The sequence below is a fragment of the Lolium perenne genome, chromosome 4, assembly GCF_019359855.2.
Source record: "Lolium perenne isolate Kyuss_39 chromosome 4, Kyuss_2.0, whole genome shotgun sequence".
Classification (NCBI taxonomy): domain Eukaryota; kingdom Viridiplantae; phylum Streptophyta; class Magnoliopsida; order Poales; family Poaceae; genus Lolium; species Lolium perenne.
The window spans coordinates 326,356,703-326,428,791 of NC_067247.2; the positions used below are offsets into that span (position 1 = coordinate 326,356,703).

Consider the following 72,089-nt stretch of genomic DNA (forward strand, 5'->3'; position numbering starts at 1 on the left):
GATAAACCGGTAGGGGATAAGCACATGAACTGCGAAGAGGGAGAGCAGGAGAGAACAATCCGGAAAATTTGACTAACCCCGGTTAAACCGGTTTTTTGCAAAATTTTGAAGTTATTTCTAAGTTCAAGGAAATGCTTGTTTGGTGAAAGAACCTTGTGCTCATACGCCAAAGAACGCCCAGAGAAGGCAGGCAGAGCCAAGGCAAAAGAACCAAGTGTGCATCAAATTGGATACGGAAACAATTTGGAAATCTTTGCAGTGCAGGATAAAAGCAAAACCAAAAGCAAATATGCTAAGACAAGCTTAAGATAATTAACTACCGGTATAACTTACCGGCATAAAATGTTGTGCGGCAACCAAAAGCGGACTTTAAGTTTTACATCATAAGCCCCGGCATACCGGGGCAGAATTTAACAGAACATTGTCTCAGGACGCGCAGGACTAAACAACATGACAAAGGTAAATCTTCAAGCAGGTGAATAATCAGGCAGCGGGGGCTTCAGGAGGGGCGTCGCCAACACCAGCGTCGCCCAGAGGCTCCTCCTCGGCTTCATCCTCCTCCTCGTCGAGATAATCTTGGACGTCAGGAGGGGGAGGGATGAAGGTGCGCACATCGGCGTACTCCGCGATGTGGTACGCGCGATCCTGCCGCTTAGCGGCAAGAATCGGGTCCAGATCGGTTTCCGCGCCTTCGCGCACTCCGGTGAGGGCATCCAGGTTCAGCTCCGGGTACCAGGAGCAAGCAACGCGGAGGGCAGAGTCTGCTCCAGCGCGGGCAGCAGAGCACTGCCACTCGCGGATCCTCTTGCCGGCACCCTTAAGACGGTCGCTGATGAGGGAGAAAGTATCCGGCACCTCCTCGCCAGGCCACAAAGTGCTGAAGAGCTGGGTAGCTACATCAGGAATATCAGATAAATTACGATCTATTGCGCGCATGTGAGACACCCGTGCACTCAGCGCGACCAGATGGTCAAGGGGGGTCCATGGCACGGCGAGATTCGCTTGGCCCTGGGCAGTGCGGCCCTCGTCAACCTTCTTGACAGCAAACCTCTGGGAGTCCGGAAAGAGGCCTGTGCAAAGAAAGGAAAAGGCTAAGGAAAAGAATCCGGAAGAAAAGGAGACCGGATGGAAAGATGACGAAAAGAAAATGGGGTCGGGAGAAAAAAGGCTCGTGCGCAATAAAAAATGCAAAAGGAAAGTACTTACGATAGGCAAGTGTGTCGGTTTGCAACACCAGCCTGTTGCACTCCTTCTGTTCCTAATCCAGCCGCGCAGCTTTCTCCTCGGCACCCTTCCGGGCTTTGGCCAGCTCCTCCAGCTCAGCTCGCAATACCACGGTGGCATTGCTGGCGTCCTCCAGAGCCTCGTCCATCTTGGCCGCTGCATCAGCTTCAGCGGCTTTGAGGGCCTTGGCATGATCAAGCCCCAGCTGAATGAACTGGGACTTGAGCTCCTGGTAGCTGGTCTTGTGGGCGCTCAGCTCCTCCTGATGCTGCCGGATGAGCTGGTCCTTTTCCCCTACAACCCGGAAAAGAGGGTGTTAACAAGGTTATGCTAGTAAAGATGAAAAGGAAACCAAGTTAACAGGAGAAAGGAGAAAATCATACGTTGGGCGGCGGCGAGCTGCTCCCTGAGAGCGTCAATGGAAGCTTCCGGGATCACTGTTAAGCAGAAATCGCGAGTGTTAGGAGGAAAAAAGATTTCCGGTAAGAAGGATGCCGGTAGAACAAAAACTTACCTTGGCACTTATCATGTGCCTCAGCGAGCTCCCGATGCTCCCATAGAAGCTCCTCAAAGAGGGCCTTCCGAGCGTCAGCCGTGAGCTGTTCAAGAAAGAGAGATTAGTTAAGTTTTGCGCTAAGAACAAGGTTCTTAACACAAAACTCGGGGACGGGCAGTGCTAGTTTCGCGAGTTTTAAGCTAAGTTTTGCGCTAAGAACAGAGTTCTTAACCCGAAACTCGGGGACTGGCAGTGCCGGTTTCACGCTAAGTTTTTAAGTTAAAGTTTTGTGCTAAAAGCTGCGCTCTCACCACAAAACTCGGGGACTGGGAAGATAGACAAGAGAGAAACCAGAATGAAACTAAAGAAAGGATAGAACAAATCCGGAAGCAGGAAACCGGAAAAAGTTGAAAAAAGTTAGTAAAACGTACCATCAAGTTGTTCGTGGCATCGTACCACGCGCTGTCGAGCTCCTTCACGGCGCTGCGAAGCCGCATGAAATGCTCCTCGGAAGACCGGTCCCCAACAGGGTCAGGTGCCGGCAGCCTGTCCTTGCCCAAACCGCGGGTCGCCGGAGTCATGTCTGCGGCGTTCCACTTCTGGGCGTAGGGCAGAAGATGCCCCAGGTCCCGGCCTCTGCGCTGGAACTCAGTAATACGGCCAAGAAGGCCGGTGGCCTTCGTGGCGGTATCCCTGGCGGCCTTGGAGACGTGCAGCACCAGGGGCTGCTGGCCGCCGGAAGGGGCGCTGGAGGCCGTCGCCTTCCCCTTGATGAGTTTGGAGGTCTTGGGCGGCGGCGCGGTAGGAGCGGCCCCGGAAGGCTTGGTGCGAGGAGCACCTGGCGGTGGCATGAGAATGGTTCGTGGAGAAGGGGGAGCGCTAGGCGCATCACCCGGGTTGGAACTTTCCGGCGCGGAAGTTGTCGTCTTTTCATGGACGGGAGGAGCCGAAGGCTCCGCCCGCCCGGCAGCTTCTTCTTCTTCGGCGCCGATGTTGCTGGCGCCGGTATCCTGTTTCTCTGGGAGGAAGGAAAGATCCTCCTCCGTGCGGTGATCTGATGATGAAGGGGCCGCACGCCCCGAACTTGTTGTGCCCCCCGAAAGGGAGGCAGAGGTATTGCCGGCACCAGATGGTGCCGGGCTTGAGCGAGGAGGAGGGGTTGAGGTCCTTGCGGAACCTTCAGAGCCCGATGGCCTTGAGCCAAGCTTAAGCGCGGGGCTGAGAAAAAGAAAGAAAGATAGTTGGAGAAAAGCAACCGGAAAAAGAACTTGGCAAAAAGAGGCAAGCAAGAAAATGAAAAATTTACCCGGAGGCAGTCGGCATCTGCTTGCGCTTGTAGCGACGCATGCCCACTTCCTTCTCCCCCAAGGGCTCAGTCCGGAAGCGCTTGGAGGGAGGGGCCTGGCTGGAACCGGCATCAGATGCCGGTTGTTTGTTCTTTTGGCCCTGGGCCACGAGTTTGTCCACAAACTCGGAGCCGGCCTCGGTGTCCAAGGGCGGCACGCGCTCATGGATCTATAAGTTAAAAATGGCTAAGTAGCGATTCGTGAAAAAGCGACAATAAAAGAAGAAGAAGAGACCGGAAAAGAAAAATACCTCGAGCATGGTCAGGTCATCGGAGGACCCGGTTGGCTTCGGCGGAGACCGGCCAAGGCGCGCAGCCGGAGTCTTGCCCATCTTCAGATCTTTCCAGAAAATGTAGGGATCTGGGTCGAAGGAATCAAGGGCGCGCTTCACGCAGATCCCGCGTCGCTCTGCTTGGATGAGGGGGAAGCGGTCCTTGGCCTGAAACATGAAAAAGAGGGTTAACAAGAGCAGAAAGTTACCGGCAAAAACAACCCCAATTGCATAACCTCTTACTTCTTGGGTCGGAGGGTTAGTAGTGCTGAGAGGAAGGAGGCCCCATTCCCAGTCAAATGGCATAGCAGTTTGGCAAATCTGCTTAGCCTTACGAACAACATCCTTCTTGCTAAGGGGACGGCCTGTGATCTTGGTAGGATCGCCAGGGCCGTACATCTCGCTCATCCTATGCACACGGCGCTTCAGAGGAAGCACCCGATGCGAAATAAAGGTGCAGATGATATCATCCGAGCAGATGTTGGTCTCCTTCTTCAAAGAGGCCATGAAGCGTACCACCTGGTTGGTTTCGGCATGATCCGCCTTCGGGTTGTAGCTCCAATTGGCTCTGCTAGGAGGCCCCACTTGGAACGGAGGAAGATCGATAAGATTGGCGCGGTCGTTGTTCTTCACATAGAAAAAGGTTCCTTGCCAGGCGCGGCAGGACTCGAGGTCGATGAACATAAAGAAAGGACTCCCCTGGCGGGAGCCAACGATGCAGGACCCGCACTCCACAGGCGGCTTGGGCTTAGGAATGTCCTTGCCCTGAACGGAATTAATCCGCAGACAGAAGAAGCGGGCAAACATCTCACGAGTGGGACGGATGCCAATGTAGGCCTCCATGAAGGTGGCGAAGCAAGAGGGGTAGAAGATGGCATTGCCAGGAAGGTGGTGAGGTTGGAGTTCATAAAAGTTTAAGAACTCCCGGAAAAAAGGCGAGGCAGGAAGGCCGAAGCCACGCTCAAAATGAGCAAGGAAAACAACATGTTCACCGGGCTTGGGGTCCGGTTCGATTTCGTCACCGGGAATCCGGCAGGTTACTCCTTCCGGAATCCTGCGGGACCGGTATAACCAATCGATCTCGTATTCAGTGACATTGGAGCCCATCCAGGCTCCACGAGTGATTGGGGAAGGCTCCGCGCCGGATGATTGGCTAGAGCTACTAGAAGCTTGGCTAAAGCTACCGGATTCTAGATGGCCGCCGGACTCTTGGTGGCTACCAGATTCCTGCTGGTTGCCGGAATCGGTATCCATCGGATCTGAAGCCGTGGATTCGCCGGGAGACTGTCTACGACGCTTAACGGAAAGGGAAGAAGAAGATGCGGAGGAAGATTCCTCGTCAGACATTGGTTTGGGAGGCGAAAAAACAGAAATCCCACACTTGAACCCCGCGCGAAGATCTACGAGTAAGAAGAAAACCAAAGAAAAAGAGGAAATAAGAACACCGTAGACCCAAGATCTAGAAAGCAAGCAGATGGCGAGCAAAGTAAGATTGGTACTAACCTTGAGCGGCGCAGTCGCTGAGGAAGACGTTCGCCGGTGAAGGAGCGGACCTGCGATCGCCGACGAGCACCACCGACGGCGAGGTGAAGAAGGTCACGAAGAAGCAAGAATGCAGCGGGGGCGACGAAGGTGCTGCAGAAGAGTCCCGCACGACGAGGTCCGGCGAAAGCGCGGCGTGAGTTCGCCGGGTGACGGAGCTCGAGCAAACAACGGCGGACGGAGAGCGGCGAAGGCGCAGAGGCGAGGAGCACTGTGCGCGAAGGTTGGGGAATGCGAGAAGAGGAAGAAGAAGAGGCAGTTGTCCTTATAAAGGAGAGAGGAGGTGGGCCGAAAACCGCCGGGCCGCGGCGGTTCGCCTCGCGGCCCGCGACGGTTCGCACCACGGGCCGCCACGTGGCGAAAAGGTACACGCGAGAAAATGGGAGGCCACACGGGAGCGCACACAGGATCCCAAGTGGCTAGTGGGATCCGCAGTGGTGCATTTAATGACCGCGCGGGAGTCGAAGCGAAGTGACAACTGACACTGGAGCGACAGTTAACAGTGCGCATGTCACTGACAGGCGCGGGGCCCAAAATATTCTCGACTTCGCCGAGGAAAGAGTAAATGCGAATGAAACCGGAGAAAAGAGATGCCGGAAGATGCCTTGCAAAGAGAGAAAAGACAAAAAAGGGCAAAGATGCCGGATCCAAGCTCAGGCCGGAGAGATTAAACCGGTATCCTAAAAGGATGAAAACCTGGCATGGTCTGTAGGATAGAATCTGCCAGACTATACCAGCTTCGGGGACTAATGTTGGGGGGATAACCCCCGGTATGCCAAAGGCATGCCAAACCGGATGGTTTGAGCCATCGAGATACCGGTTAAATATTCTTACCGGAAACAAAGGTAGGAGTTTGGGCTAAGTGAAGCTAAGCCGGCATCTCCAAGGGGTATGCCGGAACCCGGTAAAGAAGATACCGGAGAGAAGGGCCTGTCGGCAGGACTGGTCAAAGATTCTCTTCAGAGCAAGAAGACAAGGATGAGCTAAGCAAAGTGGCTTTAATCAGAGCCCTGGCGCCAAAGAGAGAGATGACGCTGAAAGAAGCCGGAGGACGTCAGCGTTCCTGATTAAAGAGGACCCCAGCATCATCCATGATTAAAGTAGCTTTGTAAAGTAGTTTGTCCAGTCAAAGATACCATTAGGGTTTCTTGTTCTGTAAGCCACCCTCCCCCCTATATAAGGAGAGGGGGTACTGCCTCTTACAGGCGCGGGTCGACAGAGGAGATTAGACGTTAGAACTTGTGTTCATGCACTTGTAATCATGTTGAAATCTATGAAGCCAGCGATCTAGTAAAGAGTTCTTCCTCTTGTCTCTCTTCTTGTATACCGGCCCTTGGCTGTGTTCTTGAGGAAAGCATCCGGAAGTTCTTCCCATCTAATCGCAAACCCTCCCCCGAATCCTCTAGCGTCCATTCGGCCCCAATCTAAGCCATCCTATGGCATCTGTCTGTTCACCACGACGACACAAATGATTTGAATTCCACTTATTTGTGGAACCGCAATTTAGGTCATATTAGAAAGGAACGCATGAAGGAACTCCATGCAAATGGATTTTTGGAGTCATTCGATTTTTGAATCGTTTGGCGCTTGCAAATCTTTTCTAAAGAGAATGACTGAAATACCGTTCATAGGCCAAGAGTTGAACGGGCAACTAACTTAGTGAAAAATACATGATGATGTATGTGGTTCACTGGGCATAGGTTGTGCGGGAGATTCTGCTACTTCATAAAAACTTCCAACAATGAATTGAGTATATATATGTGGATATATTCGATAAGAAAGAAGTTTGAAACATTTGAATGGATTCAAATAAATTTCAGCATGAGGTGGAAATCATCGTAATAGAAAAGTCAAATATCTATGATTGGATCATAGTGGAAATATTTGAATTACGAGTTTTAGCGAACATCTAAGAGAGTTATGAAATTGTTCTACAACTCACGTTTCTTGGAGTATCATAGTGATGATGGAGTATCCGAGAGATGTATCCAAACCTTTTTGGATTAATGATGAGATAAAATAAAATGAAGCCATTATATTTTTGTGGATTATGCTTTAGAGACTACCGCGTTTACACTGAATAGAGCATCATCATGATCCGTTGAAATGACACCATACGAGTTATGGCATGGGTATGAACCCTAATAGTCCTTTCTTAAATTTTGGTATGCATAGCATAAAGTAAATAAGTTTACAACCAAAATCGGATGAATGTCTTTGTTGGTTATCCCACAGAATTGATTGGGAATTCTTTCCACTATAGAAACAAAGACAAAAGGGTTTGTCGATGTTTCTTACTTATTTCCAAGAAATTGTTTTTAGCGAAGTATTTGAGTGGGAGGACAATAGAACTTGATAAGGTTTATGAACCTGAGCATAATGATCAGAGTAGCGCAGCATCGGAATTGGTTCCGGAAGCGGCCACGACGATCATGGCTCCCATGTCTACAGAATGTTATAGTCATGGAGATCGAAGTACTTATTGAACCTTCTAGGTATGGTTTACTTTGTGATCAAATATATGATTTGTGAACAAAGGATTATTTTTAAACAATAATAAACCAACTACATACAAAGAAGTTATGATGGGCCCTGACTCTGTTAAAATGGCTATACGCCATGAAATCCAAGATAGATGAATATTTTTTGAAAGTAAATGGATCTATAAAATTGATGGACTTGGATAGAATATCCTTGAATAAGCTCGACTTGTCGAAAAGTTGTTTACGACAAAGTTCAAAGAGTTGACTACGATAAGATTAGATCTTCCGTAACAATGCTTATAGTCTATATGGATTATTCTAGTAATCGCTACATATTTCTTTTATGAGATATGATAGTAGGATGGCAACATACATTACTTAACAGAAGTATGTATTAAAAGTGTATACAAGATACAACCAAGAGTTTTGCTAGTCCGTAGAATACTAGATAGGAATACAAACTTCAATTGGATGAAGTGAGTATTGCGGAGTTGGAATCTTCACCGGATGAAATGATCAAAGAGTTATGATTTCATCAGAGACGATGAAGAGGCTTGCATTTGCAAGAAATTAAGTGGGAGCGCTGAGACATATTTATAATACTTTATGTAGATACATATAGTTGGTTATAAATGATGTAATTATATACTTGATTATAAAAGGTTTCATTGAGAATTAACTTCAATGAAAGGATATGGACTGAAACATATTTAGTGTCAAGATCTATGAAGATAGATTGAGACACATAATAAGTTTAAGTCAAAGTACATAGAATGGATATTGAAGTAGTTCAATATAGAAATATTAAGAAATTGTTCTTATCATGTGAAGGTTTAACAAGACTTGAGTGTATCTAACACTCAATAAGTAAAAACACATGAGTGATTATATATCACAAATAATATGTACACAATCAGATGTCCTGTGTTCTAAAAAGTTAGGAGCATATACCAGAATGATACATGTGATGATCAATGGACAAATAGTAAGAATATCCCTGTGTGCTTTAGAAGAACCAAGGATATATATATAGTTTTGTATGGGGTAATGACAAACAAATCGCTGTAAGGTGTTGCACCGATATTTGTTTGGTCACATATAAAATTAATCTCGAATCTCAATTAGGCTAAGTGTTGATTAAAAGGTAGCACAATGCTAGATTTAGAAGAGTTCTAAAATATTGTGACGGATTCTACAAAAGAAGGCAGTATATGTCATTGTTTTGACAATGATTGAGGATGTTAAGTCAAGAAGTTCTTTCAGAACTTGGTGTAGTTCCGATAGTGTCAGAACTTTGAAGCTATGTTGTGTATGACAATATTAGTGACATATTTCAGACCGCGGAATTAAGGTTCCACCAGAAGACCAAACATATTTAATGCCGACTCATTTGGAAAATGAGTGATGCGTGAAGACGCTAATGAATTGCAAAATACATACGTTTCTGAGTGTGTCAGAATCGTTGACTAAAACCTCTCCCGTGAGCAAAACATGATAAAGCACCAGAAGGCCAAGGTGTTATATCTTTGCAAATGTAAACTAGATTATTGACTCTAGTGCAAGTGGGAGACTGTTGGAGATATGCCCAAGAGGCAATAATAAAATGGTTATTATAATATATCTTTGTGTTTATGATAATGTTTACATACCATGCTATAATTGTATGAACTGAAACATTGATATATGTGTGTTATGTGAACAACAAGGAGTCCCTAGAAAGCCTCTTAACTAGCTTGTTGATTAATAGATGATTAGTTTCATAATCATGAACATTGGATGTTATTAATAACAAGGTTATATCATTATATGAATGATGTAATGGACACACCCAATTAAGCGTAGCATAAGATCACGTCATTAAGTTATTTTCTATAAGCTTTCGATACATAGTTACCTAGTCCTTTCGACCATGAGATCATGTAAATCACTTATACCGGAAAGGTACTTTGATTACATCAAACGCCACTGCGTAAATGGGTGGTTATAAAGGTGGGATTAAGTATCCGGAAAGTATGAGTTGAGGCATATGGATCAACAGTGGGATTTGTCCATCCCGATGACGGATAGATATACTCTGGGCCCTCTCGGTGGAATGTCGTTTAATAGCTTGCAAGCATATGAATGGTTCATAAGAGACCACATACCACGGTACGAGTAAAGAGTACTTGTCATGAGACAAGGTTGAACAAGGTATAGAGATACCGATGATCAAACCTCGGACAAGTAAAATATCGCGTGACAAAGGGAATCGGTATCGTATGTGAATGGTTCATTCGATCACTAAGTCATCGTTGAATATGTGGGAGCCATTATGGATCTCCAGATCCCGCTATTGGTTATTGGTCGGAGAGAAGTCTCAACCATGTCTGCATAGTTCACGAACCGTAGGGTGACACACTTAAGGTTTGATGTCGTTTAAGTAGATATGGAATATGGAATGGAGTTCGAAGTTTTGTTCGGAGTCTCGGATGGGATCCAGGACATCACGAGGAGTTCCGGAATGGTCCGGAGAATAAGATTCATATATAGGAAGTCATATTCCAAGTTTGGAAATGATCCGGTGCATTTATGGCAGGTTTTAGAAGGTTCTAGAAAAGTCCGGAAGAAAGGCACTATGGAAGGTGGAGTCCCGGAGGGACTCCACAAGCTTGGCCGGCCAAACCCTAAGGGAGGAGTCCCAGGTGGGCTCCACCTGAGGTGGCCGGCCACCCTCCCTCAAGGAAAGGTGGGAATCCCACCTAGAGTGGGACTCCCATCTTGAGTAGGTTTCCCACCAAAGGTAGGTTTTGGCGTTGGGGTCTTATTCGAAGACTTGGGATACAACTCTTGGGGCTTCCACCTATATAATGAGGGGCATAGGGGAGGGGCCGGCCACACCAAGCCACTCTTGGCCGCAGCCCCCAAGTGGCCGGCGCCCAAGCCCCCTCTCCCCAAACCCTAGCTACCTCTCCTCCACATACAACTCCCGCATACGCTTAGGCGAAGCCCTGCCGGAGTTCTCCACCACCACCGCCACCACGCCGTCGTGCTGCCGGGATTCCGAGGAGGATCTACTACTTTCGCTGCCCGCTGGAACGGGGAGAAGGACGTCGTCATCAACACCGAACGTGTGACCGAGTACGGAGGTGCTGCCCGATCGTGGCACCGTGATCAAGATCTTCTACGCGCTTTTGCAAGCGGCAAGTGATCGTCTACCGCAGCAATAAGAGCCTACTCTTATAGGCTTTGGAAATCTTCAAGGGTGAGTCTTGATCATCCCCTCATTGCTACCGTCTTCTAGATTGCATCTTGGCTTGGATTGGGTTCTCGCGGTAGGAAATTTTTTGTTTTCTATGCAACGAATCTCTACACGAGGACGCTCCTGAGAGCCGCCACCGCCGCAGGCGCGCCAGGTCCGCGTCGTCTCCACGCCGTCGTCGAAGGACCGCGCCGCCGCGCCCACCGCACAGCGTGGCGCCCTCACCAGCCGCAGAGGCCCGTACCTCCACCACCGAGCGAGGGAGAAGAGGAGCCCCGCCGGCGCCGGCGCCGCGCGGGCTTTGCCCGGCGACGCCCTCAGGCGGCGGTGAGGGAGGGGGAGGGGGTGTGGGTGGGGGGGGGCGAAGGGGCGCCGCCGCCAGGGGCCCTCGGTCGCTCGCGGGGGCGACGCGAGAGCCAACCCTATCGCTCACCAAACAGCTGAGCAGACGATCAAGCTTTGTGATGTGTTTTCGCGGTGTGCTTTTGTGCATTGGTGTCTTGTCAATGATGAGTTTTGTGCCCGCGCGGAACTGAAGACCATTGACTCGCGTGCTCCCGTCCAGCGGCGCGACGCAAACGGACGCTGAGCGACCGTTTGCGTCCGCTTTGACCGTAAATGCGTCTGGCACCCTCTCCAGCGGCACGACGCAAAGTGACCGGGCCGTCCACGGAGACGCAAACCTGGCCCAAATATGCGCCAGGTTTGCGTCTCGGCGGACGCTGCGCGGACGCGCAAAGTGTCCGCTCCGGTCTTCACCGGGCCCGCCTAGCAACGAGCCTGCATCGAGGGCATCGCTTCGGCGGCCATCGCTTCCGTGGTCAGCGCTTCCGCGTCTGCGCCGCAGCCTTCGCCATGAATGCCGCGGCTGCACATTCTGCGCGATGCCTTTGGCGGCGGCGGGCGGGCTCGCGGCGCCTTCAATGGCATCGTATCCCGCGCGCGGCCGCCCTTAAAAGTCCACCGGCCGCGTTGCTCTTTCGCCCACAGCTCCACACGCACCACAACCGCCGCTCCGCCATGGGGAAGAAGAAGAACGACTTCGAGGCCTCCAGCAGCGGCAGCAAGAAGGTGTCGCTCCCCGTGACGGTGGGGAGGCTCTTGCACGGCAGATGGGTGCCGTGCGGCGCCTGGTCTGGCGTGCAGCTGCCTGGCGGCTGGCGGCTCAGTTGCCGCCGGGTGCCCATCCCTCTAGTACCTGCGCGCGAGCCTAATCGCACCGCGGAGATCCGGCGCAGGAGGCGGTATCTGCCGGCGGACCTCCGCGCCCCGGACCTCCGCGCCGATCCGGCGTACGCCATCGACTCCGAGCAATGGCGTACGTACCTGTCCACGGAGACGGACAGTAGACGCAGGGCTGGCTTCATGGGCGACAGGGATTATCCCTTCGGCCTTGCACCGCCGGCTCGTCGTCAGCAGGCACCGACTCGTCGTCAGCAGACGCCGACGCGTCGTCAACAGACGCAGCACAACGACCACGAGGACGACAACGATTTTGTCAGTATCATAGTGAACCCCTCTCTCGTAGCTCGCCAAGACACGCACATGTGGCAGCTCTTGCCTGTAGCTACACCTAAATGTTTTCTCATTATAGGCTTTCCCAGGAACTTGGACCATGTCGTACACCCCCTCCGAGGTGCGAAGGATCATAAGGAGACCGTTAATGCAGTGTACATAGAGGGACCCCCGCCAGTATTCAGCTGACTTCCATATTTGTTCAGAGTGACCGTGTGGCGCAATCACCGCGTTGTAGAGGTGTCTGGGGGCGCAAGGCCCGGGCACAAACTCTCGTCTCGCCCACCGGCCAGTACGTGACGAGAACACCAATACAGAAACTAGCGCATGGCCAGGATCCTCATCCCGTGGCTCATGGACATGCAGTTCTTGTAGTTGCTCAGGTGGTGGAACCCCTCTTTGCTGCGGTGACGTCTGTGATTCCTCGTCGTGTGCAGAACCCAAATGTCCCTTGACATACGTTTGCTGCCCTAGGTCTTCTTCGAATAGTTGCTCTTCTCTGAAGTATTTGGGAAAGAGGAACACCTCATGGTGCCGCGACACGCCTGGGTCGAAAGCGAGGAACATGGCCTCGTGGTCCGGCCATGGCTCCTCCTCGGACGGCCGCTGCAGCCGAGCACACCGTGCCGTCGCCGGGTTGCACACATAGTAATCTTTTCGAGCCGAACCGAAGTCGCCCTCGAGGAGGAGCAGGCCGTTGCAGTGGTCCATCACAGAGGCCCAGTCGTGCCGAAAGGTAGGGAACCGGAAGACGGGCTCGCCGCCGGCGCCACGGAGCCGCCCCGACCGCGACTTCCATGGGCTGAAGAAGGAGGACTTGGCGCCGTGTACAGTCCCCATATCTGACGCAAAGTCTTTCTGGTACTGCAAGGCAACCTTGTGTTCCGACCAGAAGTTGTTGGTGAAGACGCCGGGGAAGGCGCCAGCCCGAGGGAAGAAGTAGGGGAGGAGAAGGCTGTGGGCGTCGACGGCGGCGCGCCAGGAGCGGCAAACGCGCCGGGATTCGACGAGAGCGCCGCACGGGAGGCGGCTGAGGATGTCGAGGAGCACGTCGTAGGGCAAGCGGTCACCGTCGTTGGTCGCGTCCATCTGGGCCGGCCGGGTAATCAATCAAACTGGAGTGTATGCGATCGTTGGATCAATCGGCGTATGTATAAATAGCGGTTGTGCGTTCGTGTTCGTAACGGTGTCTTATTCGATCTACCGATTGGTACCCCATAAATTTGGAAACTGCCTTTTTTTGGAAAAAGACACAGGAGGGGCCTCGAAGGACCCCGAGAGCTGCAGTTATATTTTCATCGGTGGGTACAAATTAAAAAAGAGCCCTAAAGAAAAAGTGAAAGTACAACATAGCCCTGGCTAATTGCAAAAAGGACCTTAAAAGTATGACAGGAAAAGCAATCGGATCCCCTGTCCTCTCCACCGTGTCTGAGCCTCCATCGTCGGCGCCTCGACTCCACCGGGAACGAACCACTTGGTGTTGAGGAAGTGCTGGTTCCAGCAAGAAGCTCTAAGGACGGCCCCCGCACTAAATGTTGAGTGGAGCACCATCTAGGCGTCTAGAAGGGCCGCCCTTACGGCCAAAGATCGCGACAACGCTCATGGCCGCCGCGTGGTTCGCTCGTTGTTGCAGCAGGAGCCAGTCCTGCCACATTGAAGAAGCAGAGGAAATCTCGGTGCTTCGCATGTTCCCCTTGCCACCATGGCCAGCCGGAAGAGTCTCCACGCATTGAGGTGGCCACCAACTGTGGCTTTATTGAAGCAGTATTGGACAAGAATATGACGCCAACTTGACAAATATTCTGCATCAATTGGACAACAGTTTGACGGTATTAAATTTCCCTACTAAACCAATGCTAGTTCAGCTAGCACTGCGGCCGAGAGGAATAAGTGAACCAACGAAACACATGGTACTAAAAGGAACGCAATTTTATAGCCCAAGTCAACAACAACTGCATCGTCCTCTTGTTCTTTGTTCCAGCTCGTGCTCCTTCTCACGTCGCCTAGGACTGCCACTCACCCCTCACCTCCCTCTCTTCTTACTCTCGTTCTCAGCCCGAGCTGCCCCTCACCCCTCTCATCTTCCTCATATCCGGCCGCGAGGTGCCCATCCCCTCCTCCACCACCGGCCTAGGCGCCCCTCCCTGCTCCTCCACCACTGTCTGAGAGCCTCGCCCTTGAGATCCTTCTTCCCCTGCTATACCTCCTCATCCCCTTCCCTCCCCTCTCCCCACCATGACCGATCTGGAGCTCAATTTTGACAAAAAATGAAGAAGAAGAAGAAGAGCCAAGACATACCTGACCGGGAGCTTGGTGGTGGGAGGAAGCTTCCTCGAGCGAGCGCGCCGTTGCTCTCCTCGGCGAATCGGGGGTGCCTCCACTGCCTCGATACGTAGGAGAGTGGGGGCGTCTGGGTTGGGGGCACCGATGTTTCAGAGGAGGGGTAGGGGTGCTGCTGGAGCGTGTTTTCCCCCTCTATCTCCCATATATTTCATATTGGGGGCGGTTTAGGGTACCTACTGGACTTGCTCTTACAACAATTGCATGATTTTAAGGAATGCCAATATCCCACTTTCTGCAACCACAAGTTCTAGCTCTGATGTCAACTCCATGTGCTTCAAGCTCATTGGTGCTAACTTGCCACAACCCTAGATCAGCATTCTCAGTAGTGCATCCTCTTAAATACCTTTTGGTCTCTTCTAATTTGTTAGAGTAGAAGGGTGTAATATCCCATCTCGTAGTCTCTCCTTTCACTTTTCTCCCACTGTATTTCACGATGAGCTTGTCTTTTATGCCATTAAGAGCATCTCCAGCGGCCCGACGTAAACGGATGCAAAGTAACCATTTGTCCGCTCCGAGTCTCCGACCGACGCAAACTTTTGAAAAACCCCAGCCTGGCGGCCCGACGTAAAATGACCGGCATGTCCGCTCCGATGCATTTACGGCCCAATTTGGGGAGAGAATGCGCCACCCCGGACAAAATGCGGTCAGCGCGCGCGTCCGCGTCGTTCCCCTCGGGCCGGCCTACCAGCACCTGCGCGTTTCGTCTTCCGCACGGTAGTAATTGCTGCCGTTGCCGCTTCGGTCTTTTGCGCCGCGTTCATGGCGCTTCCCGCCTCCCCGCGTGTCAGTGTTCGAGCGGGCGGCTCTTGTGCATTCCCACTGAAAGAACATGGAGCCCCCATGTGTGGGTTTGGTAATTGATGACAATCCCTATAAACTAACATTTGGATTGAGTTTCTCTTATAGGTTTGTCTAGTGTTGGCCCGGACGGCGCTTGGGCATCCCCGCTGAAAGAACATGGAGCCTCCCCATGTGTGATTTTGGTAATTGATGACAATCACAAGGGAGGCCAACGACTCCTTCCGCGCCACCTACCGCACCAGCACCGCCTCCTTCCGCCCTACATCGCCTTCTTTCGCACCAGCACCGCCGGCCTCAACAGCCTCTGCACTGGTCGTGGCCTTGGGCACCTCCGGTCTTCATCGATCTCATCGACAACGACGATGATTAGGCAGCCATGCCAGACGCCCTAGTTAGCTAGGGTTATTTTCTAGTCTTTTTAATTTATTTGGCACTATGTAAATTGGTACTAGTAATTCAAAAATTCTACTAGACAAAAAATGGGCGGGCCTTTAGTCTACCCCCGGCCCAAACAAACACATGCGAGAATAAGACCAATTTGATGTTGGTGGCCAAACCTAAACGGACACAAGCGGACACTTTTCGTGTCCGAAATCGGTCGGACCGCTGAAAATGCCGTAAGCATTGTCTTTATTGGCTTTCTCCTGGCATCTAATATCATCTTGTTGATAACTTCACTACGGTTGTTAACTTGTGTCAAAGGCATATCTAGCCCATGTTTCAACAGGAATATGCATAATCCAATTGTAAGCTTACTCAAAAGTCCATTTCATAGCTGCCATTGTTTTATAAAACCACCCTTGGTATAGGAATAACATGCTGCAAACTTGTGTTTCTTGAGCTCTTCCCCTCTAAACCATGCAGTTTGGAAGTTGGCATTGATATGCCACATGTAATATGTTTGTTGAGAGTTTGGAAAAACATGAGAAATTTCTTTGGACAAAACATGGTGGAATTTTATATCAGTTAGCAAAATCACAATTTTGAGGCTATGATAGTGTAATTTTGAGATAAGTAAATTGAAAATTACCATCCTTTTGTCCATCAGATATGATAGTGTAATTACCAAACTTTCCTAATATCTAAGCTGGGTTGGAAACCACATCCAACTGGTTATGATGCAGTCGGTGCAACATCTTACACGGAGGAGCCAACCATGCTGCCGTCGCGGTACCGTCACATAATAGAGAGGCACTCAATTATATGATTAGATAGGTTTTTTACTTATCCTAGGATCAATGGAGGGATCTAGGATTAAGCCTAATCAAAGATTTCTCCATTTATCTTCTTGGAATTTATTTCCATTTTTTTCTTGTTAAGTTGCATGGGACCCGAAAAGTGGATGATGGCGGGCCGTTGTATCGGACACTTGAAGATGCCGGTGTGAAGAAGAGCCTACAGGTCTGGATCAATCTGGCCTCCAAGGACAAGGTATATGTTTCCTATTAATACACCAGTCATCTTCTTGAACAACTTCATCAGTACATGGAAACGAATAATCTCTCAACATTTCGACTTCTGCAAATGATTATGAATGCGAAGAGCGAGCCAATGTACAATGAGTTGTAGAGCAAAGACATAAGCCAGGCCTCGAAGGACAGCATCGACGTCCGCACATTGCCGTTGAGACCTCTGGGGTGCGGTGTAGAGAGAGCGTGTCGACAGTGCAGGATGAAATGTTGCTTCAGGTTTGTGCTCTTTTCATGCTTGGTAAAATGACAACCATATAAAACCAAGAACTTGTTCTCTCATTTTTTTTGTATGGTTCATTTTCAAAGAGTGTATCGGTTTAAGCACTTACTATTGTCTACTGGACATGTGCGAAGATAAGTCCCAGTTGTTATCTGTGTCAACTTTGAATTGCATGAAAATATTCTTTTTGCCAGCTTGATTATTGATGTTACAAACAAATCGTTCAAACCCATATTTTTGCAAGCAGGTGAAAAAGACACCAGATGAATAAGCGATTGTAGCCCCTTGAATTTGTAGACCCATACATTTGAAGTTTTTATTATCTTAGTGTACAAGTCCTCTTATGGTGTCCAAATGTTTTTGGATAAATAAAGGGTATACTGATGCATGGCTGAAAATTTAAGTAGTCTACATGTCAAATTATTTCTACCTGTCAACATTCGTCTGATTAGTTATGCTACTGGTTTATATGTGTTGAACGGATGTGAACAGTTATGAAACTCACTATTACCTCAAACTCCACCGTTCCCAGATTTTTGCTGATGCCCGACGTGCGCCCCACATTAACCCTCCTCAGAAACAGCAGCGTTCAGTTCTGGATGAAGCTATACTGCCATGCTTCTATACATGCATTTCATGTGTGTTTCTCCAAACAATTAGGATCTGGGACTAACCATTTATTATAGTTTAATCATAGCAGGTTCCGAAATCTAATTCAAAATATAGTTACTTAGAAATCGGGAATGACATCGGCTATATCAGCGCATGATGAAATCATTTTTAAGAAGCCCACTTGATTTTATGAAACTGAGAAGATGGTATTGTACTATAGCTTGCTTCTTGCATCACTGATGAAGAGATGTGCTTCTGTGATCATTGTTGATAGTATATGATCTTCCACTTTCAGGTTCTCAGGCAAGTAAATTGTATATTGCAGCACTATTCAGCTCTTTCTATGCGTGGAGTTGGCATCAGGTATCCAACACAAGTTGCATGCTTCATGATGCACACTTGATAGTTACAGTACATACACCAAGTTTCGTTGATTGATCATGGTAAAGTCACAGGAAATATCGTAACCTTCAAAGTTGTATAAGCATATTCCAATTTAGCATATAGTACATATAGCCAGGAATCTTAACTGTCCATAAACTCCAGTCTTTGGGGCGCACAGCCGCCGTATCGCTGCTGCCGCTGCCGCCCTCCCGGAGGAAATCCTGGTGTGGGAGATACTTGTCCGCCTTCCGGCCAAGGAAATCCTTCGCGACCGGAGCTGGTTTTAATTGTCCTCCTCTGGTGACCTAGCTCCCGCGTCGCTCCCGCGACCGGTCTCTGGCGGCGCCTCCCCTCAGCCCCCCAGCCCCCCTTCTCCTCGCCGCCGCCAGAGGGCGCCGCAGGGCAAAGCCCGTGCGGGGCCGGCGGCGGCGGGGCCTTTCTTCTCCCACGCGCGGCGGTGGAGGCGCGGGTCTCTGCGGTCATGGTGGGCGTCCCGGCGACGGAGGGCGCGACGGCGCGGTCGTCTCGGCGACGGCGCGGCGGCTCCGCGTTCCAGGCGGCGTCCTCGTGGCGGCGGCTCCGCGTTCCAGGCGGCGTCGTTCGTGGCGGCGTGGGCTTGCGTCGGCGGGCTGGTGGAGGGTGCTGGGGTCGCCGCTGACCCGACGCGTCGTGCTCTGCTCGTCCGCCCTCGGCGGCCTGGTGCGCCGGCGGCGTTTTCGGTTTGCGGGCCTAGATGGGCTTGCACGGGCCCAGATGGGCTCGAGCGAGCGACTCCCCCTCCTTGGCAGCGCTGGCTCAGCTCTGTATTTGTGTCTTTGGAGAGCTGTCCCCTTGGTGGCCCTCTGACGGCGGTGGTGGCCGAAGTGCTCCGGCGGCAGTAGCGAACCAACTACCAGGAGTAGACCATCTCGGTCTCGTTTCTGGCCGGTTTTGGGTGGCTGTTGCGGTGGCTTTTGGTGCGTTTCACCCTTCTCCGTTGACCTCTAGTTGCCTCCTGCTGCGGTGGTTCAAGCCGGCTTTTGGCGCGTCTCCATCTCGCCGTTGGGCGGTCTTTGGCCCGGGTGAAAACCCTGCTCAGTTCTTCCGTTGCGGACCGCGGTGACACCTGTGGGTGCCATCTCCCTCCTTGGAGGCGTGGTTTTGGGTCCTGACCGTTTCTACCCTCGAAGCCAGGGGAAACCCTAGGTCTGGCTTGCCGGACCGGGCAGCGGCGGCGCAGACACGTCATCCCCTTCTTGAAGGCGCTGTTTTGGCTGCGAGGGATGGCTCTCGGTGATGGTAGCCTCGTCGGTATCAATGACAATGCAGAAAAAATGCATCCAAGGGTGAAAGATACCCTAGAATGAGATCAAGAAAAGCAAAAAGAAAATGACAACCTTTGTTTTATACAATATTATAGGGATTATAAAAAGTATAGTGTTATTAAATTTGAGCACAAACATATATGGATATCCATTATTTGGAATATGTTTATAAAAAGGATCAAAGCTAAATCTAGGAGGTTGCATCTTAATTTGTCTAGAACGTGAAAAGATAGTGCATTACTATTACAATGACTATTTGAGCTTCGTAACTATATTAAACACCATTGGCCAGAGACTTATTATTTACACATCAACATATAAGTTTTGTTGATTCTAAATCGATCAGAAATTGCCGAGCATAAGATCTAACCTCGCACAGAAGTAAGATCAAATAAAAAGTTCGTCATAGTGCGGCCGTTTGTAACTTGAACTACATTTAGAAGTTTTTTTTGAAAATTTTGGTAACGGCATTTTTGATTTGCAAAAAATCCTGAAAACAATCCTAGGTGTAGGTAATGATGAATTCTATAAACGTGCAAAATATTGACTTGAAATACCTTATATTCTAGGATTTGTAAAAATATTAAAATTGGAAATCTAAAGTAGTGAAGAGTACAAATTTTGAAACCTCCAAATTATCACATTTTGTCATTTTTGCATGGACAAAAATACAACGGGTGTTGAGTTGAGATTTCACATGCTGGTATCCACATGTAGAAAAAATAATTTTTTGAAATCTAAATGTCGTTTTCAAATTTTTCAAAGAAGTGGCATACGTGTAGCCCAAGCTTCAACGGTACAAAAGGAACATATGATCATTGATACTCTTCTTTTGAGGAAATATTAATTATTATTTCACAAATTATAAATGATTAAATATGCCTTTGTATAATTGAATTTTCGTTTAGCATAATATTAACGGTAACTATAAAAGCATATTAAATTCTATTCGCACACATAAATATATGTAGAATCACAATTTTTAGACATACTCAGACATGAGATTTCACATGCTGGTAGAATACATCATTATCCACATGTAGAAAAAATAATTTTTAGAAATCTAAATGTCGTTTTCAAATTTTTCAAAGAAGTGGCATACGTGTAGCCCAAGCTTCAACGGTACAAAAGGAACATATGATCATTGATACTCTTCTTTTGAGGAAATATTAATTATTATTTCACAAATTATAAATGATTAAATATGCCTTTGTATAATTGAATTTTCGTTTAGCATAATATTAACGGTAACTATAAAAGCATACTCTCTCCGATTCATATTAATTGACTTCAATATGGATGTATCTAGACATATTTTAGTTCTAGATACATTCATATTAGAGTCAATTAATATGAACCGGAGGAAGTATTAAATTCTATTCGCACACATAAATATATGTAGAATCACAATTTTTAGACATACTCAGACATTGCCCTCGCATTTGCGAGGGCCACTGTGCTAGTTGTTTTGAAAACACAATGCGCTATTGACAGTTGTGTTATGTTAGGTGCATGCAGAACCTAGCTAAATACAATCTGAAATGACTCCAAATTATCATTTAAACCCGTTGAGTAGCATGTGACCACCTCGTTGAATGTCTTCCCAGATTTACAAGTTGCTACCACAGAGATATCAGCAACAACCAACAGGAAAAATAAGTAATGCACTCAGTTGACAATTGACATGACGGTACACTAGTGCTAGTGTGCATTCACGAGAATATCTGACCTAGTCGAAGAAAATTATGTGGTGAACTAGCTAGTACGTACAGCACCCAGGAATTGTTTAGCTTGGCAAATTATATAGTGTAAGAAAATTATGAAGCAGTCACTTCGAAAATCTTTACTATTAAGGTGAAACCTGTGAACGCCTGGTGTCACACACTCAATAAATTACAGAAATGACACCCCATTTTCTAACTAACCGTGGCCTATTTTCTTGTTTGCATCGCTCGTATAACGACTGCCCTTTAGCCGCAGATATCACTTCCTTAAAAATCTACAATTCTATCCAGGCAAGGGGATTAGTTCTACGCTGTTAGGGAGCTTGAATCTGCTGGCCCGGATGAGCTCGCGAACGACCCTCTCGTATGTTGGTCTCTCGATTAGCAGGTTCGATCGGCACAGTGTGAGCTCGGCACGGCCACCGCGGCATCTAGCATCCAACAGGACGGCAGTGATCCGGCATGATACAATACGTCGCTGCTTCGCCTGATTTTAGCGCATGCATCTTCTCCCCTCTCCGCCTTCCACGTCTGTCTTCTCACACTGAGCATCGTCGCCGCCTGTCAGCTCCATCTCTCACTCGCCATCTCCTTCGCTAGCGGCCCCAAGATCCTCCTAGACATATATATCCTCCCTTTCCAGGCCGGCCTTTGCCTCAGGCCTTGACGTCGCCGGCCAAGTCCGCCTCCACCTAGGTAAGTGGCGGACGCAGAAAAAAATTGAAGGGTGGGCACACTTCAATTTTTTTTTTGCACTACACCTTTTCAATAAAAAAAAGGCCAAATAAATATTCCCTATGTGTCAGAATTTTGACAAATAAATATTTAGAACAGAGGAAATTGCAATAGTATTGAAAAAAATTCCGACTCATCTTTTTAGAATTTAATCAACTCACCTTTTTTTATATCTTATGACAAATACTTTCTAGATGACAATCTACCAGAAATAAATTGAAAAGTATTGATATATTTTTTGACAAAAAGTAGTGATGGAATTGGTTTAGCTAAGGAGGGATAACACCTTGATTTAATAGAGACCAAATAAATAGCGTATTCAGATTTTTTTTAATAGAGACCATGGTTTAATAAAACTTTAGGTCCTAGTGTATTCGGATCTTTTTAACTTTTGTAGTTCGATTAAGTGCTAATCTGCTATACGGTTTGAAAATAAAAACGAGCTACCTATCTAGCTTGTGCCAATTGATTTGGATTCATAGATGCATGCATGGGCAGAAGCGACGAGGCGCGCACGAAAGTAGCGGTGGTGTGATGCGTGCTTTGGGCGTACGTTAACAGGCTGAAAGCGATCCGTGCCTATACCAAACGTGCTTCCATATGGCAACGGGGACACTAACCACTGGTTATTGCTCAACCATAACCATCCCCGTGCTGAAAATTTTTCTCCGTCCCCATCCCCACTAACTATCATGGGGTAAGTTCTTTTACCATCTCCATCCTCATCGAGTAAACAAATAACCACCGATTAACGATCCCCGCTTTAGCTAGTAACTATGAGCCCAAAATAACATGACAACATGGTAGGATGATAGGGCTGGCTATATCTGGAGTTTAGGAAGGAGAGGCGAGCGTTTGGGAGTTGGGATTTGGGGACTACGGCGATTGGGGACGGGAGGGGAAATGTGAGTACAATAGGATTAGGGTTTTTTTGGTATCTATACACACCTATCTTGTACCATATATAGTGCCACATGTCATGTGCCTAACAGGGATTTCATGGTTATCGGGTATGGATAGTGGTAACACAGACCCCACCTTGCCTAATGGGGCTAGTTTGCCTCCAATAAGACCCCACGGGGATGAAGTACTAACCAAAACCATCCCCTAATAGGTGAATTAACCACCGGGGATCGGGGAATGGGGCCCCATTGCCAAATTGAAACGTGCTACGATGTCACCTCGCTGGCCCAACACGTTTGTCGCTCGCGAGAATGTAGTCGCTGGCCCAGAAGACGGGTAGTCAGCATTTTCTGCAGAATTTAGGGTGGGCCACGGCCCACCAGGCCCACCCTGTGCGTACGCCCATGGGTATTTTCACCCATGACCATAGCGTCGCTCCGTACTAGTGTATTTTGTTTAAAATGATTCCTTATCAACCATCAACTCCCATCTAACCCATCTCCCACAACTTCACACTATCTATCTAGGTACTCAGGGATTATTAAAAGCTCCTTAGTATTCATTTGTTTATTTGTTGTGTAATTGTTAAGCATATCATGCTTGTTTGAATTTGCTTGTTCATAGTCTATTAATGCCGCTTATTAATTATTAATTTACTTATTTTTTATTGAGTATAATACTTATTAAATACATGATATGATCATATCTATTTGTTCATAGTCTATAAATGTCATCATTATTTGGTTTAAATCTGGTATTTATGTTGTAGATATCGGATTTATTGACTCTCAACCTCCAACCACCATTACTTCACACTATTTAATGAGACAATTCTAGACATCACCATTCACTTTTGGTCAGAATTTCAAAATGGAAAAGTCCTCTCAACAAATTGCATCATGTTTTGTGCTAGTTCTTGGTAGTGCAATGGTAGGAGGATGTTGTACTTCTAACAAAGAGGTAATTCCATATCCATAGGCATGTATTATTAATTTTTCAATCATTCTTTACTTTCTTCCTAAATTCTTTATATCTCATGGAAAAACTAAAGGAGAAAAACCTCACAATGCAATGGCCCTTACAAATTCATCCAGCCAATGGAGAACAAGTCTCTCCTCAAGATTCAACAAACTACATGCATCATGTGAGTATTGGGCATGTATCATATATGTTATTACTATATATTTTATTATCTATGTTGTAATTTTGATTTTTGTAGAATGACCTCAAATGAATAGTCTTTTGGCAGTTCGCAGTTCAAATATGGGATCGAAGGATATATGGTAAAAGTTATTACGGGGTAGAAGTTACAATGGATGTTTATGACTTTTATTTACAACCTGAACAACATAGCTCTGCTTCAATTTGGATCTATGATATGGGAGATGGAAGACAAACTTCGATTACTGGATTTGTACTTGGATGGCATGTAAGTAATTACTTTTATTCACAGTAATTTTGAAGTACTAATTTATTTAGTTAACTAGGTCTACCTTATTGTTCACACCGCCTTGCTTGAAGAAAATTATCATTTCCCTTATTTATCTTCTCCTCCATCTCTTTTGTGAATGGGTTCTTCTATCAACCTAGCAAGTCCCCCTGTCATAGATCTTCGTGTTTGATGACTAATTGCCTTGACAATGTCTTGTGATGTGACGTTATCCCGGTAGAAAAATAATGCAGGACAGGACCAGCAACGGTGGAGCCAGGATAAAAGCATAGAGGGGGCCAAGTTTTTTTTCGAGCAAGAGGGCCATCTAGATTTTTTTACATTAGGGCTAGGTAGAATTTTTTTACATTAGGGCCAGGTAGATAATTTAGTACCAAATCCCTGCCTAGTTTTTCCTTTTGAGATTCAAATCCCGGCTAGTTGAGAGGATGCTTTTAGGGGTTGCTAGTTGACATTGACATGATGCCTATTTTTATAGGAAGTGCGTTGCTTTTTTTAAGGGAAGGAAGTACATGACTTTTTTTTAGAGAAGAAAGGACATGACTCAATCTACTTTATTATTTTTATGGGCCTAGAGTTAAAAGACTTCAGTATACACCGACGGGTCAACTAAACAGCAAGCAAGCCTGACTCCTGCATAGGCCCATGCCATGCGGTCGTAACTTGCATCGTCTTACTCACCAGCCGAACGAGTCGCTCTCCTCCAGATCTCATGGCCGATGTTCGGGGGCGCAAGCAAGTTTAAACCTATGCCCCTGGGAAGCTGCGGCATAGGGAGGGCTCTCGTCCCTGCTGGTCCCCCCTAGCTCTGCAAGTGGGACCTTCTCCCCCCCGCTACTCTGAATATAATAAATGTTCCCGTATCTCTTCATGCTAGTATGGAAAGAGTTGCCATTTTCTAACGGTGTGTAAAATAGGGTGTCGTCAGTCTTGTCTTAGAGCCTTCCCTTAAAATTGCAACCTTGATTTTTTTCTTAGTGAGAGGAGTATTTTCCATCTAGGATTTATTACCGAAGGACTACAAAATCCATATAAGAGGCTTATCTTAAAGGTCTAACTGGGAAAATAGAGTTTGTTCGTCACATTTCTTAAACGGCTAACCCAAAGGAAGGCAATCATTTTTTTCGTGGAAAGCAACCTTCCATACAACTAAAGAGCACAATTTATAATTGTTGACAGACTTATTGAGAATTTATGTAGGGGCAAGAAGAACTAAAAGCCTATTTCATGCAAATTTATGAATATGGGGATTAGAAGATTCATGAGCAAATGAATTGTGGTGGAAATTTCCAAGAGTAGATTATAATTGTATATGTTACTAGGTGTCTAGGTGTTAGTACCAGCTCTCTTGCACATTTTCATACATTTACCTTATTTACTTTTTTTAATTAATAAACATAAATATTGCGACGATGTCTGATTTGTAGGTTACTCCACCACTATGGGGATTTTTCCATTACTTTCTTACCATTGAGGATTTTCAAGAAGCCCTTAACATAAACATTTTTTAAACACCGTTCCTTCAGGAATCTAACATGCATGGTCTCCTACCATCAATTTATTTGCATGGTCACCTTTAGCATAATAGTGATATATCATGAAAATATATTTAGCTGTATTTTTTATTTTTTATAATTCTCTTTGAATTGATACTAAAAGGGAAATTACTTTGGTAGGCAGGAGTACACTTCTTTTTTCTTCTAAAACTTTCAGAAAAACGTGTAGTGGTAGTGGTCTCCTGAAGGAAATCTTCTTTCTTCCGGAGTATTAGAAGTTCTAAGAATAAAACATGTTAATAATGTGTATTTGAATATTTAATTATCAACTTATGACACATCTGTGTTTTTTAATTTTTTGATTCATTGAAGTATTAATACCTAGCTCTTCTGTGTTTTTTGCACAGGTTCATCCAGCACTCTACAAGGATTCTGATACACACTTTGTTACATGGTGGCCCGTAAGTGTTCACTGAATACCACCCGCTATTTCAACATTAATTCAAGCAATATTTCATAAACGATCTCCAGTATTGTATCGTGATCTGATGTATTCTTGGTGCTAAGAATAAAAGTTTGTTTTTATTCAAATAGCTCCAACATTATGCAACTTATGTGATAATTGACCAAATTGCTATAGATTATTTCGGTATAGACATAATATGAATCAAATGCTTGTGCCGAAATTTTGCGTAAACATCAGCGGACAACAAAGAATCGACTGACAACAGATCAAACTAAATGGCCATTTTATCATGTATAGTTCCTGGTTAAATAGTTCTCAGTAATCTTGATATCCAAATTGTGTGAGATTTCAGCCTTACGTACTTCAGGACTTCTGTTTTCATACCATCACAGGGTAATGGATCGCATCCAGGGGGTTGCTACAACAGCCAATGTCCTGGTTTTGTAAGGACAGGTTCTAGTATAGCTCCTGGTGATGTAATTAATCCAGTGTCCGAAGTTATGGGTAAAAAGCAATACATAACAATCAGGGCGTCCAAGGTAAGCATTCTATTGAAGTTTTTTCTAAAATAAGTATAGCTAATGACTCTAAGAACCCATCATGTTCGACTATTAACAACTAATGAAGTTGCTCATCATATTTGATATTTCAATACATATAGAGATAATTCTCTAGTTACGGTTTTGTTATATGAACGAATAGCAAAGTATATACGAAGTTCAAAAAAACAGTATACCTATCTGGCTTAACGCTTTGTTGCCGTACTCGCAGCATAAATCATCTGGTGATTGGCAAATCTATTATGGATTCAATGGTCCTGCACAATTAGTTGGATACTTCCCAAAATCTTTGTTCCCGAAATTGGAAAAGAACCAATTTAATATTGTATTTGGTGGCTACACAAGTCACCTGCATACAGAAGAAAGTCCTCCGATGGGGAGTGGGTTCTTTCCGGGGAGAAGTGGTGCATCCTTGTATGACATTAAGTTTGTTGATGCACAAGGCTCTACCCATCCTGTCAATGGAGTGCTACAGCCTCATGCGACTTCTCCTGCTTGTTATCGTGTTTCTGATGTCGTATCCGGTGGGTTCTCCTATGGGGGGCCTGGTTTTTGTGGTGCTTTGAAATCCAAACGAACATGAGTGCTGCAGGTCGCTCTATTGTAATGTTTCTTAATAATAAACTAGGAGGCATAGGCGCGGCGGCACGCCGCGCCCGTTAGCCCGTGTTATTTGGGTTGTAGTGTCATTTTGATACAGCGTGGAGGTTGTTTTATCTGAAGAAGAAGAATGTGTACATTGTGTGGTCAAGCAGTAGTTTCGCTCCTCGTTAGGGCCGTGTGTCCTTGCTATGAAGTGATTCAAGTAGAAATTTCAAGAGACAGCAGTTACGAAATCATTTGATTTGCTTCTGTTCTTGTAGCTTTACATTCAAGAGGCAGAAGTAAGGAAGCCATTTGCTTTGCTGAAAACTGATTGTAGTACAAAGTAGAAGAGATAGAGAAGCAGCGTTCATATTTACATTCGATTACATAGTGGGGCTAACCGGCGCCCGTAGTACAAAGTAGAAGAGATAGAGAAGCAGCGTTCAATTTACATTCGATTACATAGTGGGGCTAACCGGCGCCCGTATACTGGGCAAAGCTAGACGGGGCCGGTGCATTGTTCTAGTGAACTATTTTACATGGTGCCGATCCTTGTTTCTACTGGCTTCAGCCAGATGGTGCCTGTGTATATATTACCTTAATTAGCAGTAGAGGAGCGGTCTGGCTAGGGACTCTGAGCCATACCGTTGTTTGTAGGCAAAATCAGTGGTAGATAATGACGATTTTCTTCCTAGGACGGTCCCACGACGGTGCTGTTGTTGCCGTCCGTGGAGTGCTCTAGCGTCAGAAGGGTGAGGGCAGAGCCCGGGGCTGACCTTGCTTTTGGCCTGTGCAAAGGGCGGTGTAGGAAACCTGAGAGCCAGAATGAGGGTTTGCAGTTTATAGGCGTTGTTGAGGAAGTATTTCTGTTGAAAGGAGTTCGTATAACAGTTCTATGATGCAAGCTCTTCGTTTGAACAATATGAGTACACTATTTCTTGTGGTTGGGCTAGCCTGACCTGGTGGAGATGAATTTCAGGTGGTCGCTGCAAGAAAAAATAGACTCTGCTCCATTTAACATATGATGCACACCATCAGTGCCATGGAACACTGGAGCAGAGTCCTCGGAGTTTAAGGTGGTCCTAAACCTGTAAAACACCAACCAGTAGGACAATAGCACACCTTAGTTATTATAGCCAAATTAGGGAGCTAACCTCTATCATACAAAACTCTAAAGTGAAAAGATCTAGTCAATAAAGAACTGAAATAATGGAGACCTCTTCGTAATGCAGGCTCGGAAAATCAAATTGGTAACAACTTATCTTAGTTGAAGAAATGTTTAGTGCCTACCCAAAGGTATATTATCATCCTTCTGAAGGATATATAAGAAAACGTGGAAGAATGAACACATAACACCTTAGGACCAAAATATTTCGCTCACCTACATTGCAGTTTCGGAAAACAAAGAAGGAACAACTTGCTTGGAAGAATTTGGGGAATAAAAGCTCTTCATAGCAGTGTTTGCAAAGAGTGCACATTGTTGGTGGTTGAATCACACTGGTATATTAAGATAATAGGCAGTAGATGAGGTTTGTTGGAGGCTATTTGGTTCATATCCTCAATTTGCTTTTAACCAGTGTGTTCTAAGAAGGGATTGTAGATAATATTGAGGCAATGCCAACGCAAGATACTCCAGAATAGAAACACTGAAGGCCAATTAATAATTTTCTGGGCATGGTTAGTAGCTGCAACATCTTCAAGCGACAGCAGAGAACAATAGAAGACCCCCTTTAAGGAAAGACATGGAGGCAAACATCATGAAAATTGGCTAATTATACAGATGCAACAATCATGAATCTTCGTTAAAAGCGAGATGGTTCTTGACCTGGATTAAGAAATCAAAAGTTATACGATGACCTCCATAACCCTGCATGGTCGGAGAGAGGGCTTACCCGTAGCCTCGACGCGATACCACATCCTAGAGAGGATTGATCTTAGATATATGCTCATTAATGTTGACTCCTGAGTGAACTGTGCTTGCAAAAAGCTCTAGGCTTATGGAACAAACCTTGTAAGTGTTAGGGCAATATACTTGTTGTATTACCAGGGGGCCAAAGGCCACAATATATAGTACATGTACAGGTGCAAATATGCAGGAAGCCCCCTAACATATGGGGAAACTACAATATACAGATATATACTCTAACACCCCCCCCCCCCCCCCGCGCGCAAACTCATGGTGGATCCACAACACTGAGTTTGGAGAGTAAAAAGTCATGCTGCGCTCGAGTTTGTGCCTTTGTGAAGAAATCCGCCAACTGCAAATCTGAAGGCACATAATGAACCGCAACAACCTCATCCTGCACCTGAGCACGTGTATAAAAAGCATCAACACCAATATGCTTGGTCAGCTCATGCTTGACCGGATCACGTGCAATACTGATAGCACCTGTACTGTCAGACAAAAGTGGAGTGGGTGTCGTAACAGAGACCCCAAAATCTGCAAGCAACCACCGTAACCAGGTCACCTCAGCAATCAACAAGGCCATAGCCCGTAGCTCAGCGTCAACACTCGAACGAGAAACCGCTACCTGTTTCTTCGTCTTCCAAGCAACAAGCGAACCACCAAGAAACACACAGTAAGCAGAAAGTGAACGACGATCCGTAGGATCACTCGCCCACGTAGCATCCGAGTAGCACTGGAGCTGGAGAGAGCTAGAACGAGGAAAGAAAAGGCGACGAGTGATCGTGCCACGAAGGTAACGAAGAACACGGAGGAGATGACTGTAGTGAACAGTGGTAGGAGCTGAGACAAACTGACTCAGAATATGAACAGGATAAGAAATATCAGGACGAGTGACAGCAAGATAAACAAGACTCCCAACAAGATGACGATAACGTGTGGGATCAGGAAGAGGATCACCATCAGTAGGACGAAGCTTAACATTAAGCTCCATAGGAGTATCAACCGTGCGCTCATCCCCAAGAGCAGCACGAGCAAGAAGATCCTGAATGTACTTCTCCTGAGAGATAGAAAAACCATCAGAAGTGGAGGAAACCTCAATCCCAAGAAAATAGCGAAGAGGACCAAGATCAGTCATGAGAAACTGATCACGAAGACGAGCCTTTACCATGGCAATATACGCTGGGTCATCTCCAGTAATGATCATATCATCAACATAGAGAAGGAGAAGGGTGCGTCCACGAGGAGAAGTGTGAACGAAAAGTCTGGATCATGAAGACTAGGAGAGAAACCAGCGGCAGTCACCACAGAGGCAAAGTGCTCAAACCGAGCACGAGGGCCTGTTTGAGACCATAGAGAGAACGTCGAAGACGACAAACCATCCCATCGGGAACAGAATACCCAGGAGGAGGCTGCATGTAAACCTCCTCACTCAACTCGCCATTAAGAAAAGCATTCTGAACATCAAGCTGGGAGACAGACCAACGGCGAACAGAGGCAACAGCAAGAAGGGTACGCACAGTAGTCATATGAGCCACAGGGGCAAAAGTCTCATCATAGTCACGGCCGTGCTCCTGCTGAAAACCACGAGCCACAAGACGCGCTTTATAGCGCTCAAGAGATCCATCAGAGCGAGTCTTAATTTTATAGACCCACTTACACGTGATGGGACGAACACCAGAAGGGGGAGAAACAAGATCCCAAGTGCCAGTGCGCTCAAGCGCAGCGATCTCCTCAGCCATGGCAAGCTGCCATTCAGGATGACGCTCGGCATCCCGATAAGAAGTCGGCTCGGAAACGACAGAGAGACCATACTGACTAGGAGAGTAACGAGCTGGAGCACGACGCTGACGAACAGGCCGAGAAGGGGGAAGGTCATCTGCAGAAGACAAGTCATCAGAAGAAGAGGAAGAAGGGACAGAATCGGAAGGAGCCGAAGCCGGAGAACGAGGAGTACTAGGTGGACTAGACGAACGAGAGGATGGCGTCGAAGGGGACGCATCAGAAGTAGGAGGGAGGGGAGGAGGGATAGCAGGGGGTGCATCCGGAAAAAGAAGAAAAGAGATATCATCCACCGGGTAAGTACCCGAGGTGGGGCGAGGATAGAAGGGACACGTCTTATCAAATGTGACGTCACGAGAGATGCGCATCCGACGACCAACGGGGTCCCAACAGCGATAGCCCTTATGCTCATCACTGTAACCGAGAAAAACACACTCAATAGACTGAGCGGTCAGTTTGGTGCGTTCGCGAGGAGGCAGAAGGACATAGCAGACGCAACCAAATGAACGGAGAGTCGAGTAGTCTGGAGAAACACCAGAGAGACGCTCGAGAGGAATGCCACCCTGTAGAGCAGCGGAAGGCTGAATGTTAATGAGGTGGGCCGACGTAGCGACAGCCTCAGCCCAGAAATGTGGCGGAAGAGAAGAGGCAATCATCATAGCACGGGTGGTCTCAAGAAGATGACGATGCTTACGCTCGGCGACGCCATTTTGAGCATGCGCGCCGGGACAAGAAAACTGAGCGAGGGTGCCCTCCTCAGCAAGGACACCACGAAGGTGCTGAGAGATATACTCACCAGCAGAATCATCACGGAACACGCGAATGGGTGAGGAATACTGAGTGCGGACCATGGCCGCAAAACGCTGATAAATAGAGAGCACCTCACTGCGAGAGTGCATGAAAAACACCCAGGTGTACCGTGAAAAATCATCAATGAATAAGATATAGTATCGATGGCCCCCTTTCGAAGCGAAGGGAGCCGGACCCCAAACATCCGAATGGACTAAATCGAACGGTCGCTGAGAGACAGATATACTAGTAGGATAGGGAAGCTGAATCTGTTTGCCTAACCTACAACCCTGACAGTGTAACGACCCATCTCCAGAGACAGACCCCAGAAGGCCACGATGAACCAAAGACGACAGGCGAGAGTCACAAAGGTGACCAAGACGATGATGCCACTGCTGAAAAGAGACGGTGACAGAGGCAACAACCGGAGGAGGCGCGAGATGAAGTGGCAGCGGAAGGAACACGAAGCCGGTCTAACTCCCAAAGCCGGAGGCGCGGCTACGAGGGCCAGCTCCAACCAGGGCATGTGTGCAACGATCTGAACCGCACAAGACTCAGCGTCAAGAATGACGCGACAACCAGAATCGGTGAGCTGGCTAGTAGAGAAAAGGTTCATCTGAAGGCGAGGAACATGAGAAACATCAGGGACAGAGAAAGAGGGAGTAGAAAGGGTGCATGTACTAGAAACGGGAATAGAGGTACCATCAGCCGTGACAACACGGACAGGAGAAATAAGAGACCGAAGAGCAGACAGGATAGAAGACTCAGAGGTCATATGAAAGGAAGCTCCAGAATCCAGATACCACGGGGACGTACCTGACTGTGTAGAAAGTGGTGGTCGCGCAGTGCCAGAAGAGCCAGTCACAGAACCAGCAGCGCCCGGCGAGGAAGAGTCTGGAGTAGCGAGCAGAACCACGAAGACCCACGAGAATGTCCCGATCGGAGAGTGCAACTGCAGAAGATCCGGAAGAGCACACTGGCGACGATCCTGGAACTGCCGACGTGGCGGGATCCCGCGTCCAGCAGGTGGAGGAAGTGTGGCCAACCTTGCCACAATAGGTGCAATAAGGACGAGGGCGGAGACTCGAACTGCGAGGCTGCTGACGTAAACTGGAATCCCAAGCATCCAGCAGGCGGTGAAGCTGCGCTATCTCATGCGCAGAGAGGGGCGCGACTGGAGAGGTCGACGTACAATCAGGTGCCGACGAGGAGCTATCATCCACACGCACAGAGGCCACCAAAGGGGGTGACGGAGAGCAACACGCCGATGAAGACAGAGTCGGCAAAGCGCGGTCATAACCACGTGAAGAGGCCGCGAAAGGCGATGTAGAGCGGCAGGCCGACGTAGACGGAGTCGACGAAGCGCGGCCATAACCGCGGGAAGAGGCCGCAAAAGTCGATGTAGAGCGGCGGGACGACGTAGACGAAGTCGGCGAAGCGCGAGCAGAGCCGCATGAAGAGGCCACAAAAGTCGATGTAGAGCGGCAGGCCGACATAAACGAAGTCGGCGAAGCGCGGGCAGAGCCGCGTGAAGAGGCCGCAAAAGTCGATGTAGAGCGGCAGGCCGAGGGAGACAAAATCGGCGAAGCACGGCCAGAGCCGCGGGAAGAGGCCGCGAAAGTCAGTGAAGAGCGGCGAGCCGACGTAGACGGAGTCGGTGAAGCACGGGCAGAGCCGCGTGAAGAGGCCGCAAACGGCGACGAAGAATAGCTAGCAGTCATGCACGGAGGCAGCGGACAAATACCAAGTACCGAAGGTGGGCCCAAAGAAGGGGCGGGATCAGCGGAAGACATAGCTCTTTTTTTTTTTTGCTTTTTTTTTTACTTTTTTTTTTTTTGCTTTTTTTTTCAGATGAAAGTCAACAACCAGGCAGATCGGCAGCCTGGGAAGATCGAACTGCCACCGCACGGGATCAGGCAGAGGGCAGCACGCGATCTCACGCGGTAGAGCAGCACGCGATTTGTTGGACGGAGAGCAGGCAGTAGGATCGGGCGATCTCACGCGGGCGGGGAAGCTCCCCACGCGGGGAAGCTCTCCAGGCGGGCGGGGAAGCTCTCCACGCGGGATCTCACGCAGAGCACGCGGGCGGGCGGGGAAGGAAGCAGCAGACCAGGCGGCCGAGATCGAGCGGAGAGGTCGAGATCGAGATCGATCGGGGAACGAAGCAGTAGATCGAGGGATGGACGCACGACGGAACAAGCAACGTCGGCCCGGATTTAGAGGATCAATTTTTGCTCTCATACCATGTTAGGGCAATATACTTGTTGTATTACCAGGGGGCCAAAGGCCACAATATATAGTACATGTACAGGTGCAAATATGCAGGAAGCCCCCTAACATATGGGGAAACTACAATATACAGATATACTCCCTCCGTCCCGTTTTAATTAACTTGGGAGAGAAAAAACGCTTCAGAAATAGATTTTTACATTCCCGTCCCTATACAGTTTCAAATTTCAAAACAGACTCCCTAAGATCTAATCTCCGTGAGATCCAATCGATCGATCGATGGATCCAGCTGGGATCGATCTACTGATCTAGGGAGAGCAGAGGCGAGAGGCGAGCAGAGGCCGACCGCGTCACTCCGGCCTGGCGCGCTCCATCGGAGCCCACGCCGGCGGCGAGGTGGCTCCCATCGGCGAGTCACGGAGACGAGGCGGGACGCGGCGGTGGAGTCGGAGGTGGGCTTGTCGAGGTGGCAGGCTAGGACGCGCCCCGCTCCCAGGCCCATTCGATTCCCTTGTCCCGGATCCGCGGGCGTGCAGCGGGCGGCGTGTGGAGGAGGCGTCCGCCATGCCGGCGCCTCACAGCTCGTTTCCGACCGCCTCCAGCCCCACTGACCTCCGAAAGATGAACGGCCGGCGACCTGCTCGCTCTGGCAGGCTGGCGGCCTCGCGCCATAACCCGCAGTGGAGGGCCCCAACGCCGGTGCCGGCCGGGATGCCAGCTCGGCGGCGCCGGCCGCAATAAAGAGGGACTGCGCGCAGCTCGGCCCTGCTACACGAGTTGACGAAGGAGTAAAAAACGATAGGGTTTTTTTTGCAAAATTACGGTTGAGTTAATTAAAACGGGACGGAGGGAGTATACTCTAACAGTAAGAATAAAAATCTGATGCTGCATTAATTGTTTATTCTACATGAGAGCATAAACATGCAAGTCAGAGACCTCTGCACAATGGAAATTTAAATGTAGGCAGCTTCTGCCGATCCAAGCAACAAAATCTGGAAAATATGAAAGAAGATTCAGGGTGTCACATATAGGTTTCCACAAATAGTGCAAGCACGGATCATGATCACAAGAACTGCAGGTTACCGAAATCACACTTGTTGAACCAGGATGAGAATTATCACAGTTTGTGGTAGCATGTCCACTCGGGCGTGAACGCCAAAACTTGTGAGCCGGTTTTTCTTCCTATACTGAGTCATCACAGTAAAGAGGTGCTTTTCCACTTAAAACTTGAGGTTTACGAAATAGGGTACACCATTTTTTAATACTGTGTAGTGATGAACATAAGCATATATGTCATTGGGTCTGTGTATTAGTAAAGGGGACCAAGTAAATTGTTAACAACTGGACAGCAACGTGCATGTGCAGTCGATCACCAACAAAAGCAAATCTTACTCCCAAGAGCCTCTGTGCAACCCTGTATAGTTAGTGAAATAAGTGAAGTGCTGAGGCAATGGCAAATGACACTCATGTAGCGAACACTTGAGCTTGGAGAAGATGAGTGGATATATGAAGGTTCAAGGACGACTTACCTGAAATGCTTGACTTGGTCCGAAAATAGTTTCCTAGAAGTTGTATTGTGAACACGCCTAAAGTTCAGATGGTAAAATTTCTAATATGAGGGAAGTTGACAAAGTTGACCATACAGAAAACGAAATTATATGCTCTTGATGTATTAACAGAGATAAGTAGGAAACATAAAGTACTTGATATACAATTAAACGGAAATATCATGGATATAAACTATAGCACATGGATTCCAGAAATATCACATTGTTTCTGAATACATAAATGATGGTATAGTTTATATGTTAGCCAGTGCACTGTTTTTTCTAACTTTTCCATCACTGACTTTAAAGCAAGGAAGGATACCTGTATATAACAGCAGAACCTCCAATAGAATGTTTTCGCTGTCAAGCTCACTGCCTTGGCACCTTCTACTTTTTTTTTTTGCGAGAATTGGCACCTTCTACTTGATATTATGCTATCTGAAATGGCGGCAAGTGTATTTTGTTTAAAATAATAATTAAAAAAAACCGGAACCCGTTGAAATAAGCATAGGTGATCTAAGCAAGAAACATGTAAAGTTGAGGATACAACATTGTACATCACAGTTACCTATATGGCGTTGTGTACTGAAACTAACAGAAATTTAAGACACAAACTATTTCATTTTGTCATATGTTTTTTTCAGTTAATTGTAGCAAAGAAAAACAAAAGGAAAAAACAAATGGGAAGGATGCAGCAGGCAAGGTGATAATACTCACCGAATAGAAGTTCCGCAGAGTGAAAGATACCTAAGTTAGCGATTTCTCTGTCTATCTATTCTTTGCAGCCTTCATTCAAACTGAGCTTCAAAACTTCAGATTCAGATTTCATGATACAACTGTAACATATGAACACTATCTTCAGGCCTCACTAAAATTGCCAAGCTCCCTTCAGAACAAATTACTCAGTATTTGAAACTGAGCCACGGCCAAATGTATATCGCATAACAAAGTCCAGATGCCAGTGGCAGATGGGTATTTTATCTTCTGAATTCAACCACTAAAGAAAGAGATAAAGCATAAAAGAAAATCATATTATTATCGATTTACTCAACCCAAAGCGAGGATATATGTAAAATTCAAGAACCACTTTATTATACTACATGCACACCAATTCAGAGCTCTAAGCAATATTTGATCTCCTTGTAGACCTAAGTCCCTAACTGAGTACAAAGGAAGAATTAAAACTGCAGCGATGCATCAGCATGTCAAAAAGTAATTACATGAATCCCTTGCTTCCAGAAGGAAAACGAAAGTCTAGAAAATAGAGAAATCATTGTGCATGATGATCAGTACCTTGTAATATTTTTTGGAATATATTTAGATAAGTATTTGTGATCTAAACACAGGGAACATGTGAATATATGGAGTATTGTACTGAAAGGGATAGAAAATGCATACGAAGATACCTTCATTATTATTTTGAATAGATTGATAACTAAGCTGCGCTTAGTGAGCTTACAACAGTAAGAGTTATCATAACAGTTGAATCACTTGAATGTAAGGGGACGATATCACTATCTATTTAACAGGTCGCAAATAATAAAGCTACTACTTCTCCATAAGAAACTTCCATACAGTCAGAAGCCACGTATTCTATTAACAGCAGCTGTGATCAAATACGATGGAAAGGCATATAAGTAGTCTATGATAGCATGAAAACAATACTAAATCTCAATGCAGACAATGAAAAAAACTGCACATTCACTCCAGGTTATGCGCGTCATATCACAGAGATAGTATGCAGAAAACAAAATCTCATAACCACTTTCAAATATGTAAAAGATTGATTATAGGATACATTGCTAAATATGGGATATCATGTTTTGGTACCGATTTCCATTTAATCACACTGCAATAGGACTTCCAATCTGCATGAGATTGAGCCAGAAATTCAGTTAGAATTCCCAAAAAGCACATTAATCTCTAACAAAATCAGCTGCAGATTTCCCTAGCGCCTACCGTTTTCTGCAGGTCCGCTCGCTGTCTGTAGTAGTTGGACTGGGACACGACCACCGGCAGCCTGTATCCTGGCGGCCAAGCTTGACGTGAGGTCCCAGAACTCGCAGGTCATCCTGTTGGCGGCGGTGTACCGTGATCTGCAGTCCAGAAATAAAATGCTCCATCAGATCAGGATCATCAAGTTGTGAAAGAACATTTCCCGCCCTTTTGGGTTTTGTGTGTTTGATGTCAACACTAGTTATATTTTTATGTGTGTTGATGTAGACAGGTACAAGATCTCAAGATATATACTTGGCTGATGATTTGGACAGACAAAAATAAAGCTATGCTGGTTTTTCTCGTCTGGCGGAAGTTCCGGCCACAGCCGGCGGAACTTCCGCCCAGGGGCGGAAGGTCCGGCCACCGCCAGCGGAACTTCCGCCCAGATTCTCCCCGCAGAGGCTACTCAGCGTCTTTCTTTTTGAAGAGTTATCTTGCTGGCCGGAAGTTCCGGTGAAGCTGGCCGGAAGTTCCGGTCAGCGGAACTTCCGCCCAATTTCCGGACAAGTTCCAAAAGTCGGCGAAATGTGGCTCAGTATGTCCAGTATGGTTTTTCTGGAATTCCGGAACTTGGTCGGAACTTGGCCGGAACTTCGGGTCACCGGATTCCGCCCTAGTTCCGCCCCAATCTTTTCTGACAAGGTTGACTGACGAAGAATCTTCCTGGCGGAAGTTCCGGCTCTCCTGGCCGGTACTTCCGGTGCCAGCCGGAACTTCCGGCCCTCCTGACCGGAACTTCCGGTGTTACGAGAAATAGTTCAAACGGTCAGATCTGAGAGCTCCAATCATATAAATAGCTCTCTTCTCCAAAGGGACAGGTTGCTCAATCATTGCAAGAAAAATCTGCCAAGCTTCACCACCATTAGAGCCACCTCAAGAACACAAGATTTGCAAGATCTCCTTCCTCCCCCAACCAAAGCTCTTGATCTTTGGAGATTCGAAGGAGAAGCCACCGATCTACATCCTCACCGAAGCGATTTACATTTCCCCCTCATTTGTTTGAGGGCCCCCTTGCTAGTGTTCCTCTTTGGATCCCTAGTTGATTTGTGTTGATGTATTGTTGTTGATTGTTGTGTTGTTACAGATTTGGGAGCCTCCAATTCGGTTGTGGATGTGTGCCCCAAGAACCTTGTAAAGGCCCGGTTTCCGCCTCGAGGAAATCCCTTAGTGGAAGTGGGCTAGGCCTTCGTGGCGTTGCTCACAGGAGATCTGAGTGAATCCTTCGTGGCTGTTGGTTTGGCTTGCGTAGCAACCACACTCCTCCAAACGTAGACGTACCTTCTTGCAAAGGAAGGGAACTACGGGAATCATCTCCGTGTCATCGCGTGCTCCACTCTCGGTTACCTCTATCCTATTCTATCTCCTATATATTGCGTAGCTATATCTTGCTTAGTTGATAACCTTGTCATATAGGTAAATTCACTTAGTTGCATATCTAGAGAATTTACCTTTGTGTCAAGCCTAAATTGAAAAAGAACTAAAAATTGGTTAGCACCTATTCAGCCCCCCCCCCTCTAGGTGCGGCATACGATCCTTTCAATTGGTATCAGAGCCTCGGCTCTTATTTCGGGCTTAACCGCCTAAGAGTATGCCGGACGATGGGCCTGCGGAAGAGGCCGCTAAGATGGTCTCCATGGAGGACATCAATTCGTTGAGATCCTCCATGGAAGCTCAAATGGAAAGCATGAGAAAAATGATTTCCGAGCTTTTGACTCCGGTCCTTCCTAGGGCTCCCACCGTAGAGGTAAAGGACACGGGTGTGTTAGAAGAGGGAGGTGCTTCGGCATTACCCTCCTATACCAAACCCGTGGAAGGTGATAACTTAAACACTATCAAATCTCCCATTGCATCTCCTAGGGGAACTAGTGGAGGTGAGAGCTACAATCGAGTAGCTCCACCTTTTCTATCTCCCGATACCGGTTCCCCATCCCCATTTGAACATTCGAGGCGACCCACTTAAGTTTTCCGTTGATAATTTCGATACTTGGCAATTTGAGTTTCGCTCTCATGTTTGCAGTGCCTCCAATGAACTTTGGAGAATCATCTTGGAAGGCTTCAAGCCCTACAACCCCGACAAGTTGACTAGAAGAGAAGCGGTTGATAGTCAACTCAACAACACCGCCTTGCACATGATTCAAACTAGTGTGGGGACAAAGGATTTGTCTCGTGTTCGGAACTACACCACCACCAAGGAAGATTGGGATGGTTTGGCCGCTAGTTGCATTGGAAGTGAGAGCACGAGAAGGAACAAGTATAATGCTCTTCGGAATAAAGCCAAAGGATTCATGAGGCTACCGGATGAAGATCATCAAGTCATGTATGGAAGACTTCTCACCGTTGCCGATTCCTTCCGGCTTATTGGTGCCACCCACATCAATGACTCTTGGATCAAGGAGAAGTACATTGAATGCATGATGCCGTTTGTACCCATTGATGTCAAGACCCTTGTTGGGAGAGAATGCTATTCCTCTCTCACGTCTCAAGAAGCCGTGCACGAGATGCAAGCCCTCAAGGTGCTCGAGCAAAACTCTCATGATTCTCGCAATCGTGCCATTGGTATGTCAAATGGGAACAATCTTGCCTTGATGGTTGATGTCTACGGGAGCTTCTATTCTTGTAGACAGTGTTGGGCCTCCAAGAGCAGAGGTTTGTAGAACAGCAGCAAGTTTCCCTTAAGTGGATCACCCAAGGTTTATCGATCTCAGGGAGGAAGAGGTCAAAGATATCCCTCTCAAGCAACCCTGCAGCCACTAAGCAAGAAGTCTCTTGTGTCCCCAACACACCTAATACAATAGGTGCACTAGTTCGGCGAAGAGATAGTGAGATACGAATAATATGGATGAGTATGAGTGATAATAGCAATCCGAGTAAAATATGGCAGCGAGTAAACATTCAACAAAACAGTAAACAAACGAAGATTCGATTCTTGGAAGCAAGGCCCAGGGATCCTGCTTTCACTAGTGGACACTCTCAACAATGATCACATAATAGGACTACTCTACACCCTCTTGTTGGATGATGAACACCATTGTGTAGGATTACACGAACCCACAATGCCGGAGTTAACAAGCTCCACAATATACAATGTTCATATTTAAATAACCTTAGAGTGCAAGATAGATCAACACGACTAAACCAAGTACTAACATAGCATGCACACTACTACCATCACACTATGAAAGGAGGAATAGATCACATCAATACCATCATAGTAATAGTTAACTTCATAATCTACAAGAGATCACAATCATAGCATAAACCAAGTACTTCATGATGCACACACTGCCAACATTACATCATGGAGGAGGAATATACTACTTTAATAACATCACTAGAGTAGCACATAGATGATATTCAACTAGATCACATAGAGAGAGAGATGAACCACATAGCTACAGCGGAGCCCTCAGCCCCGGGGGTGAATTACTCCCTCCTCATCATGGAGGCAGCGATGGCGGTGAAGATGGCGGTGGAGACGGCGGTGGAGATGGCTCCGGGGGCAATTCCCCGTCCCGGCAGGGTGCCGGAACAGAGAGTTCTGTCCCCCGAATTGGACTTTCGCGATGGCGGCGGCTCTGGATGGTTTTCTCTGTTTTCGTCCAACTGGTCAATGTTTTTAGGTCAGGGACGAATATATAGGCGGAGAGGCGGCGCAAGGAGGCGCCTGGGCACCCCTCACCATAGGCTAGCGCGGCCAGGGGGCCACCCGCGCCGCCTTATGGTGTGGGCCCCCTGCTGCCCGCCTCCGACTCTCCTTCGGTGTTCCGGAAGCTTCCGGGAATTCTAAGACTTTCGGTGTTGATTTCGTCCGATTCCGAAAATATTTCCTTACTAGGATTTCTGAAACCAAAAACAGCAGAAAACAACAACTGGCCTTTCGGCATCTCGTCAATAGGTTAGTTCCGGAAAACGCATAAATATGACATAAAATGTGCATATAACATGTAGATATCATCAATAATGTGGCATGGAACATAAGAAATTATCGATACGTCAGAGACGTATCAGCATCCCCAAGCTTAGTTCCTGCTCGTCCCGAGCAGGTAAACGATAACAAAGATAATTTCTGGAGTGACATGCCATCATAACCTTGATCATATTGTAAACATATGTAACGAATGCAGCGATCAAAACAATGGTAAGGACATGAGTAAACAAATGAATCATAAAGCAAAGACTTTTCATGAATAGTACTTTCAAGACAAGCATCAATAAGTCTTGCATAAGAGTTAACTCATAAAGCAATAATTCAAAGTAAAGGCATTGAAGCAACACAAAGGAAGATGAAGTTTCAGCGGTTGCTTTCAACTTATAACATGTATATCTCATGGATATTTATCAATGCAAAGTAATATAACAAGTGCAATATGCAAGTATGTAGGAATCAATGCACAGTTCACACAAGTGTTTGCTTCTTGAGGTGGAGAGAAATAGGTGAACTGACTCAACATAAAAGTAAAAGAATGGTCCTTCAAAGAGGAAAGCATCGATTGCTATATTTGTGCTAGAGCTTTGATTTTGAAAACAAGAAACAATTTTGTCAACGGTAGTAATAAAGCATATGTATCATGTAAATTATATCTTATAAGTTGCAAGCCTCATGCATAGTATACTAATAGTGCCCGCACCTTGTCCTAATTAGCTTGGACTACCGGATCATCGCAATGCACATGTTTTAACCAAGTGTCACAAAGGGGTACCTCTATGCCGCATGTACAAAGGTCTAAGGAGAAAGCTCGCATTGGATTTCTCGCTATTGATTATTCTCAACTTAGACATCCATACCGGGACAACATAGACAACAGATAATGGACTCCTCTTTTATGCATAAGCATGTAACAACGATTAATTTTCTCATTTGAGATTGAGGATATATGTCCAAAACTGAAACTTCCACCATGGATCATGGCTTTAGTTAGCGGCCCAATGTTCTTCTCTAACAATATGCACGCTCTAACCATAAGGTGGTAGATCGCCCTTACTTCAGACAAGACAAACATGCATAGCAACTCACATGAAATTCAACAAAAGGTAGTTGATGGCGTCCCCAGTGAACATGGTTATCGCACAACGAGCAACTTAATAAGAGATAAAGTGCATAAGTACATATTCAATACCACAATAGTTTTTAAGCTATTTGTCCCATGAGCTATATATTGTAAAGGTGAAGAATGGAAATTTTAAAGGTAGCACTCAAGCAATTTACTTTGGAATGGCGGAGAAATACCATGTAGTAGGTAGGTATGGTGGACACAAATGGCATAAAGTTTGGCTCAAGTATTTTGGATGCATGAGAAGTATTCCCTCTCGATACAAGGTTTAGGCTAGCAAGGTAGTTTGAAACAAACACAAGTATGAACTAGTACAGCAAAACTCACATAAAAGACATATTACAAGCATTATAAGACTATACATCGTCTTCCTTGTTGTTCAAACACCTCACTAGAAAATATCTAGACTCTAGAGAAACCACTCATGCAAACCAAATTTTAACAAGCTCTATGTATTTCTTCACTAATAGGTGCAAAGTATATAATGCAAGAGCTTAAACATGAGCACAACAATCGCCAAGTATCAAATTATCCAAGACATTCTGCCAATTACTACATGTAGCATTTTCCGTTTCCAACCATATAATAATTAACGAAGCAGTTTCAACCTTCGCCATGAAAATTAAAGGCTAAGAACACATGTGTTCCTATGAACCAGCGGAGCGTGTCTCTCTCCCACACAAGCATTTATTCAAACAAAAACAAAAACTAAAGCACACAGACGCTCCAAGTAAAGTACATAAGATGTGACCGAATAAAAATATAGTTTCAAGAGAAGGAACCTGATAATTTGTCGATGAAGAAGGGGATGCCTTGGGCATCCCCAAGCTTAGACGCTTGAGTCTTCTTGAAATATGCAGGGGTGAACCACCGGGGCATCCCCAAGCTTAGACTTTTCACTCTTGTTGATCGTAGTATATCATCCTCCTCTCTTGACCCTTGAAAACTTCCTTCACACCAAACTCGAAACAAACTCATTAGAGGGTTAGTGCATAATCAAAAACTCACATGTTCAGAGGTGACACAATCATTCTTAACACTTCTGGACATTGCTCAAAGCTACTGGAAGTCAATGGAACAAAGAAATCCATCCCACATAGCAAACGAAGCAATGCGAAATAAAAGGCAGAATCTGTCAAAACAGAACAGTCTGTAAAGACGAATTTTATTGAGGCACCAGACTTGCTCAAATTGAATGAAAGTTGCATACATATCTGAGGATCACTCACGTAAATTGGCATAATTTTCTGAGTTACCTACAGAGAATTTTGCCCAGATTAGTGACAGCAAAGAAATCTGTTTCTGCGCAGTAATCCAAATCTAGTATGAACCTTGCTATCAAAGACTTTACTTGGCACAACAAAACACAAAACTAAGATAAGGAGAGGTTGCTACAGTAGTAAACAACTTCCAAGACACAAATATAAAACAAAGTACTGTAGCAAAATAACACATGGGTTATCTCCCAAGAAGTTATTTCTTTATAGCCATTAAGATGGGCTCAGCAGTTTTAATGATCCACTCGCAGGAAATAGTATTCGAAGCAAAAGAGAGCTTCAAGAGGCAAATTCAAAACAAATTTAAGTCTAACATGCTTCCTATGAAGAGGAATCTTGTACACAAATGAATTCATGAAGAACAAAGTGACAAGCATAAGAGGATAAAACACGAGTAACTTCAAAATTCTCGACATAAAGAGGGGAAACTTAATATTTTTAAGATGCATACAACCATATTTCCCTCTCTCATAATAACTTCCAGTAGCATCATTGATGAAATTCACAATATACCCATCACTTAAAACATTCTTATCATGGTTCATATGCATAGAAGTATCATTAATTTTGGCATAAGAAGAGTTATTCTCATTAATAGTAATTGGAGCAAGATTATTATCAAGAATTTGAACATGGTAAACAAGTTGCATATTAAGGGAATTGTTTTTGGTAATCCAATCATGACTATGACAAGCTTCATAAGGATAGTTATAACCTATATCATAGCATTCTTTATAATAATCATCAAAGATCAGAGGCACAGTGTCATCATAAGAAATATAATAGTTATCTTTCACAGTCGGTTTATCTGTGTCCACACCATCATTGTTATTAGAAGGAGATGTATCAAGAACATAATGATCAGTAGCAAAAGGATTTTCAAACACCTCTTCCCCAAGCTTAGAGCTTTCTACATCATTATGGGAGGAAGCGTGGATAGCACTGACACTATGGCTATTATTATCATCATCATTTTTAGAATTAGTTTCCCAGAGATTTGCAATATCAAAAGTAGGGTGCTCATTCAAATCATGATCACTAATGTATGTAAAGGGCATAGGAAGATCATCATATTCAGATTCATTATCACAATAATCATTAGGAGCAACATACTTACGGTTACCTAGCGTTATCTCATTCACGCGGGGATACGCCGTTACCTCTTTCTTTTTATTCTCCTTCTTCTTCTTCTTCGTTCCCTTTTTCTTCTTCTTCTTCTCTTCCTTCTCCTCGTTCCCTTCTTTAGGATGAAGAGGCTTGAAAGGTGGCTTGTCCGCATAACCTGATTTACTTTCAGAAACAATAGAAGAAACTTGGGAGGATCCCTCCTTTTCATTAATGAGTTGAAAACACACAGCGGTCCTATCATATTTTGGCAAGGTGTCATCTTCTAAAATATTTTGTATGTAAGTATTTGTATGGCCATTATCAATGCAATAAGAAAAACACCCATGCAGGACATCATCAATATCAAGATCACTCATATGTAACAAAGAGATTTTTCTCGACAGTTCTTCACACCCCAAAAATAAAGTAAGTTCATCGTGCTGATTAGGAGTAATTTCATCATCACAATACAAATTTGCAGCACTCATTGGGTTCAAATTATCATTGGAGGAGCATTGAAAATTAAAATGACCCACTTCATGGCAAACTTCACAAATAAAAGGATAGAGGACACAAACTTTTTTACCAAGATCATCTAGAGCCCTAAACCACTTTCTAGTTTTTTCATTAGCATGTGGATACAATATTCATCTTTGATTTGATTAATTCCACAAGGTCTATGTATTCCACAAAAATTAACATGCTTATAGGAAATAGCATTCTTAGGAGTTTGAGCATGCTTATTGCAATAATTAACAACAATTTCATTCTTCATGCGAGCCTCTTTAAAAGGTTCATGATACTTATCAAAATTCTTTTTAGGCAATTCAAAATGAGAAGCAAAGGCTTTATAAAGATTTGCAGCAACTTGAGAGTCAAGACCATAAGTAGCACTCATATTTCGAAATTTATCGGTATCCATAAAAGCTTTAATGCATTCATAATCATAATTTATACCTGACTCTTTACCTTTGTCGTTCTCCCATCCTTCAGCGTTGTCCTCAATCCGATCAAGAAGATCCCACCTAGCTTCAACCTCCTTGCTTGTGAAAGATCCCTCCGAACATGCGTCCAGATAGTCCTTATGTTGTCCTGAAAGCCTCGCATAAAAATTGTTAACAATAACATTACGGGGAAGCTCATGAATGGGACACTTGAGCATTAGTGATTTCAATCTCCCCCACGCTTGAGAAATACTCTCTCCATCACGAGGATAAAAGTTATAAATATAATTCCTATCAATATGCACTTCATGAGGAGGGTAAAATTTAGAATAAAAGAGAGGTGCAATTTCCTCCCAACCAACAGAATGACTATTCTCCAACAATTTATACCAATGCGCCGCTTTACCAGTCAGCGAGAAAGAGAATAGCTTCTTCTTCACTTCATCCATAGAGATACCTGCACACTTGAATAACCCGCATAATTCATGCAAAAACTGTAAATGATCTCCAGGATGGACAGTTCCATCCCCTTTATAGCGGTTATCAATAACACGTTCAATAATTTTCATGGGTATTTTATACGGAATACTTTCAGCAGGTGGATTTAAAATATCAGAAGCATCATTAGAGTTATCGCATATGGGAGATAAAGCATTATCAGAGCAAAATATTTCTTCAAAAGCTGAGGAGCAAAAAAGATTATTTTTATGTAAACTAGCTTCCCCAAGCTTAGACTTATCCATAGCATTAGCAGTGATTGCGTTCATACTAATATGTTCCATGGGTTTTTTAATTTTTTGGATCAAACCATCCATGTCTTAAATCAGGAAATAAAGTAAGAAGCTCATTGTTGTCCATTATGCCAAACTAGTGTAAACAAGAAACAAAAAGATGCAATTGCAGGATCTAAAGGAAATAGCTTCGAGCACAAACACAATGGCGCCAGAAAAGTACTGTTACCTGGAACCGGAGTATGAGTGCCTTTTACCTTTCCTCCCCGGCAACGGCGCCAGAAAAGTGCTTGATGTCTACGGGAGCTTCTATTCTTGTAGACAGTGTTGGGCCTCCAAGAGCAGAGGTTTGTAGAACAGCAGCAAGTTTTCCTTAAGTGGATCACCCAAGGTTTATCGATCTCAGGGAGGAAGAGGTCAAAGATATCCCTCTCAAGCAACCCTGCAGCCACAAAGCAAGAAGTCTCTTGTGTCCCCAACACACCTAATACAATAGGTGCACTAGTTCGGCGAAGAGATAGTGAGATACGAATAATATGGATGAGTATGAGTGATAATAGCAATCCGAGTAAAATATGGCAGCGAGTAAACATTCAACAAAACAGTAAACAAACGAAGATTCGATTCTTGGAAGCAAGGCCCAGGGATCCTGCTTTCACTAGTGGACACTCTCAACAATGATCACATAATAGGACTACTCTACACCCTCTTGTTGGATGATGAACAACATTGTGTAGGATTACACGAACCCTCAATGCCGGAGTTAACAAGCTCCACAATATATGATGTCTATGCCCCCCTCCTTTTCCTGTAGACAGTGTTGGGCCTCCAAGAGCAGAGGTTTGTAGAACAGCAGCAAGTTTTCCCTTAAGTGGATCACCCAAGGTTTATCGTACTCAGGGAGGAAGAGGTCAAAGATATCCCTCTCATGCAACCCTGCAACCACAAAGCAAGAAGTCTCTTGTGTCCCCAACACACCTAATAGGTGCACTAGTTCGGCGAAGAGATAGTGAAATACAGGCGGTATAAATAAGCAATAGCAACGGCACCAGAAAAGTGCTTTGCCCAGGACAGTAAACAAGCAGTAGTGTCAACACCCGGATTTTTAAGTCCAGATGCCTATTATGCCATACATCGCAATCCCAGGAATATTGTTGTTGCGAGACATAATAGTTGAATATCATAGAGTCATCATTTATTACAACACATAATCGTCTTACAAGGGTAGATCACATGATCCAATATTACAATAGTAGTTGATCTATTGATCAACGAACATCACAAATAGCGGAAGCGAAGTAGTAGTGGCTATCTAATCCATAGGCCAACGCTTGACGTCAGGAGCGGTCCTAGTTGTCGTAGACGTCCTGCTGTCCATCTCCTCGCATCGCTGTTCACCTTCATAGTCTGGCCATTTGAATAGCCAGGGACAAAGCCATGAGTACTTTTAAAGTACTCGCAAACTAATACTGGTGTAAGCACTATCAATTTTTAGTAAGGGGATACTAAGCTCTAGGTTTATTTGCATAAAGCCAAGTTTATTTCATAAACATTTAGAAAAGACTCTTCATTTGCTAAACTAACTCAAGTGGGAACATTAGTGTCATTCCCACAACTCTGTTGTGATTCAATTCAAAGTCACCATTCAATTCAAATCACAAGTCACCATTCATATTTTTAGAAAAGTTCTGATGACGGAACAGTATGGCCTTTCCAACCGTCCATAACCGTGGACACGGCTATTCGAATAGTTCTACACTCTGCAGAGGTCGTACACTTGTGCCACAACATTTGCAATAATCCGTCGTGTTAATCGCCCTGATTTACCATACTCCGTATGCGGACTACCAACCATAACCTTTCACTTACATACTCTAGTATGAGCACCTCTCCCCATGAGCTTGGCCTCCCGGTGAAAACCGCAGTCAACCCGGGAACTGCACAGGGCTTGGGCCGTACATTCACCTCATATTAACATCATATCACATTACTTCTTTTGTTGTAGAGGCAGCCTTCAGCCTAACCCCGATGACGCTTGTTTAGAGGGAACCCATACTAAAGCACATAAATTTCTAGTTAAGCCCTTACCCATATTGGGTATTGTGGGGGTACTTTCAAATTGGAATGGTATCGCATCCGAACCCAACCATCAGTTTTTGTAAAATTCACCAAGTCATTCACCAGTCATATTCACCTTCAAAATCTTTCAATAGAATGAATCATCATTCCAAGGTTTTCAAAGTCATCTCATTTCACATGATCCCATTTAGAGTAATCAATTTTATTTATTTAGCAATAGCACTAGTCATGAGGGGTGCTAACTAGCTTTTCTTGCTCTAGGCTAACTTTGATGCTCTTGTTCTACTCTATATCTAAACCAAGTGAATCATGAATCAAAAAGTAAACTTTGATAAACAAAATTTAGAAAAGCTTGTAAAGTAAAAACTTGGGATAGGAGCATTAAGCATAAAGTATAAAAAAATGATGGTGCCTTGCTCTTGTAGAGCTTTGCACAAGGGGACCTTGCAAGAGTGTTAGCTTGCAAGAATATTAGCTTGCCTTGATTGGTGAGGTGATCAAAGTTTTCTGGCTCTTCCTCCTGGTAGAATACCTCCTCCTCTTGATAGTCTCCGTGTTGTGGGTATACTTCATGGGTGTACCATCGACAGTGCGCCTTTATAAGCCGGATCCCGGGACCCCTAGAGGGACAACCACAACTCATTGTAACAACGCGAAAGCGCCCAGATAATTCCAGACAAGCAGCAGTAGGCCCTGTCATCGTGTAGGTGTTCCGAAGCTGGGTAACTCGCGTACCACCGTCCCGTGTGCACTCCGCCCTATGGCCCCTACTTCTTCTCCCCCTCGTGAGGATCCCTCCTCCGAGGTACCGTCGATTAGGCAACGACAGTTGGCGCCCACCGTGGGGCCTGTGGCGTCTGGAGGCCGGAACCGGGAGGGTTCCGCCATGGGAAGCTACGACGACACCAACGCTGTGGGACGCGTCCTTTACGCCGGGAATCTGCCGATCGTCCCTCCGGATGAGTGCTGGATTCCGGCTAAGACAAACCCCGTCAAGCTCTCCATCGTCCCAATTGGCGGCATACACATCTTCATCGGGGAAACCGTCGATTCCGACGGAAACCCACTGGTGAGTAACGCAGACGCGACCGCCGCAGAGCTGGACGCTGTCGCGAAGATCCGATCTAAGACGCAGGAGCTTCCCAAGGAAGATTCCGCCTTGGATCTGGAAATTCCAAAGCCCACCCAATCCGCCCCTGAGCAGGAAACAAAGGTGGAAGACCAATGCAGATCCGCCTGGGTCTCCCAGGTGTTAGAAAAGCAGAGGTGCCACTTCGTACACTTCTTGGCCCATACCGCCGGAACCGCCCCTCAAGAAGACAGAGCTGGTCCTGAGCAGGAAGAGGCACCGGAACACAACGCAGATCCGGATCAGGCTGAGCTCGTCGGAGAGAGCGAGACTCCGGTTGAAGAGTCGATTTTGGGCAACCTGAGCCCAATTTCCGGAGATACCCCCTCCATGGAGTCTGATGACTTCGTTCGCAAGATAAGGGAATACGGATACAGTGATCAGCCTGAAGTCGACTCCGCCCAGCCTAAGCAGGTTCTCGCAACGATAGCAGCGCAGGGACAAACTGGATCTGAAGAACCAACCAGCCAATCTGACCCTCAACCATCCCAACAAGGATCTCCAATGTCTCGGGTACGACCCCAAAGGGATTCTTCCTCGGAGGAAATCCTGTCAGCAGAGGAGGTGGCCGCGCGAGCAGTTCTTAACACACCTATAACCCCGGGCGACGCCGCAGATCTGGAGGCTCTAGAAACCACCAGAAAGGAGATGCTGGCCACAGCCAAGAAGCTCGCCGATACCGAAGCTGCGTTAAAGGTAGGGAGGGCAGATCATGCAGCCTGGGCAGAAAACTTCGACAGACAGGACCGCGAGATTGCTGCCACACTCGAGCAAGTCAAGAGCATGAGGGCTGAGTGGGAAGTAAAGATGATCTATGCGCAGGCGGAGGCCGATCGAATTGTTAGAGAAGCAATTCCGCCTCGCAGGATACCCTTCAACACGCCCGCAGAGCACCAGCCCCTGGAAACCCCAAAGGACAACATGCTAAAAGCTGCGGAACTACTGCAGAAGAAGGACGAAGAGGTCGATATCAACTATCTTCGCACACTCGTCGCTTCAGCCATGCAGCAGCAAAGCAAGGCGGATACTTCGCGCAGGTTGGAATCCAATCCGGATATCTGTATATCTACCGCGCAGAAGGACGCCCGCGCTGATCGGCGACCCGATGACGAATCACACACCGGATCCTCGGAGCGCAGAAGGAAAGCCAGGGAACACCCAAATCCGATCCCCGTACCGTCAAAGATGCCACCGTCAGACCCAAGAAAGGGAAAGGATGCGATGTACTCTGGACGAGATAAATACCGCAACCCCTCTCCTCCGCCCAACGGTTACCCGCGACCCCCTCGCCGCCGTAGTCCAGCCAGAAACACCAGGCCCCCAGGGCATGGCGGGATTGTTATCCGCGACAACGTGCTGCCAAGAAACAGAAACAGGGAGTGCTCGCCGGAACCTCGCCGGAATCAGAACAATGTTCATGAGCCTGAGCCCAGGAGGAGTCGGAATGAGGACCGCGGTCCAGAACCTCGCCGGAGCCGGGACCCAGAGCCTCGCCGGAGCCGTGATCCGGAGCCTCGCCGGAACGACCAGGGCAGCCAGCGCCAAGGCGAAGGCAGCCACAGGAGCCGGAGCCAGCACCAGGAAGGCCGAGGAGATTCAGATGGCGGAAGCAAGAGGTCAGACCGCCCACATCGCAGGTCTCCCTCACCACCACCTAGCGGTGGCGGCGGAGGTGGAGGCGGAGGCAATGGCTGGAGATCTCGCTCTCGCTCAAAATCTCCTCGCCACGGCTCGCGCGACGCGCGGGACCGCCTTAACGAGTACAGAACCGACTACATTGGTCCGAAGTGCTTTGGCAGGATGATTCGAGAGGAACCAAAGCCAAGGATGAACCTCAAGCTACCCGGAAATCTGAAGCATTATGATGGCACCGAAAGGCCGGATACCTGGATTGAGGATTACTACAATGCTGTAACCTTCGCCGGAGGAACCCCTAACATCGCCTGCCGCATGCTTCAGTTGTACCTTGTAGGTCCAGCCCGGATCTGGCTCAGCGACCTTGAGAAGAACTCCATCTTTTGCTGGTTCGACCTGAAGAACGCTTTTGAGAAACACTTCAGGGGCACCTACAAGAGACCTGCCACAACAAGCGACCTGCAGGCATGCATCCAGAAGAAGGGCGAAACATCGAGGAACTTCCTCACCCGATGGTTGGCATGCAGAAACGAGTGCGAGAACGTCGACAACCGCACAGCAATGCACGCTTTCATTGGGGGCTTGCAGCAAGGAGGATTGCTGCGACACAAGCTAACTTGCATGGTCAATGCAAATCAACTGACGTTGGACGACATGATCACCATCGCCAGCGACCACACTGCCGCCGATGACGACGCAGGCGGTGACCTCGCAGCCACAAAGAATCCCCCGCATCAACAAAAGAAGAACCGTGACAACGGCGGTAGCAGCAGCCATAAGCGCAAGAACCCTGATGACCAGAAGAGTGGCGGATCCGAGATGGTCGCCATGGCGTTTCAACGCGGAGGTCCAGGAGGCGGAAGAGGACGCGGACGCGGAGGCGGAGCCGGCAGGGGTCAGCAGCATACCTCCGAGGTCACTGCTGCCGGATCCCGCGCCCCGCAAACTTATGAGGAGTACAGAGACATGCCCCCGCCCGGCCCATCTGGATCCGGTTACAGGGAAGTCCACTCATACCAACCGCAACTGCAAGTGGGTCAATGATCTAAAGAACGACCCGGAGGCCGGATACAAGCGCGCCCGGAAGCACCGCCCTCGCGGAAAAAGTGGCAAGGGCAAGAACAAAGACAAGGAGGACGATAGTTCCGAGGCGATGGATGAGGATGATAACTCGCCGGATCCCAAGGCAGGAGCCGCAGGTAAATCCAATCCATTCGACAAAAAGAGCGTGGGGGCTTACCACACTTTCCTCGGAACCCCAACAGTACGCGCCTCCAAGTCAGCTACCCGGATCCCGAACGCCATAGTTCCGGCTGTGCCGCAAGACGTCGTGGTCGGAAATTCCGTGCACATTTGATCGGAAGGATCATCCCGCAATTGTGCCAAAGGAATGCTACGCCTTGGTTGTAAGTCCCCGCATAGACGGGTATGACTTCTCCAAGTGCCTCATGGATGGCGGAGCCAGCTTGAACATCATGTACCTGGAGACTCTAGAGCGGATGAACCTCACCAAGGAACAGCTCAAACACAGCACCACTGAGTTTCATGGTGTGGTTCCGGGTAAGAAGGCAAACTCCCTCGGCAGCATCACACTTCCCGTGGCTTTTGGCGATGTTCATAATTTCCGCGAAGAGAAGATCACGTTTGAAGTTGTGCCCTTCAAGAGCTCCTACCACGTCATCTTCGGCAGGCCCACCTACCACAAGTTCCACGCAAGAGCGTGCTACATCTACAACAAGCTCAAGATTCCGGGTCCTAAAGGTATGATTACCGTATCCGGAGACTACAAAAAGGCTCATGAGTGCGAGTTAGGCGAAGCCGCCTTCGCAGAGTCTGTGATATCCGGAGAAGAGCTGAAAGGCTACAGAGCCGCGGTGGATCCGACTGAGATGCAGACCACCAAGAAGCAGATCTCCGAGCAGAAAACCTCCTTCAAGCCCGCGATAGAAACCAAGAAGCATGACCTCATTCCAGGTGACTCTTCCAAACAGGTTTCAGTCGGAGCCAACATGGACCCCAAATAGGAAAGCGCGCTCGTCGAGTTCCTCCGCGCTAACATGGATATCTTCGCATGGCAACCTTCTGACATGTCCGGAGTACCTAGGGAACTCGCCGAGCACTACCTCAACATAAATCCGGGGGCCAAACCAGTGAAGCAAGCTATGCGACGCTTTGGAGATAAGAAGCGCCGCGCCATAGGAATGGAACTAGCAAAGTTACTAGAAGCAGGTTTTGTAATGGAAGTTATCCATACCGATTGGGTCGCGAATCCCGTCCTTGTACCCAAAAAGAACACTGAAATACTAAGAATGTGCATCGATTACTCTGGCTTGAACAAACATTGCCCGAAGGATCCGTTCCCCTTGCCGCGCATTGACCAAGTCATTGATTCGACGGCGGGGGCGGAACTTCTGTGTTTTCTTGATGCGTATTCCGGGTATCATCAGATCCGGATGAAGGAATCCGACCAAAAGGCGACTTCATTCATTACCCCGTTCGGTACTTACTGCAATGTTATTATGCCCTTTGGTTTGAAAAATGCAGGTGCTACCTACCAACGTACGATGCAGCGGTGCCTGAAGGACCAAATTGGCCGGAACGTGCACGCTTACGTCGACGACATCGCGGTCATGACCCGGAAAGGATCCGACTTGATCAGCGACCTCACGTAAAACCTTTGACAACCTCCGTAGGTACAAGATGATGTTGAATCCGCTGAAGTGCGTTTTTGGCGTGCCAGCCGGAAAACTCCTTGGCTTCATAGTCTCTCACAGAGGCATTGAGGTTAACCCGGAAAAGATCAAGGCAATCCTATGCATCAAAAGGCCAACTTGTCTCAAAGATGTGCAACGACTAACTGGTTGTGTTGCAGCAATCAGTAGGTTTGTTAGCCGTCTTGGCGAGAAGGCGCTACCTCTGTACAAGTTGCTGAAGAAAACAGAGACAAATTTGTCCGGGACGACGCAGATTACGCAGCTCTTCGAGGGTTGAAGGAAATTCTCACCTCCCCACCTATCTTGGCAGCTCCAGCAGAGTCAGAGCCAATGCTCCTTTATCTGGCAGCTACCAACAAAGTCATCAGCCTCGTCATCGTGGTGGAGCGAAAGGAAGAAGGTCATGAATATGACGTCCAAAGACCTGTCTATTACATTAGCGAGGTGCTGACGGAGTCAAAACAAAGGTACCCTCACTTTCAGAAGCTAGCCTATGGAGTGTTCCTGGGTAGCCGGAAGTTGAGGCACTATTTCCAAGAGCATCCAGTAACAGTCGTGAGCAAGGCTCCGCTGTCTACAATTCTCAACAACGCTGACGCAACAGGACGTACGGCTAAATGGGGCATCGAACTATCCGCCTTCGACATCGCTTACAAGCCCAGGACTGCGGTTAAATCCCAAGTCTTGGCAGATTTCGTCGCAGATTGGACAGAAGCTCCGGATGCAAGTCTGGAGCCGGAACCGTAAACATGGGTCATGCACTTCGACGGATCCAAGCAGCATCAAGGCTCGGGGAGCCGGAGTCACCCTGAAGTCCCCTACCGGAGAAGAACTGCAGTATGTTCTGCAGATCCACTTCGAAGCTACTAACAACATGGCGGAATATGAGGCTCTACTACACGGTCTGCGCATCGCTAAGGAAATTGGGATCAAGCACATCATATGCTGTGGAGATTCCGACCTGGTGGCACAACAAGTAGCCGGAACCTGGAACGCCAGAAATTCCGTCATGGCGGCCTACAGAGACGAAGTTGATGAGCTCGCCAAGTGCTTCCTCGGATACGAAGTCAAGTACGTCAGAAGAGACGACAACACAGCGGCAGACATGCTATCCAAGCTCGGATCCGGCAGGAAACAAATTCCGCCTGGCATTTTCCTGGAGCATCTCCGGATACCCTCAGTTAAGGGCGCTAACCCGGAAAACCCAGAGGTGGCAGTGTCTCCGGCTAGGGAAGTGATGGCTATCATTTCGGCTTGGACACAGCCTTTCCTGGACTACCTCATCGATCAAAAGTTGCCAGAGGACGAGGTCCTCGCACGACAGATCGTCAGACGAGCAAGAACCTACACAATAGTTGATGGACAGCTCTACAAACGAAGTGCAGCAGGGGTATTTCTTAAATGCGTCTCCAATCAAGATGGCATTGAAATCCTCAGAGAGATCCACGCAGGGGATTGCGGGCATCATGCCGCTCCCGTATCACTCGTTGCAAAAGCTTTTCGGTTAGGTTTCTATTGGCTTACTGACTAAAGAAGACGCTGATAAAATAGTCAAGACCTGCCGAGGTTGTCGCACTACGCTACTCAACCAAACGCTCCAGCCCAAGAGCTGAAGACCATACCTATCACCCGGCCGTTTGCGGTGCAGGGGCTCGATATGGTTGGTAAGTTAAAAAGATCATCTCCTGGCGGTTTTGAGTACCTCCTGGTCGCTGTTGACAAGTTCAGCAAATGGATCGAGGCTAAGCCAGTGAGAAAAGCCGACGGTGCTACGGCACTAAAATTCGTCTGCAGCCTCGTGATGAGATTCAGCATCCCACACAGCATAATCACAGATAATGGCACAAACTTCGCTCAGGGAGAGTTAAGGGATTATTGTGACACAATGGGGATCCGACTGGACCTTGCATCGGTGGCTCATCCACAATCTAACGATCAGGTTGAACGGGCTAACGGTCTAATATTATCAGGAATTAAGCCGCGCCTTGAAGAACCGCTGCGACGAGCAGCCGGAGCTTGGGCTGATGAGTTGGAAGCTGTTTTGTGGAGTTTACGAACTACCCCTAACAGATCAACAGGGTTTACCCCATTTTTCCTGGTATACGGATCCGAAGCCGTGCTTCCCTCCGATATCATCCACGACTCACCGCGAGTTTCCGCCTACAATGAAGAAACAGCTGACGAGGCTAGACAGCTATCTGTGGACCTGATCGAGGAAGCTCGGAACTTAGCTGACCAGCGTTCCGCCATCTACCAGCAGAAGCTCCGACGCTATCACAGTCGTCGAGTTCGGAAACGCTCCTTTATGGCAGGAGACCTGGTCCTCCGCCTTCGACAGGTGAAAGACCATAAGCTGCAATCTCCATGGGAAGGACCCTTCATCGTTAGCAAAGTGCTTCATAACGGGTTGTACTACCTTGTTGATTTCCGCGAGCTAAGGGATAGACCTGCTAACTGGCACCGGAAACGCAAGCGTGAGGATCCGGATGACATCTACGATGAAACAGATCGCCCTTGGAATATCGCACAGCTACGTCCTTTCTACACTTAGCATATTTTTTCCGAGTTATAAACTCTGTAATAGTTATACATGATCAATGAAATAAAGCTTATGGTTCACTCTTTGAGTCTTTTACCTCCTTTACTTGTTCATTTTAGATCGTGTATGTTTTTCCGACTAAAACCGCAGAGCTGGATATTTCCGCCTAGGCGTGTATGAAAGTTGTGATTTTCAAAATCGTCCTTTAGGACGTAAGCTTAAGTTTTCTGATTAAGTTGTTATCTGTTGCGAACTCGTGGATTCCTAGTAGCGATTTCCGGCACCTATGCTTGGGGGCTTGTTTCCGCGGTTATGGACGGACTGCCATTGGGCTTCGTCGCCGCTGGCGAGCGTTTCCGGCTAAGGTTTTCCGGCTCGTGGAAGGTCAAGCGGGCAAGCCGGAAGATAACGAAGTCAGCACTTGCTTTCCGACATAAAACGAAACATGCACATAATATTTAACGGATAGCAGGATAAGTGTTTCCGCCCCATGCATAATCGTTTCGTTCCTAGCTACTTAAGAATTTAAAGTCTTATTACAAACCCTCGCTGGGGCCAAAATGATGCATTGTTTTTCCCGCAGGAATAAAAGTTTTCACTCCCCCTTAGCCGGAGAAGTCTTGCCCTCTGGATCCTGTTCCTTGGCGCCTTCGGCCGGAGAAGACACATCTTCTTCACTTTCTTTCTCTTCAGAAGCAGCGGTGCTGGTCTTGGGTTCCTCTTGGGGAGCATCCTTGGAGCTGGTCCAGGTAAACTGGGTTCCGGATTCCGCAGGTCGCGCCTTAGCCTCGAGTTCCTCTTGAAGTTCCGCTTCTAAGGGCTCGTCCGCAGGGAGGACGACCTTGTCGTAGAATTCCTCGTGCCGGATCCTGCGCGCGATACGGGTGTCGTAGCCGCTCACTGCATCAAGCAGCGCGCCGACATCCGCATCCGGAGGAACGCCCGTGGTCACTTCATCAAGTTCAAGACCCGGAGTATGTGCTAGGCACATGGTCAAGGCCATTGCAGCTGCGCCTCGGGCTGAAGATGCTTGCAGATCTGTCACCAGCTCCGGCAGAACATCCATCTTACCAATAAGCTTGCGCACGTCGCAAGTGCGGCTCCTCTTGATGTTCAAGTTATAGCATATCTTGCGGGAGGCGGAGATGAGATCTTTGCAGTCATCGCCCGCGAGTTGCAGAAGGTCGTCCCGCGGGAACAAATTCCGGCGTCGTTCCGGGTACCCAAGCGGCTCTGCATAAAAGATAATCAGGATATAAGCATGCAATTTGAGCGCAAAGTAAAAAAAATCGGAGCAAATATCTTGATAAGGTTCCGATATCATACCCAAGATGTTCTCATTGAGCAAGTCCCAGTGCTGCTCCGCCGTCTCCATATATTTCCGGAGTCCATTGAGCTCTTTTTGCTGCCTCCTGATGGTCTCGCTATCAGCATTCTTTTTCAGCTCCAGCTCGCCCTTTTCCCTGATATGCTCGGAGTTTCTCTCCGCCACCTTTTCGGCCTGCTCCCTTTTAAGTTCCGCCTCCTTTAGTTTCGTCTCCAAAGACTTGGTACGAGGAGCGCAGGTTCTCAAGTTCGTACGAAGGTTGTTGCAAGGGAGGAGGATGCGCCTATAATAACATAAGTTAACAGCAAATCTAAAGTCGGAATTTGGTTAATGACGAAGAAGGCGGAAACCAACCTTGGGCGTCCGCCGCTTGTTTAGCCGCTCTGCATTTTCATCCTTCAGGGTCCGGATATTTTCCGCCTGACTCAGAGTAACGCGGCGCTGCAGGGCAATGTTCTTGTGCAGCTCGTAGTGCAGCGCCTGCTGTTCCTGTAAAATTTAAACAGTGCAGGAGTAAAAATTCCGCCTGTAGCAGTGGTTTCTTTTAAAGCATCATTGCCGGAACTTTTCCGCCATAATGCTTGGGGGCTACTGGTCCATTCTAAAAAACTTTCCCGGAAGTAATCTTTCTCTAAGAATCTAAGTGCTAACTACTTTTTGAGTTTCCGCCTACATGCTTGGGGGCTACTGGGGAGTACCTTTTGCTTGCAGATAAGTTGATCGCAGAACTGGCCAACGTTTTTCTTGAAGTCCTGGATTTCCGATGTCCTGGAATCAGGCTTCCCTGTGCGTTGTTCAGCATGGCGTTGAGCAGGTCTTGTTCAAGCTCCCACTTCTCCGCTTGGTCAGCTTGTTGAAAAACTTAGTGGCATACGCCTTGGGGTGGAAGTGGGGTCAGCCGGATCTCCAAAGTTCTTCGGAAAAACGACCATGTCGCCAGCGCCCTCTCCAGCTTTCTCGGAAGAAGTTACTTCAACCTCTCCTTGGCCTTGTTTTTCCGCCTCTTCTTGGGCAGGGCCTTTGGCCTTAGGATCTTCTTCGCCCGCATGCCCGCTGCTAACCGGAATTATTTCCGGTGGAGTGTTTGCGGCAGGTGGGGGAGATGGATCAGCCTGAGGGGGCGACGGTTGGGGAGTTGGGTGGGAGACGCTTGGTGGAACTGGAGTAGAGGGACCAACAGCCGGAGATTTCTTCATGTATTTTGTGATGGGCTCCTGGCTGGTGGTCCGCGTGGCAGCGGTTTTCGGATTCCTGCAAACAAGTGAAAGGGTTTAGACGAGATAATTTCGCTAAGTTAAAATTGCATCATGCTCGGAAACTTACGGGGCGCCGGGGATGATGGGGCGTGTGCCCTGGCCAGCTGTCGAGAGCATTCTTAGACGCGCACGCTCCGCTTTCCTTGAGTCTAGCGGAGGTGGTTTTGTCGTCTTCGGCTTCTTGGCGGAGGCCTCGCCGCTAGCTCCGGCTTCAGAACCGGAAGCTTTGGCGCGGGGACGCTTTGTAGGTCGAGGGGCCGCCTTGCGGGGTGCCTGGTCCTCTTCCTCCTCGTCGTCTTCTGGAGCCTCCTCCGCCGTGTCGCCGGTGACGGGGACGCGAATGATGGTGCGGAAGTTTTCCTCCGCCAAAGTGTTGAGCTGGAAGGAAAATGAACAAGAGTTAGAGTTAAACATCAAAAACTTGGGAAGTTTGAAGCAACGGAAAGAACAAAGCTTACCGGAGGACACTGATCGTTCGTGTAAATATCCTTGAACAGTTCCGGGACCTGTTGGCCCCTCGGAATCTTCACCAGCGTCTTGAACCTTCTCTTCAGAGAGTCGGCCGGAAGATCGTGGCGGGTAACCCGGAGAAGATCATCCGCCTCAAAGCATAAGCGCACATCGAGCGCGCGTTGTAGCGTAGAGGCTGGATTCTCCGGGAAAACCAGCTAAGTGTGAGCTGGGCTCCGGTCAGTCCGTCGTGGACTAGCCAGGAGATTCTCCGCGCGGCCTTCTCCAAGATCGGAGTCAGGGCGAGTGAAGGGACGAAGCTCCAGCTTGCAAGTTCTTCCGGAGGTTCGTTGACAAACTAGGGCAGGCCTTCGTGGACTTCCGGGACTGAAGCATTCTTCTCATAGAACCATCCGGCATTCCAAGACGGACGGATTCATGCGAGTCGTGGGGAGGATACATGCGGTTAGGGCGGAGCATAAATGTCATGCTTCCGCAGTTCACCATTGCTTTGTCCTTGGTTTCTTTCTTCACCCGGAAAAAGAATTGCCACAACTTGACATCTGGCCGGATCCCAAGATGTCCTTCACAGAGAGTCACGAAGTTGGACAAGAGAAGGTATGAATTTGGGCAAATGTTGTGGGGCTGGAGCCCGTAGGTGTTGAGGATGGAGAGAAAAAATTCTGAACAAGGGAGTGAAAGTCCGCGTTCCACCCAAGCCTTGGTCATGACAATTTCTCCGGCTCGGCTTGGGGACGTCGGAGTCACGAGTGAAACTCCAGTGTGTGGAGATCATGCCCTCGTTCTGGAGCTCTCTAAGCTCCACGTCGGTGGTCGCGCAAGGCCACCATTGACCCCGTTCTCCTTCGCGGATCCGGGCCTTGGATGCCCTCTTGTTTTCCGCCTCCTGCACCTTTGCTGCCATCCGAGCTTGTCCCTCGAGTTCTTCTTGGAGCTCTTGGAGGGTAGGGATCCGGCCTGGAGCGGTGCTGGAAGATGCGGAAAAAGGTTGAGCTAGTCTGATGTCGGAAACATACGGTGGCAGGAATGATATGGGATCCGGGCATATGGGTTCTATTTTGTTGGGATCCGGGCTACTCGAAGAGCTACCAGTACAAAGTGACGATTCGAGTGGCATGCTTCCGGCTGCACCCATACAAAGTGTTTGAGTACCCGGATCACTAAGTCTATCTTCTATACTAGGTTGTCTTCTACAAGGCCGGCGTACTTACCGCTAATGGCGCGGTGGCTCGACGGAACTCCGGCGAAGATGAGGTCGCCGAACTTGAAGGAAATCGTCCCGCGTGACCACGAATCGGCGGCGGAGCGAATTTCTCGTTCAAACGTGGGAATCTTGGCGCGAGGGGAGCCTTGGTTCGGCGGCACGCGAAGTTCACCGTGGCGAAGCTCGCCGGAATCGAGATCTGGCGGGCGGAGCGGCGCGAGGAGGAAGACGATGTGGTGAGAGGGGGTGAAAAGAATGGATTTTTACCGGGCCGCGGAGTATTTATAGGCCGCGCTCGGAGATTCGGGATCCGGATCCAACGGTGGAAACTGAACGGTCACGCCGTTGGATGGATGACACGTGTTTAGGTCAACTGCGGTAAAACGACGTGGAGGTAATTTAACCCTGCACTCCCGAAAATTCCGGCTGAAGATTTGCATCTGCGAAAATTTGGCGCGGGAAATGAGGAAGTTGTGCGCGGGAAATGTGGAACTTCCGTTGTTAAGTATGATCTGAAGATGAAGGATTTCCGGAACCGTTTGAGTCTTTTAAGATTCCGGGTAATTCCGTGAAGATAAGTTGTCTCTCATTCGAGCAGGGAGTAACCCGGAAATGTTCTTTGGAACGTCGATGGATGAAGTCCCGCGGGATGGGAGCATTTTCCGGCTATAAGTTGGAAAAAGAAGAAAATGCAAAGTTGGAGCTCTTCAAGTTTCTCCGCGTTACCAACGTTTGCCGAAGATCATGATGGACCAGCAAGGCGGAAACTGCAGGCGAAACTCGGAGAACTCTGGGGGCTACTGTTGTGGGTATACTTCATGGGTGTACCATCGACAGTGCCTAGATCCGGCAAGCCCGGGTGGCCCACAGACGGTGATGAGGCATGTGGCCCATCGGGCGGCCCAGTTGCTGTTGATCATGAAGGAAGAAGTCCAGCCCAGGATCAGCAGGCCCGATCCGTACCGACCTTAGGAGTAACCCGGATCCATGGAGGCCCATGAGGAACCCGGATCCAAGCATTTACGTGTATGGAAGGCGGATCCGTGACGTGCACGGCAAGATATTGTACCGTAGCTAGGCTATCTGTAATCCGGCTAGGACTCTCCATGTAAACCCTAGATCCGTGCGCCTTTATAAGCCGGATCCCGGGACCCCTAGAGGGACAACCACAACTCATTGTAACAACGCGAAAGCACCCAGATAATTCCAGACAAGCAGCAGTAGGCCCTGTCATCGTGCAGGTGTTCCGAAGCTGGGTAACTCGCGTACCACCGTCCCGTGTGCACTCCGCCCTATGGCCCCTACTTCTTCTCCCCCTCGTGAGGATCCCTCCTCCGAGGTACCGTCGATTAGGCAACGACACTCCGGTACTAGCGTCTATAAACGAATACGAGGATACAATCACCAAACAATACTTACATGCTAGACTAAAACACACAAAAGGGTTCACACAACTTATTCTAACATCAATTCAAGCATGGTATGGTGAGTTACTTGGTTTGTTCTTATTTAAGAGAAAAATAATTTCCTCTCATTAGGAGCATTTATTTGATTTGCTATTTAAGTCTTTGGAGAAAATAATTTCCTCTCATTAAATCCTATCAAGATTTAATCTCCACAAATAATAATAAGGTATGAAATATAAGTTGACCCAGGTCAACCTTTCATATCTATTATGAGGGAGTAATAATTTAAATGAGGGGCTACACCTCATATAATTTAAAACTAACATCTAAATGATTTAAAATCTCTAAGTAACCAAGCATGAGGCTTATTAGACCAAGGTCAGTACCTCTATTTTAATTACTTAGGATCACAATTTAAATGAGAGAGAAGCTCCCATACTATTTAAATAAGTTTATGTGTATGTGTTAAATGGACTAGAAATGGCTCCATAGCCATTATTTGAATCTAGTCCATGATCATGCAAAACAACTATGCTATATTTTTGCATAAACAATTAGATTATGTCAAATGTGAATTATTAGAGTTGGAATCAACTCAAAATCATTTATAGATAATTTTTAGTATTTATTTGAAGTTAGAAAAGGCCCTGCCTTGTTATTTTTATCATTTGAATTTAATCACGAATTTGAACCTGAAGCCAGTGGCATTGTTTAGATAATTTCATGAGCTTTCCGAGTATATAAAATTGACTAAATTTGGTTCAGTAGATTTAAAACTATTCAAATTTGAATTCAGCATCAGCAGGGAATTTGAATAAATAGAAATTCGATTTTTGAATTTAGTGGGCTTGGCGGGAACGCGAAATGGGCTAAACGGGCGAAAAGACTTGGGCCGGCCCAGCAGTGTGACTCGCACACGCGGGCCGCCTGGCGATGCGGGCTCCACCCGTCAGTGACCCTTTAAATGCCGAAGCGGTACGTGCGCTGAGAGGCGTTGGATTAGAGGATGGATCGACGGCTCATAGAGGCCGTCGTCTCCGGCGGGATTCCGACGAGCTCACGGCGAGCCTAGGGGGTCGGAGGGCATACCGAGGTTCCCGCGGGGTTCTGCTGGGTGCTGGTCGACGTTGTCGATGGTGCTGAAGCTCCTGGTAGCAGTGGCGAGGCGCGGGGAAGCGTCAATCGTCGGCGGTGATCTGCGGGCTCCGGCGGGCTTCGTCTTGCAATTGGTGGTGCACCGGCGAGATACTGTCAAATTGACTGGTGTAGAAGAAGCAGGGATGGGAGTAGAACGAGTTGGTGTGAAGAGTTGGAGCTCGGGGCGTCTCTATTTATAGCGGGGGAGGTGGCCGACGGGTGCTGTGGGAGGGTGTCCATGGCGCGGCCGCTCCGGTGTGCGAAAGGGCGTGGCGAGGACAGCATCTTGTAGGCGACGTCTAGGCGATGCTCAAGGTACAGCTAGAGCGTCCAGGGCGTGATAGAGTGGCTCGGGCGCATGCGAGTTCTGCCACGGCGTGCGCGGTATAATTCCGGCGAGGACGACGGTGACGAGGCGGCTGCAGGCGTTTGAGTGTGTCTACGAGGTAGAGGGTGTAGAGGTGGTTCTCGTCACAGAGATAGGGATGCAGGGGGAGGACGGCGTTGCTCGAGTGCCCGCCGTACTGGCGCGCTCCAGAGCGCGGTGACCGCGCTGGCTGGCAAGTACTGGGCGTGCTGGGCACGTCCTGGCTTGGCCAATGCCGTGCGTTGGAGAGCTCCAGCTGGGTACTGGCAGGGTCGTGGTGATGAGTAGATGCTTCTGGGCAAGGTTGTGCTGAGAGAGGGAGGCTAGAGAGAGAGATGCTAAAGGTGGCCGGCATGCTATGGTGAGGTGCATTTCTCCTCACCATTGCTCGCTTAAACGACCAAGCCAAGTACTGAGCTAGATGCAGGGAGCATGGAGGGAGCTAATGATCACGAAATGGGAGTGGTTTAGGCAAGAATCCAGTGTGTAATAGCCTGCAACACAATTCTGGGAAGATGCCTGCCAGGTGTTCGAAGAAATGGCCGCAAGAACATTTTTGAGGAATTTTGGAAATATTTTTGGTACATGTCAAACATATTAATTAAGGGTTAGTTTGGTGGTGGTGGTATTCATTTTGGTGAAGTTTTGCAACAATTCAAAAAGTGGGTCATCTTCACATAGTTTCAAAGTCCTTACTTGTCTCCTCTATTCTGGTCAACCTAGTCAACTTCAGCAGTGGTGGTCAACAGAGAAAGTGTTCACCTTGACTTGATCTTGGATGACATGGAACTGTTTGACCAAGTTTAGTTTAGGAAAGAATTAAACCAGAGGGGTAAAGAGGGGATCATGTTAAAATTTACCCAAATGACCATCATCACATGTGAGATGGTTTTGAGTTAAATTTGGATTTGATTTTGGTTTCTTTGATGCATTTGGGTTTGTTTGAGTTATATAAGAGTTTTAGAATCCATAGGGCAAGCAATGGTGGCCTCATATGAAGATTTGTAAAATTGCCCTTAGTGTATGTGAGTAAGAATTGGAATTATCTCACCATTTGAATTCTCTCCAATTGATTTGACCTTTATTGACTCTAAAGTGATTCTTATTAGTTTAGAAACATTTTAAGATCATTGAAACCAATTCAAATGGTCTTGCTTAAAGATTTGCAAAAATGGCCATCACACATAAGAGGTGATGTGTTAAATTTTACTAAACTTGTAATTGGTTGATCTTGCTTTACTTGGACATGGGTTAGGGTCAATTTAGTGTTATATTAGGTTGAGAGATGGTTTCTCCCCATTTGGTCAAGGTTTAAAGTCATAGGTCAAGGTTTGGTGAAATGGGTATGTGTCACATATGCCTCTATGCATATGTTGCATTTGATTTTAAATTTGACTTGGCTTGACCCAATTGGTGTGGTTGAGGGTTGAAATGGTATATAGGAGTGATCCCTTCATTCACAACATGTCTTAGGGTCATGGATCTCAAATTCACAAATTTGCTATTTTACTCTCATATGCCTCTATGGCATTTTTAGTTTCTTTTTAATTTCTTTGGAAACCACTTGGATTTGGTTTGATGAGTACTAGGTAAGGTGTGTGAAGGTTTTCCAAACCTCTAAACAAAGTGGAAAGTTCTAGGGTAAAGATTTATAATTATAGCCATAGGCACATATGCCTTTTTTATTATTTAACTTCCTTTTATTTTAATTTCACTAGAATGATGAAAAGGAGGGGTGGGGTTTAGGGTTTAAGATTATTTCGAAAACTAATAACAAGCAATCATGGCAATAGCACAAGAATTTAGCAAGATCAATATGCCTCAAACTTATTTTAATAAAAGTTTTTGTTGGTTCCAAAATTTGGAACTAGGGAAATTCATTTGTTTTGTTGTGAAATTTTTGGGGATGTTACAAACCCTTCCCCCTTAAACAAATCTCGTCCCGAGATTTTAAGAAAAGTTAGGTTCCTAAGAGAGATTGATCATTTTGATTAACAGGAAGAAATACTTGTCATGGTCTGGGGTGCTTCCTGGGCTTCAGTGGCAGTCATGTGGTAGAGGTGGCCGTTGTTGTTGTTATGGTTCCTTCTACCGGCGAAGCGACGCTGTTGCTGGGCAGGTGCAGCGGTGTTGGCGGCAATCTTGGCAAGCTTCTTGGGGCACTCATTGGAGTAGTGGCCCACAACTCCACATTCATAGCAGTTGATCGTGGATTTGTCCTTCGGGGTGACGGGGATGGCATTGTTTCCAGTCCTCGGGCCAGTGTTGGTGTTGTTGTTGTTCCCATTGTTGCTGTTGCTGTTGGGGTTGTTGTTGTTGTGGTGGCTGTTGTTGTTGTTACCTCCGGGCTTCGGGGGTCCTCCGTTGTTGTTGGCGTAGTTGGGGCGATAAGTCTGAGCAGGTGGCCTGTTGTTTCTGGGGATGAATCCTCCAGAGTGGTTGTTGCGGTGTTTCTGGGCATTGTGGGGCCCATTCTGGTTCATCATTCTGCGCTTGCGGTTCTCATTGGCCTGATGCAGCTTTCCTTCCATCTGTATGGCTAAGTCCACGAGGGCTTCAAGGTCAGCGAACGGAATGTTCACTAACACAGTTTGCATCTCGTCGTGCAGTCCGTTCAGAAATCTTTCCTTTCTCTTCTCATTGGTGTCGGTCTCATCCGGGGCGTACCTTGACAGAGTGAGAAACCTGTCGCGGTATTCCACCACGGACATCCTTCCTTGCTTGAGTTCACGGAACTCGTCTCTCATCTTCTTGATCAGTCCTTGGGGCACATGGTATTTGCTAAACTTCAGCTTGAAGTCTTCCCATGCCATCATCTGTCCCGCATTCATTGCACGGGCACTCGTCCACCAGGCTCTGGCCGGTCCTGACAGGTAGTGGGTGGCAAACAGTACTTTTTCTGCGGCTTCAACTCCCGCAACTTCGAGGTTATTCTCCATGGTCTGGAGCCAGTCATCAGCATCTAGGGGCTCTTCAGTCTTGTTGAACATCGGTGGGTTGGTGTTCTGAAAATTCTTCAGTTTTGACCCAGGGTGATCGTGGTTTCCATGGCCTTGATTGTTCTGAGCTATCTGTTGCAGTGCAGCTATGTTGGCTTGGCGTTCAGCTCTTTCGGCTTCCCGGTCTGCCATCATCGTCTGCAGCAGTTGCATCCTGGGTGGCGTTGCGGGTTGGTGGGGCCATCGGAATATTGAGGTAGATGATAAGATAAGAGGGAAATTTCTAGGTTTTGTTTTGTTAACATTTAAAAAAGTTTATAAATTGAAAACTTGAGTAGTGTTGCGGGGGTAAAAACCAACAACACTTTTTTATTCATACCAAACATCACATATTACAAAGCTAACACACCGTTGGTTTGAAGAACCATTCATCGCTCTACGATACAAGGGGATCCTGATACTACTCACACATACGAAAGTGCCTTAAATGATACTACTCTTTAGGGTGGAATTCTTCGTCTTCACGGGTAATGTGCTTGGCGAGAGGCGAGGGCGTTGTCCAAATTCCTGCGGGTTTGGTACAGCCTGAAGTCCGGATGTGCTACATAGTGGTTCATCTCCGTGTGTGGTGGTATGATCATCGGTCTTCCCATGGAGTCGTGTCTTGGGTAGTAGATGAAGCGAGTGTTCTTGATCTTGTTCTCATTTTGTCCACACAGACGGAAAATTGCTTCTTGCATAGCTCTAACTAGTCCTTCCGTCCAAGTGTTTCCCGTTACAGAAAACCAGATGGTTTCCCATACCGGGGCATCATGCCTTCTTCTTAGATCAGTAGAAACGTCCCACCGAGGTGGTTCTCCTAACTGAGTTTTGAGGGGTATTCCGAAGAACTCGGGATACGGGTGTCCTAGATATTCCACTAGTTGCTTCAAATCCTTTTCGAACCCTAGGTTGCTTCCGCGACCAAGCTGATAGAACTCCCATTAGTACTTCATCTGTGAGCAATGAGGATGAGTAAGTTAATGAAGTGATCAAGAGTGCAAAATTTTATGTACAATTACAAAGAAAAGTAGAGCATGGATTTATTCTTTTGAAAAGATCTTAAGATAAGGGTGAGAATAAGTTTTCAGAAATATTCACTTTCTTTGTTTTGAAACTAAGTTTTTCGGATGTCCATTCTAACTAGCGTCTCCTAAGGTCAAACAATGGCTCTGATACCAACTTGTCAACACCCGGATTTTTAAGTCCAGATGCCTATTATGCCATACATCGTAATCCCAGGAATATTGTTGTTGCGAGACATAATAGTTGAATATCATAGAGTCATCATTTATTACAACACATAATCGTCTTACAAGGGTAGATCACATGATCCAATATTACAATAGTAGTTGATCTATTGATCAACGAACATCACAAATAGCGGAAGCGAAGTAGTAGTGGCTATCTAATCCATAGGCCAACGCTTGACGTCAGGAGCGGTCCTAGTTGTCGTAGACGTCCTGCTGTCCATCTCCCTCGTACTGCTGTTCACCTTCATAGTCTGGCCATTTGAATAGCCAGGGACAAAGCCATGAGTACTTTTAAAGTACTCGCAAACTAATACTGGTGTAAGCACTATCAATTTTTAGTAAGGGGATACTAAGCTCTAGGTTTATTTGCATAAAGCCAAGTTTATTTCATAAACATTTAGAAAAGACTCTTCATTTGCTAAACTAACTCAAGTGGGAACATTAGTGTCATTCCCACAACTCTGTTGTGATTCAATTCAAAGTCACCATTCAATTCAAATCACAAGTCACCATTCATATTTTTAGAAAAGTTCTGATGACGGAACAGTATGGCCTTTCCAACCGTCCATAACCGTGGACACGGCTATTCGAATAGTTCTACACTCTGCAGAGGTCGTACACTTGTGCCACAACATTTGCAATAATCCGTCAGGGTTAACTGGCCCTGATTTACCATACTCCGTATGCGGACTACCAACCATAACCTTTCACTTACATACTCTAGTATGAGCACCTCTCCCCATAAGCTTGGCCTCCCGGTGAAAACCGCAGTCAACCCGGGAACTGCACAGGGCTTGGGCCGTACATTCACCTCATATTAACATCATATCACATTACTTCTTTTGTTGTAGAGGCAGCCTTCAGCCTAACCCCGATGACGCTTGTTTAGAGGGAACCCATACTAAAGCACATAAATTTCTAGTTAAGCCCTTACCCATATTGGGTATTGTGGGGGTACTTTCAAATTGGAATGGTATCGCATCCGAACCCAACCATCAGTTTTTGTAAAATTCACCAAGTCATTCACCAGTCATATTCACCTTCAAAATCTTTCAATAGAATGAATCATCATTCCAAGGTTTTCAAAGTCATCTCATTTCACATGATCCCATTTAGAGTAATCAATTTTATTTATTTAGCAATAGCACTAGTCATGAGGGGTGCTAACTAGCTTTTCTTGCTCTAGGCTAACTTTGATGCTCTTGTTCTACTCTATATCTAAACCAAGTGAATCATGAATCAAAAAGTAAACTTTGATAAACAAAATTTAGAAAAGCTTGTAAAGTAAAAACTTGGGATAGGAGCATTAAGCATAAAGTAAAAAAAATGATGGTGCCTTGCTCTTGTAGAGCTTTGCACAAGGGGACCTTGCAAGAGTGTTAGCTTGCAAGAATATTAGCTTGCCTTGATTGGTGAGGTGATCAAAGTTTTCTGGCTCTTCCTCCTGGTAGAATACCTCCTCCTCTTGATAGTCTCCGGTACTAGCGTCTATAAACGAATACGAGGATACAATCACCAAACAATACTTACATGCTAGACTAAAACACACAAAAGGGTTCACACAACTTATTCTAACATCAATTCAAGCATGGTATGGTGAGTTACTTGGTTTGTTCTTATTTAAGAGAAAAATAATTTCCTCTCATTAGGAGCATTTATTTGATTTGCTATTTAAGTCTTTGGAGAAAATAATTTCCTCTCATTAAATCCTATCAAGATTTAATCTCCACAAATAATAATAAGGTATGAAATATAAGTTGACCCAGGTCAACCTTTCATATCTATTATGAGGGAGTAATAATTTAAATGAGGGGCTACACCTCATATAATTTAAAACTAACATCTAAATGATTTAAAATCTCTAAGTAACCAAGCATGAGGCTTATTAGACCAAGGTCAGTACCTCTATTTTAATTACTTAGGATCACAATTTAAATGAGAGAGAAGCTCCCATACTATTTAAATAAGTTTATGTGTATGTGTTAAATGGACTAGAAATGGCTCCATAGCCATTATTTGAATCTAGTCCATGATCATGCAAAACAACTATGCTATATTTTTGCATAAACAATTAGATTATGTCAAATGTGAATTGTTAGAGTTGGAATCAACTCAAAATCATTTATAGATAATTTTTAGTATTTATTTGAAGTTAGAAAAGGCCCTGCCTTGTTATTTTTATCATTTGAATTTAATCACGAATTTGAACCTGAAGCCAGTGGCATTGTTTAGATAATTTCATGAGCTTTCCGAGTATATAAAATTGACTAAATTTGGTTTAGTAGATTTAAAACTATTCAAATTTGAATTCAGCATCAGCAGGGAATTTGAATAAATAGAAATTCGATTTTTGAATTTAGTGGGCTTGGCGGGAACGCGAAATGGGCTAAACGGGCGAAAAGACTTGGGCCGGCCCAGCAGTGTGACTCGCACACGCGGGCCGCCTGACGATGCGGGCTCCACCCGTCAGTGACCCTTTAAATGCCGAAGCGGTACGTGCGCTGAGAGGCGTTGGATTAGAGGATGGATCGACGGCTCATAGAGGTCGTCGTCTCCGTCGGGATTCCGACGAGCTCACGGCGAGCCTAGGGGGTCGGAGGGCATACCGAGGTTCCCGCGGGGTTCTGCTGGGTGCTGGTCGACGTTGTCGATGGTGCTGAAGCTCCTGGTAGCAGTGGCGAGGCGCGGGGAAGCGTCAATCGTCGGCAGTGATCTGCGGGCTCCGGCGGGCTTCGTCTTGCAATTGGTGGTGCTCCGGCGAGATACTGTCAAATTGACTAGTGTAGAAGAAGCAGGGATGGGAGTAGAACGAGTTGGTGTGAAGAGTTGGAGCTCGGGGCGTCTCTATTTATAGCGGGGGAGGTGGCCGACGGGTGCTGTGGGAGGGTGTCCATGGCGCGGCCGCTCCGGTGTGCGAAAGGGCGTGGCGAGGATAGCATCTTGTAGGCGACGTCTAGGCGATGCTCAAGGTACAGCTAGAGCGTCCAGGGCGTGATAGAGTGGCTCGGGCGCATGCGAGTTCTGCCACGGCGTGCGCGGTATAATTCCGGCGAGGACGACGGTGACGAGGCGGCTGCAGGCGTTTGAGTGTGTCTACGAGGTAGAGGGTGTAGAGGTGGTTCTCGTCACAGAGATAGGGATGCAGGGGGAGGACGGCGTTGCTCGAGTGCCCGCCGTACTGGCGCGCTCCAGAGCGCGGTGACCGCGCTGGCTGGCAAGTACTGGGCGTGCTGGGCACGTCCTGGCTTGGCTAATGCCGTGCGTTGGAGAGCTCCAGCTGGGTACTGGCAGGATCGTGGTGATGAGTAGATGCTTCTGGGCAAGGTTGTGCTGAGAGAGAGAGCCTAGAGAGAGAGATGCTAAAGGTGGCCGGCATGCTATGGTGAGGTGCATCTCTCCTCACTGTTCTGCTTTAAACGACCAAGCCAAGTACTGAGCTAGATGCAGGGAGCATGGAGGGAGCTAATGATCACGAAATGGGAGTGGTTTAGGCAAGAATCCAGTGTGTAATAGCCTGCAACACAATTCTGAGAAGATGCCTGCCAGGTGTTCGAAGAAATGGCCGCAAGAACATTTTTGAGGAATTTTGGAAATATTTTTGGTACATGTCAAACATATTAATTAAGGGTTAGTTTGGTGGTGGTGGTATTCATTTTGGTGAAGTTTTGCAACAATTCAAAAAGTGGGTCATCTTCACATAGTTTCAAAGTCCTTACTTGTCTCCTCTATTCTGGTCAACCTAGTCAACTTCAGCAGTGGTGGTCAACAGAGAAAGTGTTCACCTTGACTTGATCTTGGATGACATGGAACTGTTTGACCAAGTTTAGTTTAGGAAAGAATTAAACCAGAGGGGTAAAGAGGGGATCATGTTAAAATTTACCCAAATGACCATCATCACATGTGAGATGGTTTTGAGTTAAATTTGGATTTGATTTTGGTTTCTTTGATGCATTTGGGTTTGTTTGAGTTATATAAGAGTTTTAGAATCCATAGGGCAAGCAATGGTGGCCTCATATGAAGATTTGTAAAATTGCCCTTAGTGTATGTGAGTAAGAATTGGAATTAT

The 72,089-nt window shown here is 46.9% G+C and overlaps 1 protein-coding gene and 1 long non-coding RNA gene across 2 annotated transcripts; one reads left to right on the forward strand and one right to left on the reverse strand.

Annotated features, from left to right (window-relative positions):
* The first annotated feature begins 18,428 nt into the window (after positions 1–18,428).
* LOC139830233 (protein neprosin-like) lies at positions 18,429–27,286 on the forward strand. The gene is made up of 4 exons (XM_071818238.1): positions 18,429–18,545; positions 25,967–26,020; positions 26,418–26,564; positions 26,797–27,286. Exons 1-4 carry the CDS (start codon positions 18,429–18,431, stop codon positions 27,166–27,168), a joined length of 690 nt encoding a protein of 229 aa, XP_071674339.1. The 3' UTR covers positions 27,169–27,286.
* A 7,481-nt stretch (positions 27,287–34,767) lies between these two features.
* On the reverse strand, positions 34,768–37,061 carry LOC127349084 (uncharacterized). Its single transcript, XR_011756900.1, has 3 exons — positions 36,138–37,061; positions 35,837–35,858; positions 34,768–35,804 (listed from the first exon to the last, which is right to left on the reverse strand). It is a non-coding gene; the product is annotated as an uncharacterized lncRNA (long non-coding RNA).
* Between the last annotated feature and the right edge of the window lie 35,028 nt (positions 37,062–72,089).

What these genes read in the sequence shown, in the direction of transcription:
- LOC139830233 (XM_071818238.1), top strand. Translation starts at nt 18,429, where the DNA reads ATGGTGGGCGTCCCGGCGACGGAGGGCGCGACGGCGCGGTCGTCTCGG. An exon ending in ACTTTGTTACATGGTGGCCC is followed by an intron (nt 26,021 to 26,417) that starts GTAAGTGTTCAC and finishes ATACCATCACAG; the next exon opens with GGTAATGGATCGCATCCAGG. An exon ending in TAACAATCAGGGCGTCCAAG is followed by an intron (nt 26,565 to 26,796) that starts GTAAGCATTCTA and finishes CCGTACTCGCAG; the next exon opens with CATAAATCATCTGGTGATTG.